We start from the raw sequence: 61,995 nt of genomic DNA, 5'->3' as shown, positions 1-61,995 counted from the left end.
TCTATGGTGGGCAAACTACTAATTACTGAACATCTATTCTTCTTATCCTGCAATGACCTTCCTCCCCTCTGAAGCCCCAAGGTGACTTACCTCATCCTTATCTCAGAATATCTCATATACCTCATTTTCCTTTTGTGTCCCTCAACCTTTTGTATCTGCAGGGTGTATGACTCTCTCATGTATGTGGGATTCCCATTTGCACAAAATTAGATTTGATTTTGTCTTATTAATCTGCCTCATGTCAGTTTGATTATTTGACCAACCAACAGGAACCAGAGGAGGGAAGACAGAATTTTTCCATGCCCCCACATCAGCAACCTTTATTCCTATCTTTCCTAGCCTATAAGTCAGAAAATAAGACCCTCCACACTTCTCTTCCAGCTCCATACATAAAAAACAAGGAGACAAGTGTTTGGCCCTGTGTAGGTGTCTTGCCCATCTTTGGAACGATCATCCTGGCCAGGGAAATAGTATCTTATGTTTGGCTGGACATGGACCTTGAGCTCAGCTCTGTACCAAAAGGGTTGGGTGATGTGACTGGCAATAGTCTTACCAGAACTCCTTACCGGTGGAGGAGGAGGAGTTTTCCAAGAGAAATGAGGATCCCAAAAGACAAAAATTCTAGGATATATACTAGATCTCCAATCACTGTTATTCTTTAATAGACTTCTAGAGCCCTGGCCCATGTAGTAAGACATGAAACAGAAAAGCAATATGTAAGTATTGAGAAAGAAGGGGCAAAACATTACTTGTAGTTATAATTCCAGACCATCCAAAGAAATAAAATGGGGAAAAAACTAACAGAATTAATAAAGACGTTTAATAAAGTTGCTACATATAAGTTCTTCAATAGACAATATCAATCCTTTATTTTGGTAATAACATATATGAAAATATTGGAAGAAGAAATGTCTTTCACAATAGCAACAAACATTTCTTGTGATGTACAGCATAACCCCCTACTCCATATAGGGGCTGTGTACAGTGACTTCCTTCCAAAGAGGATGGTATGGACAGGATAGAAATCGTAACTTTTTAAAGAGGAGAAACCTGGCAAACACTACCTCACCCATGTGATCCAAGTTATTATCAATGGTGATAAATCATTCTGATAGTATATATTATTCCTGTATTAGTTTCCTAGGGCTGCTGCAACAAATTATCACAAACTTAATGTCTTAAAAAAACCCAAAAGTTTATTTTCTCAGTTCTGCAGGTTGGAAGTCTAAAATCCAGGAATTGGCAGGGTTAGTTCCCTCTTAGAAGCTCAGGGAGAATCTGTTCCATGTTTCCTCTCTTTGCTTTTGGTAGTTGCCTGAAATTCTTGGCATTCCTTGGTTTGTGGCAGCATAATTCCAATATCTGCCTCTGCCATCACCTGTGTGTCTGCCTGTGTCTGTTTTCTCTTCTTTTAAGGACACAAGTCATTGATCAAGGCCTACCCTAATCCATATGACCTCATCTTAATTTCATCACATCTGTAAAGATCCTATTTCCAAATAAGGTCACATTCTGAGGTTCCGTGTAAAGATGAATTTTTTTGGGGGGGACACTATACAACCGATACAGTACTCTTTATGATGTAATCAAAATAACATTTTACCTCTTTGGTCTTCCTCCCCTGAACTCATAATCCCCAGTCTAATCTTTAGAAAGACATCGGACAAATCCCAATTGAGAGGCATTCTACAAAATACCTGACCAGCACTCCTCAAAATTGTCAACATCAACAAAAACGAGGACATTCTGAAAAACTGTCACAGTTAAGAGAAGCCTAAGGAGACATGATCATAAAATGTAAGGTCATATCTTGGGTGGAATCCTGGATCAGGTAAAGGACATTAAGTAAGAACTAAGGAAATCTGAATAAAATATGAACTTTAGTTAGTAATAATGTATCAATATCAATTCAGCTTCTGAAAAATTATTGTTTAAATGGAACCAGAGCACCTCCTCCGATTTGGGGAGCAAATAGCTAGAAAATTCCCTACAAAGATTCAACTCTCAATAGCAGGCAAAGCAACATGGAACTGGGGATTTGGGGGAATAAACAATAAAGGTTTGCATTTGCAGAGAATACTGAAAGCAACACTTAACAGCTTTTGAATATTGTCAAGGGCTTACATTTAATAAGGAATAACATACATATAAAACTAGTTGATGTGTCTCCATATTTTTTGGTGTTCTCCAAATTTCACCCCACTGGGATTAAAGGAATCAAAGCTAAATGCAATTGGGCCAGAGCACAGGCACTCTGTGTTGTGGCCGATCTTCAAACAATGCCTAAGAATAATTGTAGAATAATTGTACTGTGAAATATATGTGACATTTATTTATGAATTTTAGGAAAAACCTTAATTAGTTAGAAGCACATGCTTGAAGAGGACCAGTCTTTTCCAATCACTGTATCAGGTTTCAGTCCACTCCAATATATTTCATACATTTAAATTTTAATAGCAATTCTAAAAGCATTTGAGGCAAGGATATGAAAAAAATTTTCTGAAAAGAAAAAATTTTTTTTACTTTTCCCCAAAGTAATGGGGAAAGAAGTATCTCTATCAGCCAATAAATAGTTTTGAAAACAACATGCAATTAGCACAAGACTAGACAACTAGACAAGGGAACAATAGGCAGCCAAGAAACTGATGTTATCCATAAGGTTTATCTTATATTAAAATGTCACCTATGTGAAAGCCTTTGGCACTGATGAAGAAGGAAAGGATTACTTTATAAGTGGTTGTGAAAAAAATGTTTTGCTTGACTTGCTGGGATTTTGATTGACATGGCATTATATCTCCAGATTTATTCAGAAAGGAATACACCCAATTAAAATACCGAGTCTTCTAGTTCAATCATAACCGTAATCCAATTAGTTTCTGGGATTCCACTAAATGAGTATTCATGAGTAGCTTAACAACAGGGATTTCTGAGAAATGCCTTCTTGGGCAAGTGGTTTCCTCATGATGTGAACTTACAAACCAAGGTGGTGTAGCCCACTGCACAGCTAGATTATATGATGTAGCCTGTTGCTCTGTAGGGGAGGAAAGCAATTCTCTCCCTAATTCTTCTGGGTTCTTGGCTGAGACATCCCTGTAATAAAAGACAGATTCACAGGAGAAAAACAAACAAAAGTTTAATAGCATGTATACCTCCTGTATACCTAGGAGAGACCCAGGAGTAACTCACTGAAATGCCGGAAGCCACCACCTTAAATACCATCTTCAGCTGGAGACAAAAGAAGATGTTGGGGGATTGGAAAGTCAGTTATGGGAGGTCACCAGGAAAAGCACAGTCAATAAGAATAAGGTTGTTGTGCAAATTTAGGTCCTGGTCTGCATTGATAAGAGTTTGGTAACCTAAAAATAAAAGGGCCTTTCAAAGTGAGAGGCAACAAACATTTATTGAGATCAATAAGAATAGCTACTCTGGAAGCACTGGTTCAGGCATAAGCCCAAACAGTGTTCTAATAAGGAGAAAAGGCAGTGGGTATTTATGAGAAGGGAAAGGGGAGCAATTACATCAATAAAAGGAAGGCTTTTCTATCAGTGCAGATAACATAACATAGTGATGCTAATTCTAAACAATGTTTTTTAATTTTTCAGTCCAGTAGTCATAATAACTGTTCTTTTGTTGACGCAATCAGTTTTTGGGGTCACGATGTTGCTGTAGGCCCTCTCCAAAGATTATTTTGCCTTGTTTTAACATTACAAAGCTTTGAAGTGTAAAACTTACAGAGCAGTTCCTCTGGCATGGCAGCTCTGGCTCTATTTTAAAATGGCTCCATTTATGATATTGTTTTCAGTTTCTAGAGATAAGGTCCTCCCATTCTTCCTGGTACAGCCAGGGAAACACCCTAACAAATGGAATTTCCCTTTCCCTTACAAATGTAGATGTCTTTTACAAAAGGTAACTTCTACTTGGTTTTCAGAGTTTCTCCCATGCCCATTAGTTCTTGAAATTAATCAGCCTAAAATAATCTTTATGCCAAAGAGACGTATTTTGGGCGACAAATTCTGTTCCTCTACAGTTCCTAGGCTACAAACCTATAAGTATGTTATTATACTGAATACTATAGGCGATTGCAACACAATGATAAGTATTTGTGCAACATGTTGCACTACTAAGTTATGACAGCTAGGATGTCACTAGGCAATAGCAATCTTCCATTAAAATGTTATGGGACCACCATTGTATGTGTAGACCATTACTGACCTAAACGATGTGTATATCTGTAATTTATTGAATATGTTGATGATGTTTGATAAATAGTCATTATCATGTTCATATGTGGCTCTTGCTAAGATATTTTTTTAAATCATGTATTAAGGTTGAATTTTATCTGATTTTATTCAGTATTAATTAAAATAATCACTTTTTCTCTTTTAGGATGTTAATTTAAGCTCATCATAGACATCCCAATGTTTTTTACTTTATTTAAATTTTTCGTATTTTTCAATTACAGTGGACATAAAATATTATATTAGTTTCAGATGTACAACCTAGTGATTAGACATTTATATAACTCGTGAAATGATCACCCTGATAAGTCTAGTACCCATCTGACATCATAAAATGTTATTATAATATTCCCTATCATGTACTTTACATCCCTATAACTATTTTTATAATTGGTAATATGTACTTCTTAATCCCTTTATCTTTTCCACTGAGCCCCCCAACCCCCTCCCATCTGATAATCATCAGTTTGTTCTCTGTATGTACGAGTTTGTTTCTATTTTGTTTATTTTGTTCTTTAGCTTCCACATATAAGTGAGATCATATGCTATTTGTCTTTCTCTGTCTGACTTATTTCACTTAACATAATACTCTCTTTGTCCATCCATATTGTCGCAAATGGTAAGATTTCAGTCCTTTTAATGGCCAAATAATATTCCATTGTATATACGAGGCCTGACAATTACGTTCTCAAACTTGTTGCAATAATGTTGCTAACCTTTTTTTGATATCAGAGGGAGTATTTATTATGAATTTGTACCAACTGGACAAACAGTTAATCAAGTTTACTATTTGGAAGTGCTGAAAAGCCTGCATGAAAAAGTTAGATGACCTGAACTTTTCACCAATTCATGGCTTTTGCATCATGACAAAGCACCAGCTCACGTGGCACTCTGTGAGGGAGTTTTTAGCCAGTAAATGAATAAGTGTATTGGAACACCCTCCCTACTCACCTGATCTGGCCTCCAGTGACTTCTTTCTTCACTTGAAGATAAAGGAAATATTGAAAGGAAGACATTTTGATGACATTCAGGACATCAAGAGTAATAACGATGACAGCTCTGATGACTATTCCAGAAAAAGAGTTCCAAAATTGCTTTGAAGAGTGGACTAGGTGCTGGCATTAGTGCATAGCTTCCCAAGGGGAGTACTTCAAAGGTGACCATAGTGATATTCAGCAATGAGGTATGTAGCACTTTTTCCTAGGATGAGTTCGTGAACATAATTGTCTGACCTCGTATATACCACTTCTGTATCCAATCGTCTATTGATGGGCACTTAAGTTGTTTCTATATCTTAGCTATTGTGAATAATGCTGCAATGAACATAAGGATGCGTATATATTTTCAAGTTAGTGTTTTGGATTACTTCAGATAATACCCGAAAGTGGAATTGCTGGGTCATATCATAGTTCTATTTTTAATTTTTTGAGGAACTTCCATATTGTTTTCCATAGTGGTTGCACCAATTTACAAACCTATCAACTGTGCACAAAGGTTCCCTTTTCTCTACATCCTTGCTAACACTTGTTGTTTGTTGATTTTTTGATGAGAGTCATTCTGACATGTATGAGGTTATACCTCATTGTGATTTTAATTTTCATTTCCTTGATGATTACTGATGTTGAGCATCTTTTCATATGTCTACCGGCTATCTGTATGTCCTCTTTGGAGAAAAGTCTATTCAGGTCCTCTGCACATTTTTCTAATCGTATTGTTTGTTTGTTTTAGTGTAGAGTTGTACAAGTTCCCTATATACACTGGATATTAACGCCTTGTTGGATATATCACTGGTGAATATCTTCTCCCATTCAGTAGGATGTCTTTTCATTTTATTAATTGTTTCCTTTGCTGTGCAAAAACTCTTTAGATTGATGTAGTTCCATTGGTTTGCTTTTCTTTTGTTGCCTTTGCCCAAGGAGACATATCCAAACAATATTATTAAGAGCAATGTCAGAGAGTATACTGCCTATGTTTTCTTCTAGGAGTTTTATGATTTTGGGATCTTACATTTAAGTCGTTGGTCCATTTTGAGTTTATTCTTGCATATGGTGCAAAAAGGTTGTATAGTTTTATTTTTATTTTTGCATGTATCTGTCCAGTTTTCCCAACATCACTTATTAAATAGACTATCTTTACCCCATTGTATAATCTTGCCTCTTTTGTCATAGATTAAATGGTCATGTAGGCGTGAGTTTATTTCTGGGCTCTCCATTCTGTTCCATTGATCTATGTGTCTGTTTTTATGCCAGTATCATGCTGTTTTGATTGCTACAGCCTTGTAATATAGTTTGATATCAGGCAGTGTGCTACGTCTGATTTGGTTCTTCTTCTCAAGGTTGCTGTAGTTATTCAGGGTATTTTGTGGTTTCATATAAATTTTAGGATTATTTTTTCTAGTTCTGTGAAAAATACCATTGGTATTTAGATAGGGATTGCACTGAATCTATAGATTACTTTGGATCATATGGATGTTTTAGCAATGTTTATTCTTCCTGTCCATGAGTACAGTATATGCTTCCACTTATTTGTATGTTCTTTTTTTTATTTTTTTTTATTTGTATGTTCTTAAACTTCTGTCTTTAATGTTTTAATGTAATTGGAAAACTATAAGTACAGGTCATTCACCTTCTTAGTTAAATTTATTCCTAGGTATTTTATTCTTTTTGATGCCATTATAAATGAGACTGTTTTCTTCATTTCTCTTTCTGATACTTTTTTATGAGTGTATAAAAATGCAACCAACTTCTGAATAGTAATTTTGTATTCTGTTACTTTATTGAATTCATTTATCAGTTCTAATAGTTTTTTGGTGGAATCTTTAAGGTTCTCTCTATATAGTATCATGTCATCTGCAAATGACAGTTCTATTTTTCCATTCCCATTTGCAAGCCTTTTTTTTTTTTTGTCTGATTGCTGTGGTTAGGACTTATAATACTCTGCTGAATAAAAGTGGTAAAAGTGGACAATATTGTCTTGTTCCTGATCTTGAGGAAAATGCTTTTAGCTTTTCACAATTGAGTATGATGTTAGCTGTGGGTTTGTCATATACAACATTTATTATGTTGAGGTATGTTCCCTCTATTCACACTTTGCTGAGACAGTTTTTATCATAAATGGATTCTCAGTATTTATAGTCTCAATATTTATAGTTTTGACAGATCTTCAAACTGGAGACCTATTTGCAGAATGTGGGATGACTTTCCAAGGGAAACTGAGACAACGATGGTTCCAAAGAAGTGATTTCCTGGCCCCTCAACTTCCTTGTTAAAACTGTCCTGCCTGAGAGAGGGCCTCTGAGTTGAGTCCTCCTTTTGGTTCACCTTTTCTTTTTTTCTCAGTCTTTGTCACTAAAAGAGCCTTTCTCACCACACTACTTCTCTCTAGAGTGCATTGCTCCAGGGTGTAAAAACTGAAGTGCCAAATAATAAGGCAATTTGGCAATATCAGAATTTATTATCATAACTCATGTTGTGTATTGGTTTAATATGATTTCAAATTCACCTGTTTATGACTTAAGTGAAATTGTTTAAATCCACTAAATTATGACAAATTAAAAGAAATTTTGCTTTGATGTAAGAATGAAGGAGGTTCTGTCAGGCTGCCATCATTCCACATCTGTTGTTGTTGACAAGCAGTCAGCAGCCCAGCTGCTGAGGGTTCCCCCCCCCCTGGGGGGGGGGTTATCCATAGAAGCAACAACTATGGCAAGGAGACATTTAGACTATAAAAACTGAGAGTTTGTGAGGACTATTTGAGAGTTTCAGTTTGGGCCAGGCCTCTCTTAGCTAGCCTAAAAACTCTTCCCAAACCCTTGGGGCTATTTGATCCTGTCTTGGTGAGGTGACTCCTCTTGAATGAGCTCAGCCAGACCATCACACTGGTGTCTTCCTTCCTTAGCAACATGCTCTAGCAGCAGTGGACTTTCTTTTTGTGCTGGCAGCTGGAAATCAGCCTTTGATTGGTCGCAGTGTTTCCCTAGTGCCTCCTTGTATGAAAAGGTACACCTCTGTTAAATCTGGCCTTTATTCCTTCATTTCCTCATGCCTAAAACAAAAGAGCGATTACTCTGTCATTTGTCAGGAGTATTCTATTTCCTTATTTGACTTATTAAGAGATATTATCCTTTATGTTATTGGCTTCTGAATTTCCCACAGCAAATCTGTGCTAAATAAATTTTTGGCAAAGGCAGAATCAATCTTTGAGTATAACTTTGCGGCTTCCCCCCCAAAACAAAACAGAACAACTCATAATATGTTTGTGTTGTTTGTATCAATGCTGTACTAGTATTAATTATTATAATAATTTAATCCCAAAGAAAAATTGTTAACACTTAGACCTCTGTGGTATCAGGAAATTAGACCTTTTAATTTTCAATTTGTATTTGTATTTTTGTAGAGAGAAGTATGCTAGGGTGGTAAATAAAAGACTTCCAGCATAAAGTATATGATATTATCATTAATTTATGGAGGGAAGGAATGAAAATACAAAGATAAAAAGGAAACGCAATATTTCTGACTGTTACAGAAAAGCTTGTCTTGTATTTTTAAAATTTATCATAGTATCAAATCATTGTGGTGTTTATATTTCATGGGATATATTTAAAAGAATGATGTAACCATTTTATTTTAATATGTTACTATTTACAATATGCCAGCCCTTACAATGATTTTAAGTTATGGTGAAAGTGTTATATGCCAACTTGAAAATGTGGAAGGATTATATTGTTTCCCAGAAATTGTTTTAGGGGAACTAAAACAAAAAAGCTTAGCACTCATTTTGTTAGAGGGAAAAGATGTTCCAAGTTAATGTTCCAGATTTTCCTGGGTTTGCCACTGGTGTCCTCTGCTGGTGAGTTGTGTTTTTGCTTTTAAGAAGGCAACACAGTTATTCTCTGTTCTCTATTCCTAGCTGTGGTCAAAATCCCCCACCTTGGGGAGCCTGACAAGAGCGATGTTGCCTGTAGTTGCTGCAATGGCCCATCCTATCATGGATTTAGGGGATCTGTTCATAGCACACACAGCTGTGAATCACAGTGTCAGAGAGGGAGCAGAACATTCTCTAATTCAAGTGCTGAATTTATACAATCTTCCTTTGCTGATTAATCTAAGAGAAGTTTCTAACCTTGGAAATGGTAATAATGTTAGGAGAGTAATAACAACAATACACAATGCCAGTGTCTATAGTGTTTATTTTGGGCCAGGTGCTGTTTGAAGCACTTTGCATAAATTCACTCATTGGATTCTCTCATTTGCCCTGTGATATAGAAACTGCTGTGGTTCTCATTTTTCAAATGAAGATGTTGGTCACTGAGAGGTGAAGTAAATTGTCCAAGGTCACGCAAATGATCACAGATAGAACCAGGATTTTGATCCAGGCCTGCTCACTCCAGGTTGGTACACTTACCACTATTCTTTACTGTTCATTATAGGAAAATGAGAAAACATAGGCAAAAAGACAAAACAAAAATCTGTCATCTTCCCACCCAGGGGTAATCACTGCTAAAGTTTTAGCATGTTCCTTTCCAGCCTTGTGTGTGTGTGGTGGATGGGGGGAGAAGTGTCTCTCTATCATTCTGTTTCATACAAATGAGATCTTCTAGTTCTGTACTCTGCTTAGGACACTTAATAATATATGTAGGTTTCTCCTGGTCACTTTCATCTCCATTCTCAACCACCGTCAGTTTTGTGTGTCTCCTAGAACACGAAGTAGGCAGACATCATTCTGTTTCTGACATTCAGCTTCTAGAGTTCTCTCCTCTAAGGGCAGCTCAAGGGAATGAGGAGGTGGAGACCCCTTCACCCAGACCCAGCCTGGCAATGTCCCCGTGGGCTGAAGTCACCCCATGAGGAAGACTGCTCCTCCTCTGAGGCAGGGGTAGTGCTATGGTCAGGAGCTGTCAGTACTGAGCATCCGGTTCAGATGGTATATATAGTGAGGAAATAAAAAGCAGGTTTAAAACCTGGGTTTGTACTGCTGAATTTGCTCAGCTTTGATGATTATTCTCTGTCTACTGGAGGAGCAGTTTCTGATGCCCAAGCTTATTCCATCTCTTTGGAGCCATGGATGATGGAACGCAGTCATCAGTCCTCTGGAGAGTCCTGTTGGGATGCTTTAACCGGGCCTCCTGCAGCGTAGCAGTCTCACTGGGTTGATCCTTTCAGATGTGGGGAAGGAAGAAACTTTCCTCTATCCTCCTAGATTCTTCTGGCTGGTCTAATAATGAAATCTAAATAAGAGATTAACAAGAGAAAATAACCAAATTTAATTATATATGTTTATATGAGAGAGCCCCACATACATGAGAGAGTCAGAGATCTCACATACATGAGAGGCTCAGGGACTGAAAGTTAAAATGAGATTTATACAGAGGGTGCCAAAAAAATGTATATACATTTTAAGAAAGAAAAAAACTATTAAAATTGTAATAATATATACCAATAACAAAAGATGAATACAGGTCACTTTTGACTTCTGCAATTACAAGAGGTGCTCAAAGTGGTTACCATCAGTGTCCAGACACTTCTGATTATGGCAAACTACTGCTTGAGCAACGTTGACCAAAGTGCCCACTTGTATACATTTTTGGGGGCACATTTTTTTTTTGTGGCTTTCTGAGGTAAGGTGCATTGGGGTTTCAGAGGGGAGGAAGGTCACTACAGGACAATAAGAATAAGTGTTTAGTAAATAGAAGCTTGCCCTGCTCTATAGACAGATCATAAAGGTTATCTCTGATTATTTGGGAAAGGCCCCTAATTAGTTCTTGTAGGTAATTAAGCGGGGGCAATCATTTCTCTTGAGTCCGCAGGGTCCCTGTGGCCTTTAGCTCAAAATAATCCTCATACTACAGAGGCACATCTTGGGGTGACTTGTTCAGAACACCTGCACAGGGAAAGCCTTGTCCTGAGTCCAGGACTGTGTGGTGCTCTGGGGCTAGTGTAACTGCAGATGAACTTCATTTCTTTCGCGTGCATTCTGCTTTAATCCAAGCTCGCTTTGTTTAGCTGGCTAAAACTATGACTCCTTTGCATTCTTTTCCTCAGATCCTCCTACCTGTGCATATACTGTATGTCCACTCCTTTTACTCATTAAGCCCTTAGGACATTAGGGAAGGGAGATTACATGAAGGCAGGAGGGAGCAATTTAGGGATGGATTACAGGATAGTTAAGATTATGTGCTCTCTTGAGGAGTCTGAAAGGGGGCATTTCAAAGGTGGGTTAACCTAGATGCACAGAAACAATGGACAGGGCTTACTTGAGGCAAAGATAAAGAAGTTGTGTGCCTTAGGTGTGACTACCCACCATGTTAGGAATTTATGACTAGATCACCCTGTGAGGTTACTTTCCACAGAATCCATTTTTTCCTCCACAATAACCACCTGTCATGCTTAAGAAAGAATGTTTCATTATCCAGACCACCGGACATCTGGAAGATTACCATCGTGAGCTAATCTGAGGGCTAAGAATGCAGGACTGACTTGTTTTCAAACACGTGCTTTTCACATATAGAGAATTTTTATAAGAGTTTATTTGAGCCAAACTGAAGACACATGTCGGGGAGCAAGATCTCAAATGCTCCTCTGGAGAATGACGGTTTTGCAGTTTTTTTAATGCATTTTAATTAAAGAGGGGATGTAAGGAAGATTACATGGAGGTGGAGAAAGCAAGGTGGGGATCAGATTACAGGAGAGAAAAGATGATGTGCTCTCTTGAGGGTGCTTATGCTTGGAGGGGTATTACTTCTGGCATTTCAAAGTTGTGCTAATCTAGAAGAACAATGGACAGAGCTGGCTTAAAAACCTTTCTTTCACTGAAGAAGTTATAGGCCTGGGACATGACTATCCACCATGATCTGCCCTGTTAGGAATTATGATTTATTTTAGCACCCCTTTTTTATTCACACTATAAAAACTCTCAAACTTTTCTTTCTCCTTTGGAACCCTCTGGGTATTTCCTAGTTGTGTTTCTGGTTTGTAAACCCAAGACCCTTGAATAAATCTTTGTCATTTATTTCTAGCCAAAGCCTCCTGACTCTTTTGAGCTCAGTTGATGCCAAGAAGCACAACAATAACACCTGTAACAATCAGCCCCACATGGCCAGGACTTGATTAAGAGCTGACAGCTATCCTGATTTTTGTCCTTGCTTCCAACTTACGACCATTTAGAGAAACAGCACCCCTGACCAATCACACAGGACACCCCACTTCTAGTCAGCACACCTCCAGCTTCCCCAGGCCAACAGCCTTCAGCGAGGGCACAACTTAGCCTTCCCTTTGTTCCACTATAAAGTTCTCCCACTCCTTTGCCTGCCTTGAGTCTCTGCCAAAACACAAGTGACAGAGCAACTTCTGAATAAATGGCCTTTGCTTGTCTCATTTGGTTGGTCTTCATTTCTGCCCATACCTTTTACTTCCTTCCTCTGGTTTGTTCTTCCCATCAACCAAATTTATTTGACAGCTAGAAGGTAAGGGTCACATAGATAGGGCCCACAGCAGAGTCATATGGGAGGGTCATACACTAGATCCGACTCACAAAGGGGCTATATATAAATAAGGATGACACAAATAGTAGACCCACAAGAAAAGTCACTTTAGGACAGGGTCAGAGACGTGAGTCACCCACCTGACATACAGAAGCCACATATGGGACTACACAGGGCCTCCAGGGGAGACCCTGCCCACTCTGTCCATCCCCACATAAGCCACTGCCAGGGGCATCCCATCCCATAGCCTTTAGGTGCTGATGTCAGAGATTTGGTTCTAGAAACCTGCTCTCTGCCTGACCCTTCAGGTGTCCAGGGGCCCTCAGTCCCTGAGGTTGTTTGCTGAGTCACCTAACACCTTGCTTTAAAAACTACCCACACCCAAGTGTTCCTTAGAAGGTCTTTCTATATCCCCAAGGGCTACAGCATTCACTGATGTTAATAACTTTTTTTTTTAAGTAGGCAACATATGCCTATTGTGGCAAAAAAAAATAAAATTAAAACAACATAAAAATGTACGTGAAATGTTTTGTTCCCCCTTCTGTCCTCTTTCACGTATTTCTTCTAACTAGTCATTGGTTGATTTTATAAAAACCATTGGTTTTTGCACATTAATTTTGTACTTTATTATCTTACTGACTTCTTTTTGTTTTTAGTAATTTTTCAGCTTTCTCTTAGGTTTTCCAGTTATGCAATCATATCATCTGCAAATAGTGATAATTTTATCTACTTCTTTGCCATGTCTATACCTCTTTTTTTTCTATTATCTGATTTTGTTTTTGCCTTATGAAGTAATTTAGAAGTGTTTTTAAATATCCTAATTTTACTACACTTTTTCTTATTGATTTCTAGTTTAAACATAATTTGGTCAGAGAAAGTGACCTGAACAATACCTATAGTTTGAAAATTGTTGAGATTTACTTTATGCTCCAGAAGGTGGTCACATTTTTATAAATGTTCCATGTGAAATCAAGAACATTGTTCACTAATTGTTTTATGCAGAGTTCTATCTATGTCCATTTGACCAACATTAATTTTATTATTATATCTTGATATCTTTAACTGATTTTGTTTTGTCTGCACAATCAACCAATTATCTCTACTCTTTTAGTGATTACCCTACATTTTAACATACTCAGCATGGTCTCTGGTTAATAAATGTCATTGCTTTAAAACAATATAACCACCTTAAAAGGCTTTACTCCCAAATTATGTTCACTCTGACTTTCATGTTGTTCTTCTACAGTGTAATGGTTTTATTTTTCAACTCCATAAGTTTGTAATATTGTTATTGTTTCTATATGATCAAGGCTTGTTAGCTGTACCCATATGTTTGCCATTGTCTTTGCTCACCAGTCCTTGTATCTCAGACCTACTGCTGGGGGTCATTTCCTTCTTCTTGAAGGACATCCTTTAGATAAGCTTCATGAAGGGGTGCTGCTGGTTTCACTTGTTTTAAAGATAATTTCTGAAGTATATAATTCTAGGTTGGCAGTTATTTTCTTTCAGTACTTATTATTAATGCATTTTCTCTGACTTTCATTATTGTTGCGCAGAATTCAGCTTCAGTCTGTAATGTTTTTGGAAATAATTGGTCTTTTCCCCGCCTCTGGTTGTTTTTCAAACGTTTACTTTGCATACTGTGCAGTTTCTTTATGCTGAATATAGGTATGGATTTCTATTTCCTTATCATGCTTAGGATATATTGTGCTTCTTGAGAGTCAGGACTCATGTTTTCCATCAGTTTTGAAAAGTTGTTAGCCATCAACTATGCAAATACAACCTGTCCCTATTGTCTCTATTATCTCTCCCTGGGAACTCCATTTAGGCTGAGATTAGACCTGTTCATTCTATCCTCAATACTGCTTTGTTTCCACCCACCCCCTCATACTTTCTATCTCCTTGCCTCTTTATTTGCCTTCCGTGTAATTTCTTAAACTCTACCCTTGTATTAGTTATCTATTGCTGCATAACAAATTATCCCCCAACCTAAGATCTTAACATTTATTATCTCACACAGTTTCTGAGGGTGTGAAATTCAGGTGTGTCTTGGGTGGTTGGTTCTGGTTGAGGGTCTCATATGACGTTGGAGTCAAAATGTTGGCTGGGGCTGCAGACACGGGAAATCTTGACTGGGGCATACTCACAAGGCTATGGGCTAAGAGGCTTCAGTTCCTCATCAAGTAAACCTCCCTATATGACTTCATAAGTGTTCTCACAACATGGCAGCTGGCTGTCCCAGAGCAAGTGATCCATACTGAGAGAAGCAAGAAACCAGAGTTCCTTTCATACCTAGTCTCCAAAGTCGCACGCCATAACTTCTGCTTTTTTCTTTGTGTTAGACTTAAGGCATTAAGGGAAGAGAATTAGGCATCACCTTTTAAAGGGAGTGTCAAGAATTTATGGACATATTTTAAGCCACCAAAATATTCCATTTCACTAATTCATTTTTTGAGCTCTGTCTAATATACCCACTGTGTTTCTAATTTCAAACATTAAAGCTTTCATTTCTAGAAATATATATATTTTTAGTTATTTAAAACATAGTTGGTCAGTTTTATTGTCTCTTGATTTGTAGCCCATTTTTAGTCCCCTCTTTTATTTTTAAAAGATTAAACATATCCATTGTGCATTCTGTATCTGATAATCCCTATATCTGAAGTCTGTGGATCTGATTTTGTTGGTTCTTACTCATAAGGCCTTCTCTATCAATTTATTTTCTTTTAAAATATATTATGATCAAATTTTGATTGAGACTTTATATGTGGGAAAACTAGAAGGCCTTGTTTGATGGTGTTTTTCAAAGAGAATTTAACTCTTCAGCCAGCATGCTGTGGGTCCTACTATCCTGGGAAATCACAAATAAATTTCTTGACTTGGATGTTTTGGACAATGCATGTAGAGTGAATTTTGACCTGAAACCCATGTTTCTTAATATTAGATCCCATGACCCCTCTAACCAGATTTAATAAATATTAACATTTTGGAAACGTTCATTAAAAAAAAAAAAAAGTTAGACTCTGTCTTTATCCCTTCTTGCTCCTCATTTCCCAGAGGTAACTACTATGTTAGAGTTGGTATATGTAATTCCCATTCATAGTTTTAATATGGATACATGTACAGTATGACTTTATATTTTTATGCAACTTGTTGTTTTTTCTATACATCCCTGCTGGTGGACACGTAGAGGGTTTGTTTTGTTTTTTTAAGTTTTGAGAAACAACGTTGATGTGAATATCCAGGACTTACGGCTGTGGCTAAATCCACAGAGCTAAGAGTGGGGAGCAATCCAGGTGGAGAATGACCACCAGAAAGAACGTCTAGAGCAGAGAGAAAAAAGAGATCGGGGCAAGAAAAGGAGAGACAATTGCAAAACACACTAGTCCTTGAGACAGAAAGTCCACTTCCTGGACGAGCGAAGGGAAAAGTGGGCGTGGCTTTGCGGAGGCGAGGGGCGGGGAGCCGGAAGGGGGCGGGTAACCCGAAGGGCCATTGGAGAATCGGCAGAGGTGGGCAGGGCGCCCGCCTGTGCCCTGGCTGGGTCAATCCCCGCTCCCTCGGGGGTCACTCTGAGGTTTGATGGGGCTCCTCCTGTTGGTCAATAGAAGGAACCTCTTCCTCTCGAAGTCGCAAGTTGATAAACCCCATACACGCTAAGAAGGAAAAAGGAGCGGAGTTTTCTGTACTGTTGGAAGGAGAATGTCTCATTTGCAGCTTTTATTCAGTTTGTTCATTCTGTAGTTGGAGAGGGAAAAAGAGCCACCCATGACCCCGACGTGACTTGAACACGCAACCTTCTGATCTGGAGTCAGACGCGCTACCATTGCGCCACGAGGTCACAGTAAGCAGGTGAGTCTGCATCACTAAAGTCCTCGCTGTGCTCGCACGGCCCCGCGGTTGGGAAACCTAGAATAGAATATGCAGTCGCTCCTGAATCCCAGTACACATTTAAAAGAAGGAGCTCAAACGTCTCGGTTCTCGAAGTTGGGGAAACGGGCGCCTCTGGGGCATCCGAGCCTTAGTGCGGCGCCGCAGAGGAGCCACCACCCGGGGTGACTGGGGCTCCGTCCCTTCGCGTCTGGGCAACGCACGGTGGGGAGTCGAGGGGGCCCCGGGGGCGAGGGGACGCCGGGCGGGAGGGGCGAGGCCCGAGGGCGCCTGGGCCTGGCTAGTGTGGCGTAGAGACGGGAGGCGGCACAGAGTTTCGTGGGGCGTAACTCGCCGGATCTTCCGCCGCCAACTCATAAAATGGCGGCGCGGGTGCCCGAGACCGTCCTGGGCCTGGGGCTCCTGCCTCGTCCCCTCTCCTGAGGGGGAAGAAAACGGAGTGGGCAACTCCCACAGCCATGGGCTTGATAAACAAACTTGGAAAACGCAACAATTTCATTATTTTTAAACTATGATTTTCTTTGCGGAAAGTCAGAATAATGTCTGGAAAAAACGAGTCATTGAAAATCCCAACATCCAGAAATAATTGCTGATATTTTTATGTGCTGTATTTCTTTTTGCAGATTTTTACTGGCTACATATACATCCCAATATATTTTTGAACCTTTAATTGACAGCACACATACAGAAAAGTATCCATGAATTTTCACAACTTGCAGATAGATATTTGTGTGTCCAGCATCCAAATTAAGAGAGCATTAGCATTTTCCCTTCCAGTCCCTTCACATTCGTTTTTGAGATGAGATTATATTGTACATAGCATGTTAATTTTCTCATTTGTTATGTTGTCCCCATGATTTAGTTAATATTTTTCCCTAGCATAATTTTATTTTAAAGGGCTCATTGTCCATTTCATGGGAGTCTTAAGTTCCTGCTTTTATACAGTACCTTTTCCTTTTTTATTAAATAAAAAAGGCATGAACTGATGGGCATCAACTGATGACCAACTGATGCCAAAAAATTGGCATCAACTGATGGTCATTGGTGCCAATTTAACAGGAATCCCCAGTTTGGGGTGTAGTCAAGAAGGAAACTTTATTTAGTGCAAACAGCTTAATTGTGCTAGAGCAGGGCTATGCAACACCTCAGTACTATTACAAGTCAACCATAAAATAGCAAGAACACCAGGCAACTCTTTGGTGCTCTCTAAGAAGGAGGGGAGCTGATGTATATAGAGAGGTCAAACAAGGACTCCAAATCATCAAGGTTTGATTGGCCCAGAAAACACTGTCCTGATAGGTCAGAATGGAGACACTCTGATTGGTCTGTAAAGATGCTAATAAGGATATAGCAGTGCAGCTCTGATTAGACAGGGAAATTCTCAGTCCTGTTGGTTGAAATACAAGTCCAGAAACTGTACAAGGGTTGGCTCAGAGGGCAGGGGCACAGTGCAGGTAGGCATTAAGTCCTGGAGGTAGGCAGTTCAGTGCAGTGTCTGTCTGAAGATTGGCTTAAGTGAGCCCCTGTTTAGCAACAGCTGCTAGGCTCTATTTATAAATTTGAGCCCAGTTAGCTACCAGGAACCCTTCATGACAGGCAGGTACATTCATTCTTGGGTTCAACACTATTAAATAAAGAAGCCCTTAAGTAAAAAAGCAATTAAATAAAAAATAAACCACTATCATAGTCTATTTAAGAATATAAAGTATCAATCTTAATTCAATAAATACCACAGAGCCTGATGTTCTTAAGAGAAGGAAAAATCTGGAATGGGCTCCACTCTTTGTAGGAGAAAAGGAACTGTATCTGATGCTCCCAGTGAAGCTGTGAGAGTGGATGCTGTTTCACCACATTGATTATTCTGGGGCAGCTAAGACCAGCAGAGCTTCTACTAGTTCTTTCTGTCAAACAGAAAAAGAGTCATGGCAATTTTTGTGTTTTTGGACAAGTGTGATAATAGCAGGCATTTGGGATTAACTGTTAGTCCTTTGGTGGCTGCCCCAAGGCTGTCAGAGAAGCAGAGACCAGAAAGCTCTATCATTACTCTCAGTGAGAAAGAGTCAGCCAGCCCATAGTATGATTATGGATTCCATCTCCAGGTAGCCAGAGACATGAGTCACCTCCTCATTGCTTTTCATTCAGGTGAATTGAACTCTAGGGATGGAGGTGGGGGAGAAGGAAAGGGGGAGCTAAGGAGTGGTGGAAACCGCTTCTCAGAGATCTAAGAAGTGAATGAGCTGCTAAAACAAGAGGTGGATTCACTTTCAAGCTGATCACAGACGACTTTCTCTTCTGCCTCTTGAAGCCTCTTGCATTGGCCACACAGCAAGGTTACTGAGGAAGAGCCAGTGCCTTTCCCACAGAGGTCAAGTGTCAAGAATCTACTGGAAGGAATGCCTCACACCCAAGGAAATACCAGAGACACTCTTGAAACCCCTGCTCAGATTTTTGGATACACCTGTCATGTCTCGGCCCCTCTTCTGGGATGTGGAACCAAAACCTGTTTTCATTCTATGATGTGGGCATGCCATTAAACTACAGTGTGGCGTTAATCAAATTAAGGTAAAGAGATTTGTGCAGATATAGTTAAGTGCCTCTTAAAAGTTAGAATCCTGCTTGCCAGGGCAGACTAGAGTGAAGGGAGCGAGTTATGCAGTTGCACAGGGTCAAATCCTCTTATTTAAAATTTTGATACTTTGTTCATCATGGATTTTTTTGCATTAATATTTACTTGGTTAAATATTGCATTATTTTTTATTTATTTTGACTGCTGACTTTTGACCCCCCACCCCCTGAATTTAGTTCAGTTTAAACCGTTGTTAATTTGGCTGAATGGTCAGGGCTTGCATGTATTTCAGTGGTCTGTCTAATTGGAAGGTTGCCATGTTTGTTCATGATCAGAAGAGACTGGGGCAGCATGGATGTCCTTTACATGGGAGAAATGAAATTGCGAAAGTGGAAAGTTTAATATTTGTTGGGGTAACAGCTGTGAGTACAGAGGCAAGGTTCCTGTCTAGCTAGTCCCTATATGACAAAGAAATGTGACTTTCTCAATTTACCTTTGCCTCATGTGACAATGTTGGCTGAACTCAGCTCTGGAGATGTTTTTCAGTTTAGAGATATGGACTTAGCATTTTACTAAACACAAAGGCCTTGTTTACTAACACTTACTAATTGCAGCTGATAACAGCTGTGGCTTAGTGAGTGTGGGCTACATGCAGAAAGGCCTCAACAGCAGACAGGGCCCTGGCTCTAATTCTATCAATAGCAAGGTGAAGTCGATGCTATCTTTTTTGGACTGAAGCAGCTGTTTTCCAGTATAGTGTATGGTTTTAACTATAAAGAGACTAGCCTTGTCTCTATTGTTTATTGGAATTTAATTATGGGCTTAATATATTTGCAGCAACATAAACAAGAAAGAGTAACTGTGAGAAGATCCACTCTACCAAGAACACGGTAGCAAGTGTACCAGATGGCTGGGTGTCAGGGAACGGGTTCCAGCCCTGTCCTTGCCACCTACTAGCTGTATAACATCGGACATGTCACCCAACTTTTCTCTCATGGATTCCTCAATTCTAAACTGAGTGTAATATAATCTATATCAAAGGGTTGTTGTAAGGATTAAGGAAAGTAATTTATCTCTGGAAATGGGTTCCAGAGAGAACACTCTTTTGTTTCCTGATATTTAGTATGACTATTAAGCTTCCACAAACATGTCAGAATTTATGACTTTGAGGGGGCAGTGTGTAGAGAGCTGATAATTCTAGTTTCTCTCCAAACATGAGTAGGTTCTAGGTTCTCTCAGTTTGCTGTTAATACTTACAACGGAGTTACATAAGCCAAAATTCAGCTGTGGTGCAGACCCCTTTTTCCACTTCACTTTCTTGTATTGTTTTCCTTTCCTCTAATATGTATTGTTCTCCTTCTGTGATTAGGTTGTAGTGGAGTCCAACCAAATCACTCTAATTGAATACCCAGAATAACCAGAGTGTAAACTTCTCTCATTACTTGATGGGTATGTAAATTGGGGAATCATTATCACATACTGATTTACAAGCCTACTCTGAGTGGTCAGATCTTTGTCATTTTATCAGTTACTTTTCCTGAGGGCCTACTATGTCCCTGACACTGTACTATTTTACATATGTTACTTCATTTAATCTTCATAACCAATCTACTTTTGAATTCTTTATCATACAATTTCATCTTTTTTGGTCTTTATTAATTTTTCTCCTTTCTTATTTGGAATAACTTCCTTTGAAGACCCTTTCATCACTGTTTTTGGTTTTTCCCAAGAGATTTTTCTCCTTTGGTTTCCTTTCATATTTTGACAGTATTGTAAGGACTTGCATTTTTATGGAGTTATTTTTGAACATGTTTTAATGTTGTTTAGTCAATTGATATTTTTTCTTTCTGAAGGAAATATTCCCAAGAATAAAATAGTAATAATTATAGGCTCCCAAAACACTTCAAGAAATTCTCGCCCAGGATTTAGTTTTCTCATCTCCCTCAGGATAACTAATAGCCAAACAATCCATGGGTTCTTTAAGAAAAAGAACTATACTCTATACACTGTTAAGACTTGGGGGTTCTTCTAAGCCACATTTTGAAGTTCTTATGTTTCTTAGTGAGCATAAGGTAAAAAACATAGCCTGTCTGCCTCTGTCAAAACTTGTAGACACTTCTAAGACCTCATTCTTTGTTTTTCCTCCACAGGGTGTGACCCTCATTTATTTTAGTTCCTATACTTTCTAACTCAGCGTGTTCGATGAATGTTTCCAGAAGTTCAATAGGATTTAGACTAAATTTCATCTACAGGCTCTAGATATGTCCAACTGGATAATGGCCTCCACTGAAGGCATCATATGGAATGGAAGCACTGCCCCAATGCATCCATTTTTCTCAGGTGCTCCCCACCCTACTACTACTGGATGGATACAGTGATGAGGAAGCGATGCAGCAGGTGCTTGGATGGGAAACCCCGGCCAAGACAGGGGTGGGTGTAGGAGACTCGGGTGTGAAACGTAGCAACCCCAGCCCTGGGCCCTCATGGTCGATGATTGAGGCTAGAGCAGGAAACCCAAGGCCTAAGATTGGACCTGAGATTCCTAAGTGGGACAGGTGAGTGCAGCTTGCTCAGCAGGATGGGTGCTGAGGAAATGGGGAGGAAGGCCCAGTGTGAGAACAGCCGCAGAGCCCCTTCTCCGTACAGACTGTTGTCATACTGGATCCCAGCTTTTATCTGAGCTGCACGCCCACCTGGCCAATCCCAGCTAAGGCTCTGCATGTGTCACAATGGGATGTCTGTGACATCATCAGTCTCCTCCGCAGGTGGCTGCATCCACAGAAGTGTCTTGTACCATTTTCTGCCCCAGAGCCATATCTCACGACAGTCCTTGCCATTCCAGCTCTGGCCTCCATCTGTGCCATACTCTGTAGAACCAGGTGCCCCACTCTACAGAGATGCCCTTGGGGCCCAAGGACAATGACTTGCCTAGAGTCACCTTGGCAGTTGGAACTGAAGAAATTTCCCATACATGCTGTCTACAGGAGCTGCTGTGTCCAAGAGGTGCTGTGTCCAAGAAGACATAGGAATGAACGTGAGCACCGATAACCAAGCACAAGGGAGCTTGGAGTCTTTGTTGGTGACTTAAAATAATACCCACTTATTGTACCTCATATATTTGGGCTCAGTGATCTGGTCAGTTAATCCATATGTATTGAGTAAGGTTATGGGGATATTGGTGGACAGAGGCAGGTTGCTCATATGTCTGGCCCTCTGCCAGGTCTGATGGGCAGGATGGACTCAGCAGGACTGCCACCCTGATAACTGTTGCCTTACAGCTGCCAAACCGTTTGTTCCCCCCGCACTCATCCCAGGATTTCACAAGATTTGCCTCGGCAAACTGAGGCCCGATGGAGAGATATAGGAAAAGCTCCTTTGAGGGGCAGTCTCAGCAAACAGACCCGATGGAATTATATCGGTCCCCCCCTTCAATGGATTCCTTGGAGATGTGCGTGTGTGTGAAGGCAGTGTACAAGTGGGAACACAATGGGAACTTTTGGAAAGAGCCAGCAGGCTACTAACACACAGATCTTGAGATTAACAATCTTTTATCGCTTTAGAAGTTTACCAATAAAAACTACGTTGGCCCAATTCGGGGCCCCAGTCTTTGAGGCTGGAGTCCCTTGGCCCCGCTCGCACTCTAATCTTGGCTACTGCCTTTTCTTAGCCCTGCGCCACCCTTCTCATGTGGGACACGACATCTGGCACCCAAGGTGGGGCCCCCGATTCTGGGGCTCCCGATTTTGGGACTCACTTGTGGGGCTCGAGAAGGAAGGTCGACTTCGAGTAGAAATTCAAAGAGGTTTCACGGCTTGGGGACCCAGGAGAGGTCGCGATAACTACTGGAAGAAAGTAGGGTAACTCTCGGAGAATTTAACCAAGGTAAATGGGGAATTTTTCTCTTTCTTTGTGCAAGAGAGTGAATGTGTGAGTGTGTGTTTATAGTTCCACAGCTACGGCTATGGAGCTTGTGTGAGCCCTAATCTGCGGTTCCGTGGTCTAGGTCATAAGGCAAAATGGTGACTTAGCGGGGCCTGGGGTTTTTACCGGTGAACCTTAGCCAAAGACCGATCTTAAAGTCGCGCAAGGGACGCAGCCAGACAGGCATCTGAATCCATTCTGAGTGAAATTCTTTCTTTCCTTTTCTCTATACATAGTGGGTGTCATGCGGGAGACCCTGCTCACTGCGCCATTTGTCGTGCAGGGAGGCCAGCGGGGTCTCCGCTCCCACTCCCCATACAAGAACGCAGGATATGGTGAGGCCAAAAAGGAACACCCACGGAGCCATAGATGGGGAAGTCATACCACTATATTCTCTCTGGCGGCACTATAGTCTCACTGGAGGCTGGATCCACACTGTCCGCAACCCGCCATGCACACTTGCCAGCCCAGCCACCATCTTCTTGCTAGCCCCATTCTTCTTCTTCTCTCTCCCCCTCTCTAGCGTAGCCACAGCAGTTATATTAGTGGCCAATGGCTCACTGGTTACAGCTGACGGCCAAGTAGCCACAGCTGATGGCCATTTACTACCTGAGCCAGCACCTGTCTATGTGAGGCCGAGAGCCTGGAAACTACTCTCTGGGGCTCCGCCCCCACAGTGGGAAATGTTAATAGCCAATATAGGTCTTGTATTTGTTTGCTTGAACACTTTTTTAAGGCTGGAGGAGCTCAAGTGTCAGATCAGAAATTAGAGGACCTTCTCAAAGTAATTGAAACTTATTGTCCTTGGTTCCCAAACTTAGGGACGTTAGATTTAAAAACATGGGAAAAAGTTGGTACGGAACTCCATGGATTATATCATAAAGGAGTTTCTTTCCCAGTAACCATCTGGGATACGTGGAAACTAATCCGGTCAGTTTTAGAACCTTTACAAACTGATGAAAAAGATAAAGGAGAAAAAGAAAAAGTACAGGAATCTGAGGAAAAGGGAGAAGGGTCTCTAGAAGCTCCCACTGTAATTCCCAAGTCATTCTATCCACCATTGGGGGACTGTCCTCCTCCCCTTAGTTCTTTTGCTTGACTTGCCAATACGGCCTGCTTTCACAACAGATAAATTAGAGTCACCCTTGCAGCCAGCGAAAAGTACTAATCCTTTTCTCTCCGTCAGGCGTGCACCTCCCCCTCCTTCAGGGGGCTCTCACATTCCTCTCTGCGGTAGAAAAAGGTATAAGACAGGCTAGACTGGAAGGAGATTTAGAGGCATTTACCTTTCCTGTTGTCATTCGTGAAGGTGTAACACCTGACGAGGATCCAGATCACCCCAATATTGTTCAAGAATTTTTACATGAGCCATTTTCATTTAAACTTCTAAAAGAGCTCAAATAAGCTGTAACACAGTACGGCCCTACTTCTCCTTACACCATGGGTCTTATACGGCGTGCAGCTGATAGCAGTCAATTAATGCCCACAGATTGGAACACCCTGGCCAAGACTTGTCTTTCCTCATCCCAGTTTTTTACAATTTAAAACTTGGCGGCTTGATGGTGCTGAAACCCAAGCTAGACATAATCAGGCTCACAAAATAAATATTGTCAAAGATCAATTGCTAGGGAGTGGCCATTGGGAAAATACCCAGGATCAATTAGGGATGACTGAAGAGTCTATTGACCAATTATGAAGAATTTGCTTAATGGCATGAGAAAAAATAGGAGTGGAGGTTAAAGCCCCAATGTCATTTCAAAAAGTCTTACAAGGTCCTCGAGAACCATACTCTGAATTTATTGCCAGGTTACAAGATGCTATCAACAAACAGGTGACCAATTTACAGGCAGCTGAGATAATTTTACAAATTGTAGCATATGACAAGGCTAACGATGATTGTCAAAAGGAGATAGGTAATATGAAAGGAAAAACTGACACTGTGGGATACATCCGTTTGTGTCAAGGTGTAGCAACTGAACAATGTAAAGCTACTATGTTAGCCCAAGCCATGACTGGATTCAAAATAGGTCAAAATAAAATTTCTAGTACTTGCTGTAATTGTAGGAAGCCAGGCCATACCAGAAAAGAATGCAGAAGGAAAAATAAAACCAGTTCCCGTTTGCCTAATGCTAATACTGTTGCTGGACCTAAACCACCTGGATTGTGCCCTAAATGCCAAAAAGGAAAAGTCATGCAGGGTGTCAGGCGGGGTCTCTGCTCCCCCGCTCCCCACATAAGAACGCAGGATATGGTGAGGCCAAAAAGGAACACCCACACCGCCATAAGTAGGGGAGTCATACTAGTATATTCTCGCTGGCAGCATCCGCCTCTCTGCAATCCGCTCTTGTTAGCTCAGCCACCATCTTCTTGCTAGCCCCCATTTTGCTGCTAGCGTAGCCACAGCAGTTATATTAGTGGCCAATGGCTCACTGGTTACAGCTGACGGCCAAGTAGCCACAGCTGATGGCCAATTACTACCTGAGCCAGCAGCTTTCTATGTGAGGCCGAGAGCCTGGAAACTGCTTTCTGGGGCTCTGTCCCCACACTCCACCCCTACAGGCTCTCACCTCACAATCTACGCGACAAGCATCTTCCGAGAGGGGCCCTGTGCGAGGAGCCTGGAGGTGAATGCAATATCCTGGACACAGCCAGGCTCTCTGGACACAGCCAGGTTTTCTCAGGGCACCACCAGTGCTTCTGGGCACAGCCAGACTTCCTGGGCTTCTTAGGGTACCACTAGTCTCCCGGGCACAGCCAGGGCCTCTGTTGTGCGGGAGACCCTGCTCGCTGCGCCATTTGTCGTGCGTGGAGGCCTGCTCACCGCACCATTTTTCAGGCGGGGCGGCCTGCAGGGTCTCTGCTCCCGCTCCCCACACAAGAACACAGGATATGGTGAGGCCAAAAAGGAACACCCACGGAGCCATAGGTAGGGGAGCCATACCACCATGGTCTCACTGGAGGTTGGGTTCACCGGACGTGCGACCTGCCGTCCGCCTTTCCACCAACCGACCGACCGAAGACTCTCCTCCACTCTCTCGACCCTGTTCCTCTCCTCTCTTCCGCTCTCCTCGGCTCTGCTCGGCTCTTTGGCAGTCCTCGGCTCTCCTCCGTAGCCGCAGCAGTTATACCAGCGGCCAATCGGCTAACCGGCCACAGCCGACAGCCAATCAGCCACAGCCGAGCCAGCACCTTTCCACGTGAGGCCAAGAGCCTGTAAACTACTCTCTGGGGCTCTGTCCCCACAGCCTCTCAGGGCACTGCCACTCTCTCTGGGCCTCTCAGGGTACCCTGCTGGAACAACAGCGGCTCACAGTCAAGGTGCTTACATATTCTCAATGGTGCCCGATCAAGACACAAAAGCAAACATCCGCCAGTTCCACCACATGGTGGTATGTTCCCAAACAGTCAAGCTGTCCATTAAATTAGGGATGGAAGGCAATTCCCCATAGTCCATAGTCATTCGCCAGGGCTGTCCTGGGGGTGAGGGACGACCTTGACCTCACCCTCATCTCCCACGGAGGACTCAGCAAGCGTTACCTCCTGGGACTACAAGTCCTGCATCCGGGCTGCCTCAGCAAGCACTTCCCAGCCCACAGGGCCGCAACGACCTTTACTTTCTCCAGCCTGTGCTGCTTGGAGAACCATCCACATCTTCCCACCCCTCCACGGGGTTCCAGCTCTCCGGCAGCTGCTCCTCCTGGTCTTCCTGTGACTGTGTTCATACACACAAACTGCTCTACCGCCCTTCGGGGAGCTTTGGCCGTCACCGTATCCTGCTCGCTGCACCATGTGTCATGCAGGGTGTCAGGCGGGGTCTCTGCTCCCGCTCCCCACATAAGAATGCAGGATATGGTGAGGCCAAAAAGGAACACCCACGGAGCCATAAGTAGGGGAGTCATATCACTATATTCTCTCTGGCGGCATCCGCCTCTCTGTAATCTGCTCTTGTTAGCTCAGCCGCCATCCTCTTGCTAGCCCCCATTTTGCTGCTAGCATAGCCATAGCAGTTATATTAGTGTCCAATGGCTCACTGGTTACAGCTGACGGCCAAGTAGCCACAGCTGATAGCCATTTACTACCTGAGCCAGCAGCTTTCTATGTGAGGCCGAGAGCCTGGAAACTGCTTTCTGGGGCTCTGTCCCCACAGGAAATCATTGGGCTAATAAATGCAGATCAGTTTTTCATAAGGATGGAACCCCTATTCAGGGAAATGGAAGGTGCAGCCAGCCCCAGGCCCCAATGACAAAAACCAGGGCATATGTGAATCAGGTTGCTCCTCAAAATTATCAGACAGTACCTTCCCCCAACTTTCAGTTCAGCAATTAAGTCCTGCTACAAAAGGGAGTGCCACTGTAGATCTCTGTACAGCATAAAATATTTTATTACTTCCTGGAGAATCTCCTTTACGTGTGCCCACTGGACTTTTTGGGCCGATTCCCCCGGGTACTGTTGGACTTCTTGGTCGTTCTAGTTTAACATCCAAAGGAGTTACAGCTCACATTGGTGTCATTGATTCTGATTATGAAGGAGAAATTCAAATTATAATGTCCTCATTTGTTCCCTGGACCGCTAAAAAGGGAGAACGGATTGCACAATTACTTTTACTCCCATATATTCTCCCAGGAAAACAGAGAACTCAAAACAGAGGAACTGGAGGTTTTGGAAGCACAGGACAGACAAGAATTTTTCTAGCAGAAAAGATATCAGAAATTCGCCCAGTGTGTCAAATTGAAATACAGGGTAAAAAATTTATAGGTCTCTTTGATACCAGAACAGATGTTTCAATAATCAGCTCTCAGGAATGGCCAAAGAATTGAAAAGTACAAGAGCCAAATATTAACATTGTAGGGGTGGGCCGAGCTTCAGGTTTATGCCAAAGTGTCTACATTCTTCCCTGCCTTGGGCCAGAGGGACAAAAAGGATTTTTATAGCCCTATGTTGCAGACATTCCAGTTAATTTGTGGGGTCGAGATCTGCTTACACAATGGAAGGCAGAAATTTGGATACCTCCTGGACAATATAGTCCTCAGAGTCAACAAATTATGAATCAAATGGGATATCAACCAGGAAAATGTTTAGGAAAATTTAATCAGGGAATTACTCAGCCAATTCAGCCCCTGTCCCAACAAGGATGACGAACAGGATTGGGATGTTTGACAGAAACACAAAAACCATTTTTATAGGGGCCACTGTTGAACAGCTACGGACTCCAGTAGCCCTTAAATGGATGAACAATAAGCCTCTATGGATAGAACAGTGGCCCCTCTCTAAGGAAAAATTAGAGACATTAACAGAGCTAGTACAGATTCAGTTAGAACAAGATCATATAGAACCTTCTACTCGTCCTTGGAATTCTCCTGTATTTGTTATTAAGAAAAAATCAGGAAAATGGAGAATGCTCACAGATCTACGAGCTATTGATGCTATAATTGAGCCCATGGGTGCTTTACAGCCTGGGCTCCCACAACCTTCAATGATTCCAAAAAATTGGCCTTTAATAGTTATTGATTTAAAAGATTGTTTCTATACAATCCCTTTACATTCTCAAGATTGTCCCCAATTTGCTTTTTCTGTTCCTTCAATTAACAATAAGGAACCTATAAAGAGATTTCAATGGAAAGTCCTCCCACAAGGAATGCTTAATAGCCCTACAATTTGTCAGCTTTTTGTAGCCAGAGCATTAAACCTGTAAAAACTGATTTCCAAGATTGTTATATTATTCATTATATGGATGATATTCTGTGTGCTGCATCTTATATAGAGCTTTTAGCAGCATGCTTTGAATTACTTAAAAAACAATTTGATTTGGCTGGACTCTACGTTGCTCCAAATAAAATTCAAACTACCACACCGGTCCAATATTTAGGAACAATTGTGGACCATCAGTCTATCAAACCCCAGAAAGTTCAAATTAGAAGAGATCAAATTTCTACTTTAAATGATTTACAAAAATCGTTAGGAGATATTAATTGGATACGTCCCACTCTGGGTATACCCACCTATGCTCTCAGTAATTTATTTGGTCTTTTGTGGGCCCCCCCCTCAACTAGATAGTCCCCGTACCCGAACTCCTCAGGCCAACAAAGTGTTAAAATTGGTTGAAAAGAAAATTCAAGACGCTCAAGTTCAAAGCATTGATCCTTCTATGCCTTTACAAATATTAATTTTCCTTACTCCACATTCACCTATGGCAGTAATTGTTCAACCAAATGACTTGGTAGAGCGGCTTTTTCTGTTTAACAACTTTGTTAAGTCACTTCCGAGTTATGCAGAGTTAATCTCAGAACTCATATCATGGACTCGCACTAGGCTACTTCATTTAAATGGACAAGAACTCAGTAAAATAGTGGTTCCCTTTAAAAAACAACAAATAATACATTTAAACATTCATTCTGAATCTTGGCAAATTGCTATTAGCAACTTTTTTGGAATAATTGACAATCATTACCCAAAAAATAAGTTATTTCAGTTTGTCCTAAAAACTAATTGTATTTTACCTAAAAAACTCAGACAGACTCCTATTCCTCAAGGCTTTACAGTTTTTACAGATGGATCTAATAATGGTAAAGCAGTAATTGTCAACAAAAAAGGTCAACAACTTATTCACATCAACTGTATTTCAGCACAAAAGGCTGAGTTGGTAGCAGTTTTAATCGCTTTACAAACTTTCTCAGATCCTTTAAATATCGTTTCTGACTTTGCTTATGTTGTTCATACAGTACAAAGTATTGAGACGGCATCTCTTTCTAATAATTCCAATCAATCTCTTCAAATTTTATTTACCCAACTCCAACAGATTGTAAGAAATTGTCAACACCCTTTCTTCATCACTCACATCTTAGCTCACACTACGTTACCTGGTCCTATGACTCAAGGTAATGCTATTGCAGACTCATTAGTAGGAAGTGCCCATGTTACCGAGGCAACGCATTTGCATTCTTTGACCCATACCAATGCTGGTGGTCTTTGCTCTCAGTTTTCTGTCACTAATAAACAAACTCGACAGATTGTTTAAACATGTCTGACTTGTCAGATTCTTAATGCTCCACAGGAATGCCCTGAAGGAGTAAATCCTAGAGGTCTTGTACCTAATGCCCTTTGGTAGATGGATGTAACTCATATTCCCTCTTTTGGATGTTTGTCCTTTGTACATGTCACCATTGATACAGCTTCTGGCTTCCTTGTAGCTACAACTCAAACTGGCGAGACTACTGCCCACACAATATGCCACTTGTTTGTCTGTTTTTCAATTATGGGGCTTCCTCTAACAATCAAAACAGACAATGGCCCTGCATATACCAGTGCCAAGTTTACAAAATTCTGTACTGAATGGCATATTACTCACACCACTGGTCTTCCTTACAACCCACAGGATCAAGCCATTGTTGAACGTGCTAATGCCACGTTGAAAAAAAATTACAAAAACAAAAAGGGGGAGAAATAGGGGACCCCCCACAGATACAATTAGCAAGAGCTATGTTTACTTTAAATGTTTTGAATTCATCTGGCTCAAATACCAAGGCTCACCTTGGACGCACTGCAGCTGAGAGACATTTTAATAGTCTCCAGAGTCCAAAACCTTTAGAAAATTTGCCTATCTGGTGGAAGGACATTCAAACTAATCAATGGCATCTAGGAACTTTATTGACATGGGGACGAGGCTTTGCTTGTATTTCTCCAAGTCCTGAAGAACGACCTTTGTGGATGCCTGGTCAGTGTGTTAAACCATACCACGAGCAGCAGCCAGCGAAAGAGAAACCGCACTTGGCTGAAACCCATCACAGGGTACATGGAGACGGTGGAACCTCCAACAATCGAGATGTTCAACCTCTCCTTCCAACCTGCTCACCCAATCACTCGTCCAGAGCCCTCAACTCCTGTTTGAACCGTGATTTGACAGATGACAGCACAGACGACCAGTGCCCAACTTCCCACTTGGGGGCAACTGAAAAAGTTGGTTCACATGGCTGAAAACAGGTTGATTGAGAAGAGAGTTCCTGAAACTGACATCAATATGTTTTTGTCCATATTGGCAGTTGTCTCTGTCGTAAGTTGCCTCCCACTTAGCGTTGTAGCCAAGAATTTTACTTATTGTGCTTATTTACCCAATCCTCCATTATTGACACCTGCAACTTGGAATGATGATCCTCCTCTTAGTTATATTAATGATAGTTCTTGGTTTCCTGGACCAGAAGATCAAAGAGGTCCAGAGTTTCCTGAGGAAGAAGGCCAAAATTTTACTCTTTCTGGCCATACAGCTCTAGGCTATTTATATACACCCATCCTTGCATTGGTCCCATCCCTCTGTGTCTTCCTCTCTCTGATCAAACTTGGGTAATTCCCAAGAGAGAAGGAAATGACACTTACAAGGAATTGTTTATGATCTCTGGTAAAGGATTTCAGACACAAGAGTTAAACACTCATAGTTTCCTCCTCCCCTTCATCCATGTCCTCAAAATAATTGGATTGATACACATTCCCTCATTCATTGGGAAGAATGTAGGGGAAGCCTAGATCGGGTGTTATTTAATAATTCCCATGGCACTGTAGTCGATTGGGGCCCTTATGGGATCGCAAACCATGTATGTTTTCACTTAAAATGCTCTGACCCTCAGTCACTAAGAGAACAGTTGCTCGGTCAAGGCTTTCCAAAAATAATTAAATCACCACTTAATATTTCTATCTTTTGGAGGGATAAGGTTCTTGTCCCACCTCAATTAAGAATGATGAAACCCATCCGAAGCCCATTACAAAAAACTTTATGGAAAGTGGCTTTAAGCCTAGGACAAAATAAGATCTGGAAAGGAAATTATACTAAAGATGAAAACAAAAAATATACCTTTAGATTTAAAAAAACACAAATGTTTGATTTACAAGTTTGTCTTAAAATTCCTTTTGTCTTTTTATTAGGAAAGTTTACAATTAATCCAACTTTAAAAGTAGTTGAATGCCCTCAATATCATTTATTTACATGTCTTAATTCTTCAATTTATAATCTCTCCCTCCCAACACCAAATTATGATCTTAAGAAGGCGGGGTTTATAGATACCAGTCGAAGCTCCTAGAGTGTGGGAAGGCTCCCCAACTGTTTATGTTGTTCTACAACTTATTCATAAGATTTTACATAGAACTAAAAGATTTATTGGAATTTTGATTGCAGCAATTATGGGAATTATAGCAATAGCCACAGTGGCTGCAGTCTCTGGAGTAGCACTACATCAGACTGTACAAACAACCCAATTCATACAAGAATGGCATGAAAATGGTAGTAAGACTAGGAATCGACAAATTAGAATTGATCAAGAAATTAGTGTTAGATTAGCTGATTTGGAGACAACTGTAGTTTCTCTTGGAGATCAATTAGAAAGTCTCCATACCATGATTACTTTAAAATGTGATTGGAATGTTTCCACTTACTGTGCGACTCCTTTCTCTTACCAAACTAGGACCCCGTGATCGGAGGTACGAGCTCACCTCCAGGGACATGCTCCCAACCTCACTGTAGATATTCTACAGCTACAACAAGAAGTAAATCAAATGTCGCATGCCACGCTCCCACTCCTCCCAGGAGAGGAGACGCTTTCCATGGCTGTGGAAGAACTATCTCATTTGAATCCACTCACTTGGGTGAAAACCCTAGGTGGAGGATTTGCAGGTGCAATTGCACTTCTGTTAATTATTCTTATTCTATTTTGTTTAGTCCTCAGGTGTGGACAACAAGCCCTCTGATGGGCCCTCTGTGTTTCTCCTATTACAAAAACAAAACGGGGGAGATAACCATATGCATGTCCTCTCAGCAGGGTGATTTCGGAGTTCAACATTCTACAGTATAGGTCAGGGATTACAGATTGTACCAAGAGTTAGGAAAGCGAAGTGCTACTTTCTTTAGGTCTTCACTCAGAAGCTGACACAGTTTATTCTATGGGTCTACTTATTCTACTAGTCAAAGCAGACTGTTCAGTACTGAGGGGAAGCCTCTCACTGCCACCTCTTAATGGGAGATACGTCAAAGAATTTGCACCCACATACATTCTGTGGCCACAAATTATATTCCCACATGCAAAATATACAGACTCTCTCCCAAAAGAGTGAAAATTGGGAATGGTTCTGGAAATCTGACAATCTGAGAAGAAACACACCCCCACATGCCCAAAATGTAAGAGAGGAAACTGGTAGGATTGCTGCCGGCTCATTAATTCTAAAGGGGAGAGAATAGGAGAAGCACAGCAGGCCCACAGCAATGAATTCCAGCCTAGTCCAGACTGAAGGTCTTTCAGTACAGCTCCATGGAAAAGACTGCAGCTCTTGATTCTGCCCTCTGAGCAATCCTGTTCCACAAGAAAAGTCCATGCTTGCAACTGAATAGACCCAGACACAACTGTGGTCTAGAGACCTCTTTCCAATCTGTAATGTATCTTTCCTTTTCGTATTCCAATTGAAAGAAATCTGTTAAAATTTCTTCTTAAAAAAAAAAAAAAATTATTGGGAAAGGGGAACAATGTGTACTTCCAGGACTTTTCCAAGTTAAGTTGTTGTCCTTTCAATCTTAGTTGTGGAGGGCGCAGCTCAGCTCCAGGTCCCGTTGTTAGTGCAGGGGGAGCAGCCCACCATCCCTTGTGGGAGTCGAACTGGCAACCTTGTGGTTGCGAGCATGCACTCCAACCAACTGAGCCATCCAGGAGCTCAGTGGCAGCTCAGCTCAAGGTGCCGAGAGTCGAGGAGTCGAACCGGCAGCCTTGTGTTTGAAAGCTGGCACTCCAACCAACTGAGTCATCTAGCCACCCTGGAGCTGAGTGGCAGCTTATTGACTTCTTTCTAGTTGCCGAGGGCGCAGCTCGCTTGCCCATGTGGGAATCGAACCGGCAGCCCCATTGCCCAGAGCTCATGCTCTAATCAACTGAGGTAGCTGTCTGCCCCTAAAATTCCTTTTTAATGTTTGTGGTCTTTCTATAAAACTATAATCTACTCCACTACACAATCTCCACCACCACATTTCTTTCTAAGATGGGCCCTTCTCCCCTTTGGGCCAAAACTTGAGGTGCACTGATTAATGCCTTTAAAACAGAAGCTTTCTCATATAGTTGAAAGGGTCTAGGAGTCAGGGCCTTCAGAATATTAGAAAACTGAGTATTCTGAGGTTCTACTAGGAAGAATACTAACATTATTTTGGTAAAGTTCACATAACCAAATTTGCCATTGTAATCAGTATAAAGTACAATTCAGTGATATTTCATATACTCACAGCATTGTGCAATCATCAATCATCTCTATCTAGTACACGCTATCTTATTCCATACCATCAAAAGGAAACCCCATGCCTTTGAGCAATCACTTTCCATTCTCCCCTTCCTCTAGGCCCTGGCAAACACTAACCTGCTTTCTGTCTATATGGAATTTCCTATTCTGGCTGTATCATGTAAATGGAGTCACACAATATGTGGCATTTTGCTCCTTTCACTTACCATGCTTTCAAGATTCATCCACGTGGTAGCCAGTATCAGTACTTCATTTATTGTTATGACTGAATAATAGTTCATTTTATGGATATACCACATTTGTTTATTCATTCATCAGTTGATGGAATTTTGTGTTTCTACATTTTGGCTATTGTGAATAGTGCTACTATGAACTTTTGCATATAAATTTTTCACCACCTGTTTTCTGTTTTTTTGGGTATACAGCTATGGTCATATGGTATTTCTATGTTCAACTTACTGGAGAAACACCAAACCGTTTTCCACAGTAGCAATACCATTTGACATTTGCACCAGCGATGTATGAGCGTTGTAGCTCCTCCACATCATATCCTCGTGAACACTTGAAATTTTCTGTTTTTGTTGATTCTTGTGGGTGTGATGTAGTATCACATTGTGGTTTTGATTTGCATTTCTCTGACTCCTAATATGTTAGACTTTCATAACAAAATGTTATAGACTTGGTGGCTTGTAGTCACACAACAGCCTAGCCAACTGTCCCCCCCCCCCCCCCGTGTCTTTCCTTAAGGAAAGAAGAGTCTGTAAGACTGTGCCTTTCTGGGACTCTGTTCCATCCTTGTGTTTACACCTTATGTCTCTCTGTCTGGTCCCCAAAAGATGGTTTGCAGCCAAAGACGGGTAAGATATCTCATGGGAGATACAACCTAAGCCAGGCGGAACTGAGTGGGGACCCCCAGTGAGCTGCCTTAGAAGAATATGGGAAGGAGCCTTGCCTCTCCTTCCCCCTGCCTGGGAAAAGCGGCTGCTGGCTCTGACTTTTCCCTCTCACCTAATTGTGAGAAAAGTCTTGAGAGTGATAACTTTCTCTGCTCAGCTCTGTGAAACAATTTCAACATGTGATATATGTCCCTTAAAAGAGGTGCATGCCTCACTTCAAGGACTTTCTGCTCTGGCTGTTTGAAGATCAACATAATTGGTTTGGGTTGTTTCTCTAACGTGATAAGTGAGTCTCACAAACCGTGCCAAAAACACTGCTACTCCCTTGTATATTTATCAATAAAAACCTCCAGTCGGCTCAAATCTGGGCTCCAGTCCTCTGAGACTGAGAGACCCCTGGCCTTCGGAGAGATTTAACTGCATTAAGTCTTTGTTTGTTTCTTTCTTAAAAACTTAACCCAAACCGCCCCTTCTCGCACCCTCACTGCCCGTGTTGCACTGGACGCGACAGTGGCTTAAGGAACAGAAATGTATTTCTCCACAGTTCTGGAAGTCCGAAATGAAGGTGCCATCAGAATTGAATTCTAATGAGGGTCAGGAGAGAGGGACCTGTTCAGCAGGGTCTGCCGCTGAGGGTGTCAGTGGGAAGGCCCAGCCTGAGCAGATCCAAAGAGCCCACTCTCCACACAAACTTACCATTTGGAGTGTGTGGGGCATTGGGGCTTTTATCCTCACCTAACTCTCACCTGACCAATATAGCTGAGGCTCTGCGTGTGTCACAATGGGACTTCTGTGACATCATCAGTCCTCTATCAGGGTGGCTGCATCACCGAAGTGCCTAGTCCCACTTCCTGCCCCAGAGCTATATCCCACAGCAGTCTTCCCCTTTGAGCTCCAGACTCCATCTGCACCATATTCTGTGCTCTGTACCAGACACCCCATTTTAGAGAGATGCACTTGCGGCCCAGGGATGATGATAGCTTAGGGTAACCTTGCCAGTTGAAAGAGAAGGAATCTCCCAAACATGCTGTGCTGGAGCTGCTGTGTCCAAGAGGTGCTGGGTCCAAGAGGACACAGGAATGAAAGTGAGCATCAGAAACCAAGAATCAGGGGAATTGGAGTACTTTTTGGTGACTTAAAACAATACGCACTTATTATACCTCCCAAATTTGAGGGTCAAGTATCTGGTCAGTTAATCCATATGTATTGAGTATGATCATGGGGATATTGATGGACCAAGAGACTAGTTGTTCATTTAACTGGCCCTCTGCCAGGTCTGATGGGCAGGCAGGGCACAGGAGGACTGCCATCTGGATAACCCTATGCATGTCCTCTCAGCAAGGTGATTTCAGAGAGTTGGACTTTCTACAGTATAGGTTAGGGATTCCAGAATGTATCAAGAGTTAGGAAAGGGAAGGGCCACTTTCCTTAGGTCTTGGCTCAGTAGGTGGCACAGTTTATTCTATGGGTCTAATTATTCTACTGGTCAAAGCAGACTGTCCAGTGCTGAGGGGAAGACTCTCACTGGCAGCTCTTAATGGGAGATTTATCAATGATTTTGCAGCCACCTGTTCTTAAGAGTTGGACCCACATGGAGGGATGGGAAGATGTGGATGGCTCTCTAGCCAGCATAGAAAGGGCCCTGCAGGTTTTAACTGAGCAGTTGCGAGAGAAGGTGAAAAGAGCAGCTGGCCATGTGGGCTGGATGTTCCTCACCATGTTGCATCATAGCATGGAGGAAGCGCTTACCAAAGCAACCCAGATACAGGACCGGCAGCCCCGGTGGGAGGCGCTGGAAGTTCGGGTCTGCCAGTTAGAGGAGAAGCTCCACAGTGGTGACACTGAGGCAGAGGCAGCTGACGCGAATGGAAGTGATGTATCTCCCCATCCCCATGCCCAGCCCATTGTGCAGCAAAAGGTGAAGCATGAGCAACCTTTGGGCCCCAGGGGCATTGCTGCCAGTAACCCAGCTGTGACTGAGTTCACAATCTACACCCCTTACACTCCCACTGAGTTGCAGGAGCTGGGGAGGTGATTCCGACAGCGCCCTGGAGAGCCGCTCCCAGCTTAGCTGCTGCATTTATGGGATGAGGAGGCAGATAGCATTCTCTGCTCCCCAGGAGAAATGGAAAAGCTATCCTCCATGACAGTGCATCCATCCTTGCAACATAAGTTACAGAATTGCCGTAGGTTGGCCCAAGACCAGGGCAACCACACTCTAATGGAGTGGCTCACTGCTGCAGTTTGCACAGTAAGGGGAGAGGCTGGTGAGCTGCCAAAATCTGTGAGTAAATGGCAATTGTATGCTGAACTTGCTCAAATCATCCATGAAATGGGTATGAGACATGCTATGTTCAACCCATGTGGGGGCCGGATGATGAGCGTTTTACAACCAGCATGAGAGATCTGGTTTTGGATACTGCACCTGCGAGTGCTTTTGGATCCTTGGTTGCCATTCTTACGCCTTATGTGGGGCGGCGGATCCGTGAAGTTACCACCGCCATGGCCACCCTGGGGGATGTTGAAAGCCAGCGGCAAGGGAAGTTAAGACATGAGGTTCGAGAAGTCAAGGCCTGGAGGCCCAAATCAAAAGTAAGGGGGCAAGATCACGGGCCTCAAAAAGTAACACACACGCAGATGTGGCGTGATCTCGTGGCAGCAGGGGTTGATCAGAAAAAAATAGACCCACAACCCAATGTACTCTTGTTGGAACTTTGGAAACAGTTGCGTCCGGAACAGCAATTCCAGCGAAGCCCAAAGGGAAAGTCCGGGAAAGTGCGACCCTTGTCACTCCAGGACTTCATGCAGCCGCTTGAGGCCGACTCTTTCCAGTTTGGGGCGGGGAGAGGGCACGGTACCCCGTCGGAGGGGACGAGTGGGAACCGGAGGCCCCATGTGGAACTGTCCATACATTGGTCCCCTTCTAATGTGCAGAGGGTTTTGGCCCTAGTTGACACCAGCGCAGACTGCAGTCTTATTTATGGGAACCCAGAACTGTTCCCCAGACCAGCAATCTGCATTGATGGCTATAGGGGAAAGACTGTGATGGTAAAAGCTATTTCCTTACCACTGGGTATAGGAAGGCTTCCCCCCTATACCTACATGGTGTATGTCTCCCCCACCCTGGAATATATTCTGGGGGTGGATGTGCTACATGGCCTCAGCTTACAGACATCGGTAGGAGAGTTCCGTCTCCAGATCCGGGTGGTGAAAGCAGTGATATGTGGGCATGCTCACTACCCTCAAGTGTTGCTGAAGTCCCGGCGCATGGTTACAGTGCGACAGTACAGCCTGCCAGGAGGACAGGAGGAGATTGGTCATACAATATTGGAATTGGAGAAGGCACATATTGTGAGGCCAACGCACAGTCCCTTTAACTCCCCAGTATGGGCTGTCAAGAAGCCAGATGGGACCTGGCGAATGACTGGACTATAGGGAGTTGAATAAGGTGACGCCACCCTTGCACGCTGCTGTGCCTTCAATACACGATTTGATGGATCGTCTGACTGTCTGCCTGGGAACGTACCACTATGTAGTGGACTTGGCCAATGCTTTTTTCTCCATTGACATTGCACCTCAGTGTCAAGAGCAGTTTGCTTTTACTTGGGACGGGTGGCAATGGACTTTTCAAATCCTTCCGCAAGGATACTTGTACAGCCCCACGGTCTGCCACAGGCTTGTACCCCAGGATTTGGCACAGTGAAATCACCCATCCTCTGTGGTCCTATTTCACTATGTTGATGATATTTTACTAACATCTGATTCTCTTTCAGATTTAGAGCAAGCCGTTCCCTCTCTTCTCTGCCACCTGAAGTCATGTGGCTGGGTAGTGACCAAGGAAAGGGTCTAAGGCCCTGGCTTATCTGTCAGGTTTTTGGGTGTTGTGTGGTCAAGAAAGACAATAGTCAAACCTGAAGCAATTATTGATAAGATACAAGCATTTCCCTGGCCGACCAAGGTCTCCAACTGCAGATATATTTGGTTCTGCTGGGGTATTGGCGGGTGTTTGTACTCCATTTAGCACAGATAGCAAGGCCCTTCCTTGTATTCCATGGTAAAAAGGGGGCCTCATGGGATTGGACAGAGGCTGTAGAGCAAGCCTTTGTTGCCACAAAACAGGCAGTGCAGCAGGCACAGGCTCTACAAGTAGTAGACCCTGGTCGCCCGTTTGAACTTGATGTTCATGTAACCCAAGAGGGGTATGGTTGGGGCCTCTGGCAACAGCAGGAGCATCTCCAGTAGCCAGTGGAATTTTGGTCCCAATTGTGGAAAGGAGCGGAAGTCCACTACTCTCTAATAGAGAAACAGCTGGCTGCTGTGTACGCAGCTTTAGTGGCCACAGAAACCATCACAGGAACAGCACGGGTGTTGGTTCGCACAACCTATCCCATCCAGGCGTGGGGCTGTATGTGGACCCAAGGGCCCAAAACGGGTGGCACAGACCACCACCCTCACCAAGTGGGGAAGCCTACTTGGAGCAATGTAGTACCCTTAGTTCAAGCCCTTTGAGCACAGAGCTACAGCAAGTCCTGGGGCCTGTGGAGCTTGTAGCCCAGACTGAGCCAAGCATTCTGCCTAATGAGGATGCCCTACAGACAAAGACAACCTCAAGTACCTGAAGATGCTTGGTATATTGATGATTCTAGCCAGGGAGCTACAGCCATTTGGACGGCTATTGGTGTGCAGCCCAAAGCAGACACCATTTGGTTTGATACTGGGGTGAGTCAGAGTAGTGAGTGGGCTGAGCTACGGGCTGTGTGGATGATAATCAGCCATGAGCCCTAGTTATTTGTACTGACAGCTGGGTGGTGTTCTGGGGCCTAATGTTGTGGCTCCCCATGTGGAAACACCAAAACTGGTTGGTAGGACACCGTCCACTGTGGGGTCAAGCCATATGGCAGGACCCTGGGACCTAGGGCAGGAAAAGGAGGTGACCCTAATGCATGCCACAGGTCACTCCCCATTGGTGTCCCCAGGTAATGATGAAGTAGATACCCTAGCATGGGTCCGATGGTTAGAACAGGCCCCTGGCACTGATGTGGCCCATTGACTGCATAGGAAATTACAGCATGCTGGAAGCTGAACCACGTGGCAGCTGAGCAGATGCTGGGGTATGCCTTTGAAATGACAGGAGATAGAAGATTCCTGCTATGACTGTACCATCTGTGCCCAGGACAGCCCCCAACGATGGAAGCTCTCCTGGGAGACACAGCAGATTATCTGAGGGAGGGTGCCCCTCACTCACTGGCAAGTGGATTACATTGGACCCCTGCCTAAGACCCGCAATGCTGTGTATGCATTCACAACAGTAGACACTGCTATGAGATTGATGTTTGCTTGGCCATGTCCGGCTGCAGATCAGCGACATACAGTAGTCGCTCTTACACGACTGTGTGCCCTCTATGGGCATCTCCAAGTCATTGAAAGTGACAGGGGTACTCATTTTACGGGTCAAGAAGTTCAGCACTGGGCTGCCATGATGGACGTACAATGGTTGTTTCATACCCCATACAATCCACAAGCAGCTGGCATAATTGAACGCTACCATGGCCTTTTGAAGCAAGGCCATGGGCGACTGGGCCTCGCGTGTGGGATGTCTTGAGAATCCTGAATGAGAGACCACAGAATGCAGAGCCCATACCAGTAGAAGCTCTGCTACATTGAACGGCCGTTCCCAATCAGTTACAGGTTACCACAAGTGAGACTCTATTAAAGCCAAACTATGGCAGAAATGGAAACATTTTTTTGCCAGCACCCACATGCTTGAAAGCAGGGAAACAGCAGAAATGGACTTGGCCCTGGTAGGTCAAAAGGCCCCACTCTTGGTGGTTGGGCCTGATAGCCCCATGGGGGGCCGGTTTGACTCATGATTTGCAATTGACACCAGGGGTGGTGGCGAGTGCCCACCACAAGTGACTGTGGTATATGAAGGTCCCGATGCCGGGATGATTTTGCGGGGAATGTGTGATGGGCCAGCCGCCACGAGTCGATCAGTACCTGAATGGGGGAGTGGGAATGAAATAAAAGACACACACAAATGCTAATGCGGCCGGTCTTCAGTCATGCTGAAGCCCTGAGTTTATTATCTCTAACCAATATATACAATTTGAGTACGTGCAGTTAAACGAAGAAGATATGCATTATCTCAGTGAAAGTAAATCTTTCCAGCCTCAACTTTACTTTGACATAGAAGATACAAGGTCACTGAAACTCACAAAAGTAAATATCTCAAGGAGACAGAACCTACCAATTGTCCAGAAAGCCCTTAGTTTTCTGTGTCTGGGAACTGGCCGTTTTCACCACATTCCTCAGCAGCCGTTAGGCGCTTCTCAGATAAGGCAGAGACAATGTTATGGGGGCAGAAACCGAGCCAGTCTGCAAGGTTCAGGGCTGCAAGAAACCATGGCTCCCCACAGGAATGTATGTACTTTCTATGGCCTATTATGGGGTTCCCTGTTCTGCTACATGTCGAAACTATTCAAGGGACCCCAAGCACTGCCATAAAGGTCTGGTACCACAAACCGGGAAAGGCGCCGGTGGCAGCAACCCTCCTTTCCCAGGACAAAAAGCTAGCATGTATCCTCCCAGATGGAGGGGATTTGCCATTGTTGGTTCCTATGACTACTATTTCTTTCCGCCCGTAGGTGCCTATGGCCTAATACGATAGTGGATTGGGTCCACACTTTTAATGGTGTGGCGAATCAGTCATTTTGTCAGATCGGCATGGAACTGCCCATTAGTTCAGCGCCAGGTTGCCACGGAAAACTTGCCGCTCCAGGTGGCGGCTGTATAAGTAGACATGAGGGGACACCCCTGGGGATATTACTTGCACTGGACTGAAACTTTCTTGTGAGCTGGGTTCCTGGCACAGGGCCCCTCTGAAAGACGCTGGTTGCGTGGAGTGTGAGATGAGACCCTGGAGGGGTGGAGTGTAGGGACGGAGCCCCAGAGAGCAGTTTCCAGGCTTTCAGCCTCATGTGGAAAGGTGCTGGCTTGGTTATTAGATGGCCATCAGCTGTAATCAGATGGCCATCAGTTGTAATCAGATGGCCATCAGCTGTAACTAGTTAACCATTAGCCACTAATATAACTGCTGTGGCTACACTGGCAAGGGGGATGGCGAATTGTGGATCATGTGGATCCTGCTTGCTATATCGCCAACCCAGCCATCAGCGAGAATATAGTGGTATGAACCCCCATCCATGGCTCCATTGGTGTTCCCTTTTGGCCTTACCATATCCTGCGTTCTTGTGCGGAGAGTGGGAGCTGAGTCCCTGCATTACACCGACCTCTGGCTGCTCACGGCAGCCCTGCTCCTGGGAGAGCCATTGTTCACAATCTAAGCTATAGAGGGCGCAGCTCATTGGCCCATGTGGGATTCAAACCAGCAACCTCAGCATTAGGAGCACAGCGCTCCAAACACCTGAGCCACTGAGCCAGGCCCTTTATTCATTTTTATGACTGAATAATATTTCATTTTATGGATATACCACATTTGTTTATTCATTCATCAGTTGACGGAAATTTGGGTTCCTACGTGTTGGCTATTGCAAATAGTGATGCTGTGAACTTTTGATTAAGTTGTTGAACACCTGTTTTCAGTTCTTTTGAGTATATATGGTATTTCTGTTTTCAACTTAAAGGAGAAACAAACAATTTTCCACAGTAGCTATGCCATTTTACATTTCCACCAGTGATGTATAAAGTATTCCAGGTATTCCACATTACATCCTCATCGATAATTGATATTTTTTGTTTGTGTTCATCATAGCAATCCTTGTGGGTGTGATGTAGTATCTCATTGTCATTTTGATCTGCATTTCCCTGATTACTAATGTGTAAGTCTATTCAGACTTTCACAACATAGTGTTATAGACTGGATGGCTTAAATAACAGAAATGTATTTCTCCACAGTTCTGGAAGTCTGAGATGAAGGTGCCATCAGGCTTTATCTCTTAGGATCAGGTGAAGGGACCTGCTCAGCAGGATCTACCACTGAGGTTGTAAGTAGGAAGGCACAGCCTCAGCACAATCACAGAGCCCACTCTGCTCATATCATCATCAATGTCTGTCTGGCACTGGGGCTTTTATACTCACCCAGCACCAACCTGGCCAATCCCAGTTGAGGCTCTGCGTGTGTCGCAATGGGACGTTGTGACATCATCAGTCCCCTATCGAGGTGGCTGCATCTGCAGAAGGACCCCCTCCCACTTCCTACCGCAGAGCCATATCCCACAACAGTCCTTCCCCTTTAAGCTCCATCCTCCATCCGCGCCATACTCTGTGCTCTGTAAAACCAAATGCCCCACTCTACAAAGATGCACTTGGGTCCCAGGGAGAATGACTTGCTTAGGGTTGACATTCCAGTTGGAATAGAAGAAACGTCCCAAACACGCTCTCTGTGGGAGCTGCTGTATCCAAGAAGTGTTGTGTCCAAGAGGGGACAGGAATGAACATGAGCACTGGAAACCAAGCAGAAGGGGACTTGGAGTCTTTGTTGGTGACTCAAAACCATACCCATTTAGTATACTTCACAAATTTGGGAGTTCCGGAATCCAGTCCCTTAATCCACATATATTGAGTAAGGCCATGGGATTATTGGTAGAGAGACAGGTCACTCACATGTCTAGCCCTCTGCCAGGTCTCAGCAGGCTGGGCTCAGCGGGACTGCCAACCACATAACCTATGCATGTCCTCTCAGTAGGGTGATTTCAGAAAGTTGGACTTTCTACAGTATAGGTTGGAGACTCCAGACTATACCAAGGGTTAGGAAAGGGAAGTGCCACTTTTTATAGTTCTTGGCTCAGAAGCTGGCACAATTTACTCTGTGTCTACTTATTCCACTGGTCAAAGCAGACTGCCCAGGGCTGAGGGGAAGAATCTACTGCCACCTCTTCATGGGAACTGGATAATAGAATTTGCAGCCACAGTACATTCTGTGGCCACAAATTATATTCCCACATGCAAAATATACAGACCCTCTCCCAAAAGAGTGAAAATTGGGAATGGTTTTTGAACTCTGTAAATCTGAGAATTAAAGAAACACACACCCATATGCTCGAAGTGTAAAAGAGGAAACACAGGATTGCTGCAGGCGACACAAAATTCTAAAGGGCAGAGAATGGGAGACACACAGCAGGCCCCCCACAATCTGAGTTCCAGCCTAGTCCAGACTGATTGTCCATCAGTATAGCCCAGACCTGCTCACTAGAGCAGACTGCAGCTTCAGGTTCCACCCTATGACCAATCCTTCTGTTCCACCTGGAAAGATCCATGCTTGCAACTGAGTAGGCCCAGACAAGTTTGGGGTCTAGAGAGCTCTTTCTAATTTGTAATGTCTCTCTCCCTTCCAATTCAAATCGATTTTCACACCTTTGTTAATGCTGGCTTTATTTTTATGCAATCGTCATGTTCTCTCCACCTGATTTTTTTTTTTTTTTGGGGGGGGGAGAATGTTTTTCCAGGATGTCGAGTCATTGTTTTTCAATCTAGTTGTGGGGGTGCAGCTCAGCTCCAAGTCAAGTCGTTGTGTTCAATCTAGTTGTTGTTATTTTCAATCTAGTTGTGGAGGGTGCAGCTCACTGGCCCATGTGGGACTCAAACCAGCGACCTTGGTGTATGAGCACCTCGCTATAACCACTGTGCCAACAAGCTGCCCACCAGTGGCCCAGCTCCAAGCTCAAGCCGTTGCTTCTCACTGGTCCATGTGGGAATAGAATGTGTTATGTGCACCATGTTCTAACCACTGAGCAAACCTGTCACCCAGTCCACTGGATTTTAAAACAATTATTATATGTCAGCCACGTGATTTTTACATGAATTTCCGTGCTGGCCACATGATTTTCAAATGCAAATTACATGATTTTTCACATGATTGCTGTGGGCTGATTATGTGACTTTCACACAATCGTCAGGTGGCATGCTTGTGATTTTCACTTTTTCAAAGCCGACATTTATTTTCATGTGATAGTCATGTGCCAATAACATGATTTTGATATGATCATCACTTGACGTTCATGTGATTTTCAAACAATTGTTGCATGCCCACCATGTGATTTGCACACTTTTGTCAATACCAGCATGTTAATTTCACATGATTATTTTGCGCCGGCCGTGTGGTTTTCAAGCAGTCAATCTTTGATGTCCACTCATTTTTACGTGATCTCATGTGTTGACCACATGATTTTCATGTGATTTTCTCATTCTGTCCATATGATTTTCATGCAATCATCATATGCCGGCCATTTGATTTTTGCACAATCATTTCGTGACAGCCACGTGATTTTCTCGTGATTGTCACATACCAGCCACTTGCTTTTCATGCAATCATCACATGCCAGGAATGTGATTTTGTCTCAATCATTATGTGCTGACCACGTGATATCACTCAATGATCATGTGCTGAGCATGTAATGATTATGTGAGCTTCACGTGCAGCCCCTTGATTTTCACACTTTCAGCGCATGCCAGCCTCTTGATTTTCCCATCGTCACTATGCCAGCCACCTGATTTTCATGCAATCTTCCGGTACTTGCCACATGATTTTCACATGATTATATCATTCCAATCAGGTGATTTTCAAAACTTTATTAATACCAGTCTAAAACTTATACATTACCACGTGCAGGTAATGTGATTCCAAGCGATCATCACAAGAGGCCATGTGATTTTCATACGATTGTAGCATGCCGACCAGTGATTTTCATACCTTTGTTAATGCCGCCTTTATTTTTATGGTATTGTCACCGTGGTCTGCCTTTCACATGATCATTACATGTTAGCCATGTGATTTTCACATCTTTTGCAATGCCTTCATGTTACTTTCAAGTGATCGTCATGTGCCAGACTCATTATTTTCCAGTGATTGTTCCATGCCAGACATCTGATCCTCACATGGTCATCACATATCAGCCATGTGATTTTCAAGTGATCGTCCCCTGCTGGACACGTGATTTTCACATGATCATCATGTTCCAATTATATAATTGCCACATGATCGTTAAATGTCGGGTATCTGACTTTAACATGATTGTCATGTGCAAGCCATGTGATTTTTACACCTTTGTCAATGCCAACATGACATTAATGCAATAGTCATGTGCCAGCCTTGTTTTATTCATGTGATCCTCACATTCTGGCAACGTGGCTTTGAAGTGATTGTCAACAACATCCCATGTGATTTTCACAAGATCATTATGTCCCAATCAAGTGATTTTCACACCTTTGTTAACACCAGCCTGTAATTTTTACATGATCATCACATGCCCTCCACCTGATTTTCATGTAATCATTATGTATTGGTCACGTGTTTTTCACACAATCTTCCCATACTCGCCACATGATTTTCACATGATCATCTCATTCCGATCAAGTCATTTTCACACCTTTATTAATACCTGCCTATAACTTGTACACAATCACCACATACCAGGAACAAGATTTCGATGCCATCATAACAAGATCCTATGTGATATTCACATGATAGGAGCATGCCAATTCAGGGATTTTCACATCTTCGTTAATGTCACCTTTATGTTTTTGGGAATGTCATGTGCTGTCCACCTTATTTTCACACACTCATTACGTGTCAGCCACATTATTTTTCAACCAATCTTTCCATGCTGGCCACATGATTTTCACATGATCATTCCAAGCTGAGTATGTGACTTTCGTACAGTTGTCAGAGGCCATGCACGTGATTATCACACCTTTTTAAAAGCTGACATGTTATTTTCATGCAATCATCATGTGCCATCAACATCATTTTTATGAGATAATCACATGATGTTCACGTGATTTTTACACAATTGTTGCATGCCCACCATGTGATTTGCACACCTTTGTCAATACCAGCATGTTAATTTCACACGATTATTTTTTGCTAGGAATGTGATTTTCAAACAGTCATCTTCAATGTCCACCTCTTTTTGACATGATCTCCACATGTTGACCACATGATTTTCATGTGATCTTCTCATGCTGTCCATGTGATTTTTCACACAATCTTCACATTGTGGCCATGTGATATTTGCACAATTGTCACAGGCCACTACATGATTTTCTTGCGATTGTCACATGCCAGCCACTTGATTTTCATAAAATCATCACGTGCCAAGTATGTGATTTGTGTTCATCTTCATGTGCTGGCCACATGATATCATGCAATGGTCATGTGCGGGCCACGTGATGATTATGTGATCTTCACGTACGGCCACTTGATTTTCACACTATTAGTGCATGCTGGCTTCTTAATTTTTACATGATTGTCAAGTATTGGCCACATAATTGTCACGTGATAGTCATGTGCTGGCCACTTGATTTTCACATGATCGTCATTTTCTGATTACGTGATTTTCACACAATCGTTGTGTGCTGGACACATGAGTTTCACATAAGTGTCACATTCCACCCACTTAATTTTCACACCTTTGTCAATGCCAGCCACATGACTTTCACACCTTTTTCATACAAGCAAGTGACTTTGAAGCCATCGTCATGCATCAGCATCATTATTTTCATTCAATTGTCATGTGCCGGCAATGTAATTTTGAAATCATCATCACATGACATCCATGTGATTTTCACACATTTTTCACTGCCTTCATGTGACTTTCAAGTGATTGTCATATGGCAGACTTGATATTTTCAAATAATCGTCACGTGCCAGCCAGCTGATTTTCACATCATCATTGTGTGAGTCACATGATTGTCAAGTGACCTTTCTGCCCAGCCACATTATTTTACAAGATCATCACATGCAAATTACATGATTTTCACATAGTCATTCCTGGCAGAGTACATGACTTTCATGCAATTGTCAGGGGCAATGCACGTGATTTTCACACCTTTTTCAAAACCAAAATATTATTTTCATGCGATCATCATGATTTCAGCAACATGATGTTGATGAGATTGTCACATGATGTCCACGTGATTTTCACGCAATCGTTGCATGCCCACCCTGTGATTTGCATACCTTTTCCAAAACTGGCATGTTAATTTCAAGTGATCGTTTTGTGCCAGCCATGTGATTTTCAAGCATGTGATCATTTTGTACCAGCCATATGATTTTCAAGTGGTCATCTTATGATGTCTACCTCTTTTTGACGTGATCACCACCTGCTGACTACACAATTTTCATGTGATCTTCTGGTGCTGTTCATGTGATTTTCATAAAATCTTCACATGCCAGCCATGTGATTTTCACACAATCATTACATACCAGCTACATGATTCTCTTGTAACTGTTACATGCTGGCCACATGATTTTCATGCAATCGTCACATGCTAGGCATGTGATTTTGTCTCTATTATCAAATGCTGGACACATGATATCGTGTGATGGTTATGTGCCAGCCAAGTGATGATTACATGATCTTCACATGAGGCCATTTGATTTTCACACTATTAGTGCATGCCAGCCTCTTGATTTGCTTGTTATTGTCACATACTGGCCTCACGATTTTCACACGATAGTCATGTGCTGACCACATGATTTTCACATGATCATCACATTCCAATTATGTGATTGTCACATCATCATTGTATGCCAGACACTTAAGTTTCATGCAAGTGTTATGTGCCATCCACTTAATTTTCACACCTTTGTCAATGCCTGCCACATGATTTTCACACCTTTTCCAATACCAACAGGTGACTTTCAATCCATTGTCATGCGTCAGCCTTGTTATTTTCACATGATCAGCACATACTGACAATAAGATTTTGAAACCATCATCTTATGCCATCCACGTGACCTTCACACCTTTTTCAATGCCTTCATGTGACTTTTAAGTGACCGTCATGTACCAGACTCAATATTTTGAAGTGATCCTCCCATACGCAGGCCACCTCATTTTCACATCATCATATGTCAGCCTTGTGATTTTCAAGAGGTCACTTGTGATGTCCACCTCTTTTTTATATGATTGCCACGTATTGACCACATGATTTTCACATGATCTTCTTGTGCTGTCCATATGATTTTCATGCAATCTTCACATGCTGGCCATGTTATTTTCACACAATAGTCAAGTGCCAGTCACATTATTTTCTCATGATCGTCATATACTGGCCACTTGATTTTCATGCAATCATAATGTGCCAGGCACATGATTTTGTCTCGATCATCATGTGCTGGCCATGTGATATCATGTGTTCATGTGCCAACCATGTGATGCTTACGTGATCTTCCCATGCAGACTCTTGATAATCACGCTTTCAGTTCATGCCAACCTCTTGTTTATTCCTTGATCATCATGTGCTCGCCATGTGATTTTCACTTGATCATCATGTTTTGATTATGTGATTTTCACACAATTGTCATTTGCTGGGTATGTGACTTACTGTGATTTTCAGTGTGGGCCATGTGGTTTTCATTTGATCATCGCATTCCGATTATGTGATTTTCACATGATCATTGTGTGCTGATACTTGAGTTTCACACAAGTGTCATGTGCCACCCACTTAATTTTCACACCTTTGTCAATGTCAGTCACATGATTTTCACACCTTTTTCAATACGAACAAGTGACTTTGAAGCCATCATTATGTGTCAGCCTCATTATTTTAACACAATCGTCACATGCCAGCAACTTGATTTTGAAACCATTGTCATATGCTGGCCACCTGATTTCCACGTGCCAGCCACATGATGTTTACACCTTTGTCAATGCTGACATGTGACATTAAAGTGATCGTCATGTGCCAGTCTTGTTATATTTATGCATTCTTCATGACCAGCAATATGATTTTCAGCAGATGGTCGCATGACATTCATGTGATTTTCACACAATCATCACATGCCCTCCATGTGATTTTCACACTTTTTTCAAAGGTGACATGTGATTTTCACGTGATTGTCACTTGCTGGCAATGTGATTTTGAAGAGATCATCATCTGATGTTCACGTGATTTTTCACACAATCATGACTTGCCTAAAATGTGATTTGCACACCTTGGTCAGCACCGACATGCTGTTTTACGTGGTCATTATGTGCCATCCACGTAACTTTCAAGGGATCATCTTGTATTGTCAACCTCTTTGACATGCCTGCGACATGTTGACCACACGATTTTCATGCAATCTTCACATGCTGGCCATGTGATTTTCACACGTCACATGCCAGCCACTTGATTTTCTGGCTATTTTCACATGCCAGCCATTTGATTTTTGTATTGATCGTCATGTGCTGGCCATGTGATTTCTTATGATGGTCGTGTCTCAGCCATGTGGTGATTACATAATCTTCACATGCGGCCACCTGATTTTCACACTGTACCAGCCTCTTGATTTTCCCAATTGTCAATTGCCAGCCACTTGATTTTCACATGATCATCACATGCTGGTCACGTGATTTTCATGAGATCTACCTATGCTCCCCACATGATTTTCATGTGATCATCTCGTGCCAATCAAGTGAGTTCACACCTTTGTCAATACCAGCCTGTAATTGGTATGCAATACAGTCACATGCTGGCAATGTGATTTTGAAGTATCATCACAACATGGCCATGTGCTTTTCACATGTCATAGCATTCTGATCAAGAGATTTTCATACCTTCATTAATGGAATCTTTTTTATGAGATAGTCATGTGCCATCCACCTGTTTATCATGCAATCATCACCGTGTCAGCCATGTGACTTTCAAACAATCTTTCGGAGCTGGCCATATGATTTTCAAATGATCATCACATGCAAATTATATGATATTCACATGTACGTCCCAGGCTGAGTATGTGACATTCATGCAATAGTTAGGTGCCAGGCACATGATTTTCACACCCTTTTCAAAGCTGACATGTGACTTTCATGCAATTATCACATGCTGGCTACATGATTTTGAAGAGATCACATGATGTTAATGTGATTTTCACAGTATTGTCACGGACCCATCATGCGATTTCCACACCTTTTTCAAAGGTGACATATGACTCTCATGTGATCATCACATGCTGGCTATGTGATTTTGAAGAAATCACATGACATTCATGTGATTTTCACACAATTGTCACATACCCGCCATGTGATTTTCACACCTTTTTCAAAGCTGACATGTCACTTTCAGTGGTTGTCACATATTGGCAACATGATTTTGAAGAGGTTGTCACGTGACATTCACCTGATTTTCACACAATTGTCATGGGCCTGCCATGTGATTTGCACAACTTTGTCAGTAATGGCATCTTCATTATGTGATCATTATGTGCAGGTCACGTGATTTTGAAGCAATTATCTTGTGTTTTCCAACTCTTTTTGACCTGATCACCATGTGTTGACCACATGATTTTCACATGATTTTTTCATTCTGTCCATGAGATTTCACAGTCTTCATGTGCCGGCCATGTGATTTTAGCACAATCATCACGTGTTTGACACTCGATTTTCTCACAATCATCACATGCCAGACACATGATTTTCATCTCGATTGTCACATGCTGGCCACCTGATATCATGTGATGTTCATGTGCTGGCCACATGATGATTATGTGTCCACTTGATTTTCACACTATTAGCACATGCCGACCTCTTGATTTTCCTGCAATCGTCATGTGCTGGCCCCATAATTTTCACGTGATCACATTCTGATTATGACATTTTCACATGATTGTTGTATGCCAGACATGTGACTTTCACGCAATTGTCATGTACCATCTACTTAATTTCCACACTTTTGTCAATGCCAGCCACATGATTGTCACTCCTTTTTCAATATCAACAAGTGACTTTCAAGCCGTTGTCATGTGGCAGACTTGTTATTTTCCCATGATCATCACGCGCTGGTAATGTGATTTTGAAACTATCGGCACATGCCATCCACGTTATTTTCATACCTTTTTCAAAGCTGACATGTGACTTTCATGTGATCGTCACATGCCAGCAATGTGATTTTGAAGAGATCGTCACATGATGTTCACGTGATTTTCACACAATTCTCATACTGCAAACGTCCATGCAGTCATCGTATGCCACCACATTACATCCATGCAATCATCACAATCGTCGTGAGCTGGCTGCATAACATCCACGTGATCATCATGTGCCAGCCATGTGATGGCCACATGATCATTACCTGCTGGCCACTGATCTCCATGCTATCATCGTTTGCCAGCTTCATGACATTCATCCTATATTCTGTTGCTGGCTGTGTGACATCCACTCATTCACCACATGGTCACCAGTGTTGTCCATTTGATTGTCACATGCCAGCCATGAGACATCCATGTGACCATTGTGTGCAGTTGCAGGACATCCATGTGATCCTCATGTGCCAGCCACACATGTCCTGTGATCCTTGTGTTCTGGTTCCACTACATCCACACGATCATCGCATGTCAGCACGTGACATCCATGCAATTGTTGCGTGAGGCTACATGATGTTCATGTCATCATTGCGAACGAGCCATTTGATATCCCTCAAATCGTCACATGTCATCCTATGATATCCATGCGATTGATATCCATATGATATTCATGTAATAATCACGTGAGGGTCGCCTGACATCCACATGAGCATTGTGCACAGCCACGTGTTGTCCACAGTATCATTGCAAGCCAGCCAACTGGTGTTCACACAGTCATCATGTGACAGCCACTTGACGTCCACACAATCATCGCATGCCTCACATGATATCAACGTGATAGTCATGTACTGGCTGTGGGACATCCATGCAATCGTGGTGTACCTCTGCATGATGTCCACACAATCATCGCGTGCTGGACACATGACGTCCACGCAATCATCACGTGCCAGGCTTGTGATGTCCTCATGATTATCGCATTGTCCATGTGATGTCCACAAAATCATCGCATGCCAGCCTGTGATGTCCACGTGATTGATGCATGTTGGCCGCATGGCCTCCATTTGATCATTGTGTGCCAGCCTGTGATGTGCAATCAGCACATTCCTCCATGTGACATCCACATGAATGTGGGAAGCTGCCACATAATATCAACATGATGGTTGCTCCCAGCTGCATGACGTCCATGTGATCATTGTGTGCCAGCTATGTGACTTCCTCATAACTGTTGCATGCCAGCCCTGTGACATTCACTCGATCATCAGATACCTGCCACACGATGTTTACATCATGTGACATCCATGTGATTGTCACATGCAGGTTGTATGTTGTCCATGCGATCGTCATATGCCAGCTGCGTGACAATCATGCAATCATTGTGTACCAGCCTCTGACGTCCTCAAGATCATCATGTACTGGCTTCAGGACATCCACATGATTATCGTGTGCTGCTGCATGATGCCCACACAATCATTGCATGTCAGCTGCGTCACATCCAAGCAATCCTTGCATGCCAGCCATGTTACATCCACATGATCATCACATGCATCCCCGTGACATCCAGGCACTCATTGTGTACCAGCCACATGATGTCCCTTCGATCATTATGTGCTGGCCTGTTATGTCCATATGATTGACATGTGCAGGTTGCATGACATTCAAGCATTCATTGCGTGACGGCCCCTTGAGGTCCACACGATCATCGTGTGCCACTACTTGACATCCTCACAATAGGTGTGTGCTGGCTGTGTGACATCCATGGTATCGTATGCCAGCCTCATGATATCCATGCAATCATTGGTTGCTGGCTGTATGACATTCATGCAATCCTCACGTGCAACCCTGTAATGTCCACACAATCATGAGGTGTGGGCCATGTGACATCTACATTATCATCACGTGCCTGCTGTGTGACGTCCACGTGATTGTCACGTGCCACCAAGTGACATCCACTCGATCATTGCATTCTGGCCATGTACATCAACATGATCGTCGTATGCAGCCGTATGACATCCAACGCAGGGTCCCAGTTATTGGCACTTGGCCAGACACCGAGATTTATGCTGTGTTCAAGGAAGGAAAAGAACAAGATGGCGGATTCCAGGAAAGAACTGGGAACTATAAAAATGTAGATAACAACTGTGAGAAAAGAACACCTTAGAAATCCTCGCCATAAAAATAAAAAAACTAAAATTCAGAACTCAGTGGATGGGGTCAACAGCAGGGCAGATTCAACACACCATTAAAAATAATTCGTGAATTGGAAATACCACAAAGAAAACACCTAGATGTAGTAGAAATGTGTATGTGTACACACATGTACATAGTGTGTGTATATGATACACACATATATGAAAGTCAGTGAGCTAAGCAAACATCTAAGAAAAACCCTCAGCAAGTTAAGGACAAAAACAAATGTAACATAATGAAAATGAACATAAATATTCATTAGAAAACAAATCCACAGAGATGACCAACAACGTCAAAAGTCAGAGTCCTGGCACTACTAAAATTGATCAATACTGGGGAGACTAAGCAAGAAAAAGAAAGAGAAGTTCAAGACATACAATGTCAGGAATGGAAAATGGGGTCATCCCTACAAATTCTACAAATATTAAAAGATCAAAATATCAAAAGAGAATATTACATACAACTTTAGACAAATACATTTCATAATTTTAACAAAATACACAAAGCCCTAAAAACAAAACAAAAGCCACTTTGTCAAATGGTAACAAGAAGAAATAGATATACTTCTAATTATTTTAATAATTATTCCTATAATTATTAAGGACTGAATCCTTATATAAAAATTTTCTCACGAAAATGTCCAGGCATGAATGGCTTCACCAGCAGCTTCTACCTTATATCAAAAGAAGAAATAATGCCAGTCTTATAGAAATTCTTCCAGAGAAGAGTAGGAGATGGAACAACCAATCATTTTTATGACTAAAATAATCCTGGTATCAAAACCTGATAAGGGGGTTACAAGAAAAGAAAATTTTATGTCAATCTCACTTATGAATATAGATGCAAAAATCCTAAACAAAATATTAACAAACTGAGTCCAATAAGATATAAAAAGGATTGATACCTTTCAATCAAGTCAGGTTTATGCCAGGAATGCAAGGTTGGTTTAAGATTGACATTCATCCACATAATTAATATCAGTAACAGGATAGGGGATAAAAATCATATTATTATCTTAATAAATACAGGCAATGCCTTTGATGGAGTTCAGCATCCAGTCACCAAAAGAATTATTAGCAAATTAGAAAAAGGAGGAAATTCTTTAATTTGATAAAGGGTACCTATCAAAAAACTATAAAAATCATCACACTTAACAATGAAACATTGAAAGCTTTTCTTTTCAAACTGGAATAAAACAAGGATGCATGGCCTGCTATCACCACTTCTATTCACTGTGCCAGTACAGTAAGACAAAAAAGAAAATAAAGGACATAACAATTGAAAAGAAAACTGTCATTATTTGCAGTTTCTATAATTGTATATATACATAATGCAAAGGAAGATTATTAGAATCCATAAGCAAGCTTAGTAAGGTTTCTGGATACATGGTCAGCATATAAAAATCTATTTTATTTACATGTAGCAACAAAACCAGACTATCAGCAGTATTTAGAAAAATACTATTCAAAATATTGTGAAGAAATCTCAACTACCTAGGAATAAATCTAACAGAAGATGTGCAAGACCATCGACACAGAAATCTATGAGGCATTATTGGGGGGAAAAAAAGGTCTAAACAATATTATTAACGTAGATTAAAATCTGAATACATAAAGATGTCATTTATCCCTAAATTCATCCACAGTTTTAATTTAATCCAAATCAAAATTCCAATCATTTTTATGTCTGGGTATCTAGACACAGTGAACCTAAAATATATGTGTAAAGGCAATGGGCTGAAATAACAGAGTAACCTTGAAGGACCAAGGTGGGAAGATTTGCTCCAGATTTGACACAAAGCTCGGGAAAGGAAGATACTGTGGCGCGTGGTCCTGGTGCAGGAGGGAACTAAACCAGTGGGACAGAAGAAAGCGCCAACCAAACAGACCCAAGCACACAGACACATTAGGTATGACAAAGATGGTCCTGTAGGAAAAAAAGGGGGAAGAATGTTTTTAATGAGTGGAGGTGGGTTGCTGGAATAGACGTAAGGGAAAACAAAACAAAACAAAAAACAACCCTGACTCCTAGCACCATGGGTTCATGTTCACAGCGGGTTGAAGCTCGGTACCAAAGCCTCAAGAAGACATCGTATGAGAGTGTCCAATGTCCTTCGGGAAGGGAGACTCACTACACAGGACACAAGCATCACTACCCCTGAAGGAAAATGTCACCCGCTTGAAATGAAGAATTTCTGGACATCCAAAAATCTCACAGAGGGAGGAAAAAGGCAAGCCGTGGAGAAGGAGATCTGTCCCTCATACCAAAGATGGGTGCGTTTCTGTGTCTATAACGAACCCTGCAATTGGCAAGGGAAAGGCAGATGGGGACATGACAGGAAATTGGTGAGAGCACACCCAATGCGCAGTACCATGGCGATGTGCCTAATCCGGAAAGTGCAAATAAACCACAAACAGACACTGCCACATGCTTCAGAATGGCTGACAGTCAAATGAAAACAGTGACAACTACAGGACATGGGGTAACAGCCAAGTGCAGGCACAGCTTTCAGACACCCTGGAGTCACCTTGGCCACATGGATGCAGCAGATCTGGGTGCCGAGGGCCCACTCCCCACGTGGGCATTCACCCCAGAAACATCCATGTGTGCTCTCTGGAGAGCACTACAGGGGGCTCAGGCAGCTGGGCTCAGCACAGCCACAGTGGAAGAGCCTACACACCTCTTACCCACATGGCAGTGAACAGCGACAGTGGACTCCCAATACAGAACACACACACAGGCTCTGCCAGCTCACATGAGGGTTTGCTCATAGCAGAACATGGGTTCTGGCTTCACAGATACACAGATGACACAAGCACAGGGGTAGGCCTTCAAACCAGAGCAAAGTGAAAGTCCCTTCCCCTTCCATGAACAGAGAAGAGAGCAGCCGCCACATCTGGCCTGGGGATATTTGGGTGTTAGCACCCCAGCCAAGGCTGGGCTGCAGCAGGAGCCCCGATGAGCTCTGTGTACCGCCATCCTCCAGCCTCATGCTGGCACAGAGGCTTGCGGCCAACCCTGTACCCAGAAGCAGGTCGGACATCTGGAACAGGTGCCAAGGAGCTCCAACACCACAGGCTGAAGGGGAGTGGATGTGGCAGAGGTGCCGAGGGCCAAGGGAACTGTCACGTGGGACAGGTGTGCAGACAGGAGGGCGGTCACCTGTAAGAGCTCAGTGGGCCAAATCATGGCACTGAGGTTGTATGAAAAAGGGTTGGTGGTGCCCAGAATGGGATTGAGGGGTGGGATTGCATGGAGAAAACTCCTGGGAGATGAACCCATAGCTTTGTTGCCAAGTCGGGGAGTTCTGGGTGGGGAGGTGGGAGTCAGCTGTGTGGCAATTCAGGCAGAAATTAAAGACAGCTCATAGAAAAGGGCTGGGGTGGAGAAAGCCTGGGTGCAGAGGATCTGACAACCAGGGTGCTGACATCAGGCCTCAGGACATGCAGATGGCAGGGAAAAAGGACACCAACTAGAGCCGCCTGACAAACAACAGGAATCAGGACCAGGGCACAGCGGGAGAGGTGGCCGAGGGGCTGTCTCCCTTCAGAGGTGGGCCCTGCCCCCACGAAAAGGACAGCAGCTGTCCAAGAAGACAAGGCCTGGGGAAGAGCAGGGCCAGGAAGGAACCAGTTGGATGAGTGACCATGGAGGTGGGGCAAGAAGAGAAAGACAGGACTCAGACTCATAGGCCTAAGCAGACAGCCAGTGACCATCAAAGGCTGACAGCACAGGCATGAGACAGCTGGGTCCTCACAAGGGGTCCCCAGTAGCATCAAAGGAAGGGCATCTGTACTTCCAGGTGACAGCTACCTGATGCCTCTCCCACCACGTGACCCCTCCCCTGGAACCTGGGCATCTCAGTGACTGCCTTCACCACTGACTCCTGAAGGGTAAGAATCCTGTCACCTGGTTCTCTCTGGGGTCCTGTAACAGGGAACCCTGAACTGACAGAAGAGAGGTCCTGCCCCTTGAAGCCCACATTCTGGAAAGAACCCCCACATAGGCAGAGGAGCCCCCATTGTGCCAGCCAGCAAAACCCAGACATGTGACTGAGCAGAGGAGCCTCAGAAGTCCATCCAGCAAAGGCTAAGGCCAGGGAACAGAGCTGTCCCTCCTGCCAAGCCCTGCTGGGTGGCAGATTCATGAGCAAGGCGAACGCTGTCACTGTCTGAACCACTGGCTGGGGGTGGGCTGTTGTATGGCTTTTGAAAACCAGAGCAGGGTGGGGCCTGGGAGGGGTTGAGGGTTAGTGAGTGGATGGTGGTGGGGACCCTGAGATCCACATGGTCCTTAAGGGCAGCACACAGCCAAGGGCTGCAAGCTGGTAAGACGTGGGGGGCATCTGAGTTAACATCAAGTCTGGGGCAGAACTCCTGGTTGTGAAGCACACTTCCACTGATCCCTCCCCAAAAGGAGATGGGACAGTGGGGAGTGTATGGCCTAAATGAGGCCACCTAAAGGACACTGGCTATTTTGTGGCATTCCCACTGGAGTGAGAGCTCCCCAGGGCAGAGGCCACACCAGCACCTGGCACCTGAGTCAACAGACATCCGTTCAAAAAATGGGTGCAACAGGATTACAGGATGAGATCTTGGGAAAAGTGGCCCAGCAGGAGATCACATGGAGCCCACATGGGGTGTCCCACTTATCATGCCAAGAAAATCGGGACGAGGGAAAAACTGGGGACATGCTGAGACATGCTATGGGACTATGGGACGGGAGGGCAGAGGAGCAAAGAGTGGCTCCAGGTAGTTTAAATTTTAGGCTTGAAAAAATGTAAGAACCCACCTTTCCCTTTCACACATCTAATTGAAAAAAGAAAATGGTGGCAAGCCCGGGTCTTATGAGAATGAAGGTGAGCTCACATTTCCTACTGCTAAAGACAGGTTTCTGAGCATGGCGGGGTGGCACAGACATTCCAGAGTGGTGCCAAAGTCAGAAAGTCACCATTTTCTTATACTCTGAAAGAATTCTTCCATTTCTTCACCAAAGTAGGGCCCGAATTTGTACATTTAGACATTAAGTCACAAGTCACTACATGCCATTGTACAGTTAAAGGGGAAATATGGAACCTGAAAACAGTGTTAACTGCCCTTTAGGGACAGTTTTGGAGACAGTATGCCACATTCCTGTGGGGAGTTGCCCTTCCCCCACATGCAGTTCTTGGAGGCTGCCAATGAATCAGAGATCCTGCACCCTCCCCTGTGACCACAGCAGGGCCAATTAAAGCCATTGCCAGGAACTAGCACTCAGATGCTGCCCAGGAGGTTCCCTCTGTTGTTGGGAATGCCATGATAGGAGATGACATGGGTCCTGACCCCATGGCTACCTCTGCACCCAAAGAGGAAGCTGTTCTCCCCAGGAGGGCTGACCAGTAGAGAGGGCTCGCTCCCTTCTCATCAAACACCTGTTTCTTAAAGCAACAGAACTGGGTGGCTGTCCGTTCTCTTTCCTAGTCCCAGTGTCGGCCAGACCCAGGCTTTGTGGGCTTAGGGGGATTCGGCACCATGCCCAGCACCCTCAGTCCAGAGTGATTTCCAGATGACACCAGGCTGGGCTCATGGCCTGGACCTCAAGGCCCAAGGGGGACCTGATACTCAGGGTGCAGGGGGCCTCTTGCCTCAGGACCCCCAGAGGTAATGTGTTGTGCACCCTCTACCCTCCTCCACAGCAACAGCACCAGCTAGAAACAGGCCTGGCTCCATGTGGGTACAGCCCTTCCCCAGGAAGCTCTGAATTCTCAATCTTCCACAGGGAGTCCCTCTGCTGCCACCCTCCCCACGCTGTGGGGGAGATGCGCCCCTAAGGACAATGTTCTCTTAAACCTCAGTGATGAGTGGCTTAAATTTTCTTTATGAATTTCACATATTTTCCACCATAAGCATTTATAACCTTGTATATAGTTGAAACAGTTATTTATTGCAATTTCAAAGGAGTCAGGAAGACTCCTTCCTCTAATCCACATAAAGATGGAGAAGAATTTTTTTACTGTAGCCTTTAAATTATGGTACGTTTTTGAGCCATAGATCTCTTCAGAAGTCATGAAAGCCCTAGAGTCTTTTCCCAGTGAAGATGTATGCCCTCATGTGGCATACATTTTTCAGACACTCCTAAGAAGTTCACCTGCGCCTCAGCCCCCATCACTCATCACTGTGATTTAGACCATATGATGGGAGCAGACTAGAGACAGAATCATGGAATCCAGCTGAAGGCATCTGCTGGCCTTGCTGTCTGTTTCACTGCCCCTCCACTCCACCCCATTCCCTGCCTGAGCCAAGCTCTCCCTCCTCAGCCCCATCACCCCATCCCCGGATGTGATACCGGTGCACTGGGAGCTCAAGGCACTATTTACTGATCACCTCCTGGGGCCAAAGGCTGGTCTGGGCTCTGCAAGACCTCCCCCCACCCACCCCCAGCTTGTCCTCTCTGAGAGGTTGGCCATGTGGAGTGCTGGAAGGAAGGCAGTAGGGGCCTTGCGAGTTGGGACCTTTTTATCAGCGACCCGCAGGGGCTCCACAAGTATCCAATAAATGTCAGGGGAGCCAGCCAATGAGTGCGTAGGTGGATGACAACATAGCTGCTCATCCTAAAGGGTGTCTGATCCTCAGAGAACACAGATACCTATCAAAATAGCAGTCACAGCAGAGAAGCACGGATGGATTTTCTTTCCAGCCTTTGCAAGGTTTCATTTACATAACTGAAACCATAGAATAAAGGACTTCTGGGGATGCTCCCTCAAAGGGGGCACTGCTCCACTGGGGTGTGCAGGAATGTACTGGCAGCCATCCTCTTTATCTTTTTTTTGTTTTTAAAGAAGCAGGTTCTATTTTTTTTTTTTTAAGATTTTATTGGGGAAGGGGAACAGGACTTTATATGGGAACAGTGTGTATTTCCAGGACGTTTTTCCAAGTCAAGTTGCTGTCCTTTCAGTCTTAGTTGTGGACGGCGCAACTCAGCTCCAGGTCCAGTTGCCGTTGCTAGTCGCAGGGGGTGCAGCCCACCGTCCCTTGCGGGACTCCAGGAGTTGAACCGGCAACCTTGTGGTTGAGAGCCCACTGGCCCATGTGGGAATCAAACCAGCAGCCTTTGGAGTTAGGAGCAAGGAGCTCCAACCGCCTGAGCCAACGGCCAGCCCAGAGCTTCTTTATCTTGACTGCAGGTCACACACTCACATGCAATAAGAAAACAGGACACCTTTCAGGGAAGTTTCTATTTGTATACTATAGGCCTGACACTCTTACTGGTACATAATGGTGACGTTTGTGTCCACAAAGAGGGGTTGGGACCCCAGGATCATGGTCATTCTGTGGCGCTGGACACGAATGGCCTTTTCTGTGGCCGTGGGCCTCCTAAAATTCGTGCTGTAGCACAGTGGCTTCATTTCAAATCCCTTCAGCGCAATTTCCCGCCACCTTGCTGGCAGCTGCCACCCAAGGCCAGGGCGTTGGTAAACAGTGCTTCCGTAGCTGGGCAAGGAGAGGCCGGTGTGCGTCCACGCGGCGCCGGAAGGGGCTGCATGGGGCACCCACGCGAAGAAAAGCACAGCGCCGCACTCAGGGCGCAACTATTAACCCGTCCTTTGCAACGCTGTCACTCCCGCCCGAGTCCCCTGCATCTGCAGACCCCTGCCTGACGCAGCTCTGACCGCCTTGCAGCCTCCGGGCGAGCGCACAGGTGACAGGTGGAGCCGGCCAGCAAGGACCCTGCATCCCTGAGGGATTCCCGTCAGTGCCGCGCCCCGGGACCGAGCCCCGCGG

General features: G+C 43.4%; 1 long non-coding RNA gene and 1 other non-coding gene across 6 annotated transcripts; one reads left to right on the top strand and one right to left on the bottom strand.

The window, feature by feature from the left end:
• The first annotated feature begins 16,214 nt into the window (after window positions 1–16,214).
• LOC109461309 (uncharacterized) lies at window positions 16,215–22,815 on the top strand. Of its 5 annotated transcripts, XR_002139672.3 has the most exons (4): window positions 16,215–16,566; window positions 18,911–19,167; window positions 20,541–20,620; window positions 21,322–22,815. It is a non-coding gene; the product is annotated as an uncharacterized LOC109461309 (long non-coding RNA). The 5 variants fall into 5 exon arrangements; XR_016022833.1 differs by having other exon boundaries at window positions 20,009–22,815; XR_016022832.1 differs by having other exon boundaries at window positions 18,911–20,620.
• On the bottom strand, window positions 16,484–16,555 carry TRNAW-CCA (transfer RNA tryptophan (anticodon CCA)). The gene has a single exon. It is a non-coding gene; the product is annotated as a tRNA-Trp (tRNA).
• Window positions 22,816–61,995: the final 39,180 nt, after the last annotated feature.

This window comes from Rhinolophus sinicus, chromosome 12 (genome assembly GCF_057876585.1).
Source record: "Rhinolophus sinicus isolate RSI-liver-muscle chromosome 12, RSI-T2T, whole genome shotgun sequence".
Taxonomy (NCBI): domain Eukaryota; kingdom Metazoa; phylum Chordata; class Mammalia; order Chiroptera; family Rhinolophidae; genus Rhinolophus; species Rhinolophus sinicus.
The sequence above is the reverse complement of the archived record's forward strand: the minus strand, read 5'-3'. Positions and strand labels throughout refer to the sequence as shown.